Source organism: Hyperoodon ampullatus (genome assembly GCF_949752795.1).
Source record: "Hyperoodon ampullatus genome assembly, chromosome: 6".
Lineage (NCBI taxonomy): Eukaryota > Metazoa > Chordata > Mammalia > Artiodactyla > Ziphiidae > Hyperoodon > Hyperoodon ampullatus.
Genome location: NC_136919.1, coordinates 51,050,092 through 51,122,180, shown reverse-complemented (window position 1 = coordinate 51,122,180; position 72,089 = coordinate 51,050,092). Strand labels below are relative to the sequence as shown.

The 72,089-nt window shown below is 41.2% G+C and overlaps 2 protein-coding genes across 2 annotated transcripts; one reads left to right on the top strand and one right to left on the bottom strand.

Annotated features, from left to right (window-relative positions):
- Positions 1–16,787: 16,787 nt before the first annotated feature.
- Positions 16,788–17,414, top strand: IFNK (interferon kappa; the record flags this gene model as incomplete). Its single annotated transcript, XM_079705761.1, has 1 exon — positions 16,788–17,414. The coding sequence occupies one exon, from the start codon at positions 16,788–16,790 to the stop codon at positions 17,412–17,414; it is 627 nt and encodes a 208-aa protein (XP_079561887.1).
- A 26,290-nt stretch (positions 17,415–43,704) lies between these two features.
- On the bottom strand, positions 43,705–61,260 carry C9orf72 (C9orf72-SMCR8 complex subunit; the record flags this gene model as incomplete). Its single annotated transcript, XM_079706641.1, has 10 exons — positions 43,705–43,891; positions 43,997–44,106; positions 45,503–45,560; positions 48,126–48,361; positions 51,707–51,823; positions 53,590–53,662; positions 54,943–55,007; positions 55,941–56,036; positions 59,623–59,682; positions 60,817–61,260. 10 exons carry the CDS (start codon positions 61,258–61,260, stop codon positions 43,705–43,707), a joined length of 1,446 nt encoding a protein of 481 aa, XP_079562767.1.
- Positions 61,261–72,089: the final 10,829 nt, after the last annotated feature.

The window sequence follows — 72,089 nt, the reverse complement described above, 5'->3', positions numbered from 1 at the left end:
TGTTGGGTCTTCGTTGCTGCACGCGGGCTTTTCTCTGGTTGCAGTGAGCAGGGGCTACTCTTCATTGTGGTGCACAGGCTTCTCATTGCAGTGGCTTCTCTTGTTGCGGAGCACAGGCTCTAGGTGCACAAGCTTCAGTAGTTGTGGCACGTGGGCTCAGTAGTTGTGGCTCATGGGCTTAGTTGCTCCGCAACATGTGGGATCTTCCTGGACCAGGGCTCGAACCCATGTCCCCTGCATTGGCAGGTGGATTCCCAACCACTGCGCCACCAGGGAAGCCCTTTAGTTTTCTTAATGTTCATTATTCACATAAAAGATACATTTATTCATCCAATTAAAAATACATATACACGCACACTAAGAGATATTGAATTTTGTAGTTCTAATGCCAAGCCTTAATATCAATATATATTTGCTACAGACAGGCAGGCAGGAAGGAAGGAAGGAAGCGGGGATATATTTCCAGTTCCCCCAATTTAAAGAAACATCAAATAAAATTATCAGCCCAATAAATTTATGAAACATCTTTTAGTGACAATATGTACTTTATTAATACCTTTATCCTCCCTTCAATGGGATTTTAACACATCTTCTGAAAAGAATAAACATGACAATTTCAAGTGACTTACTTGAGGACAGCAAGAAGTATATGTAGTAATAGAAAAAGAAAAGGGAGAAGAAAACAAAAAAAGAGGGGCAAAAGGCATTTTACAATATAAAAAATATGAGTTTTTCATACTCCTGTTTAAAACCAAAGAAACCACTGGGGTTACGATGCAATCATTGTCACTGCCTATGTTGCCTAATAAAAGAGTAATCTTATAATCCTCCACAGATATGATGTTCCACTGGAATTCGGGCATTAGATTTACGTATTTTCTAGTATTATCTTTTTTTTTGCGGTAGGCGGGCCTCTCACTGTTGTGGCCTCTCCCGTTGCGGAGCACAGGCTCCGGACACGCAGGCTCAGCGGCCATGGCTCACGGGCCCAGCCGCTCCGTGGCATGGGGTATATTCCTGGACTGGGGCACAAACCTGTGTCCCCTGCATCAGCAGGTGGACTCTCAACCAATGCACCACCAGGGAAGCCCGTATTACCTTCTTTTTATGCCCAATTTACATCACAAAGTACATTCTCCTAAACACTGGCTCCTCAGGATATTAATAAGAGTGATTTTTTTTTAAGTACGTGGTCAAATAAGTTTGTTATACCATGGGTTAAACAAGCTTAACAGGTGTCTTGCTGTAAGATTGTAGAGACTTTTAATATGCTAACGTACACTGTGAGTCTACATTGAACATACAAAGTTCCCTAAATTTCTTGAACCACAAAAAGCTTCTTTCACAGAACTTCTTGCAAAATTAGTGTTTCATGGAACCAACTTTGGGAAAACAGGTTTGAGTCCTTTCTGCACCTGAAGATGCTGTGTTGAAATTGCTCCAGCCCCTCTTCTAACAGCAGGATGCTCTGGGCCGACGCAGAGCCTGTCTCTGCATCAGGACCCCTCTAGCTGATTTGAGCTAGGAGCCAAGCTTGCTTGGTGCAGCCCCAGGACGCTCGTCATAGTCTGCTTCTCTGCGGAGACCCTGGTGGGCCCCAGCTCTCGCCCCTTCTCACAGGGCCAGCAGCGCTTTTCCCTCCCTCTGCCACAGAAGCCAGAAGTGCATTCCAGCCACACCCTAGAATCATATTTGCCTGGTCTCCCACGTCCAGTCAAGCTGCAGGGACTCATAAACAGTATCCAGAATCTAAACTGACCACATGGAAAGGGAAAAGGTCTTGCCCTCCACAGGCAGGAAAAGGGACCCGAGTGTGTTCGACTTATTTTGTCAGAAGTCAGGAGCCTTGCAAAATCTTTTCTCAAAGAAGCCTTTAAGACGTTAAGGCTAAGACAAATTTTCTTCTCTATTTAAAAAAAGAAAGAAAGAAAAACATGATATACTCAAGACACTTATTTTCACTTAAATACAGTCTAACAGAAAATCAGGCAGACCTTAGTTTTGTGTGGCCCTTGCCAATTATGTAACTTTTTGCAGCCTGGGTTCCTCAAAACTATAAAATGGGATCCTGCTGGATTCTTTTGGTGTTAAAACGAAATAATGTATGCAAACTCAGTAATACTATGCTTGATGAACGGTTAATGCCCAGTGTAGTGTTCACTGTGGATAGTACTGAAGGATTGTCTTCTACATGTTGGCCCCCGTGAGAAATAAGCTCCATTTGCTTTTTTTTAACTTTATGTTTTATTTTTGGCTGCATTGGGTCTTCGTTGCTGCGTGCGGGCTTTCTCTAGTTGAGGCAAGCGGGGGCTACTCTTCATTGTGGTGCATGGGCTTCTCATTGCAGTGGCTTCTCTTATTGCAGAGCACGGGCTCTAGGTGTGCAGGCTCAGTAGTTGTGGCACATGGGCTTAGTTGCTCCGCGGCACGTGGGATCTTCCTGGACCAGGGCTCAAACCCGTGTCCCCTGCATTGGCAGGCGGATTCTTAACCACTGCGCCACCAGGGAAGCCCTGCTTTTTTAAAAAAAAAAAAGCAAATGACAGTATCTTTCTACCAAAATAGATTTCTTGTAAGGAAAGCATGCTTTTTTTAAAGACACAAATTAATCATTTTTCTTCTTCTTTGTATAAGCCTTAGGAGAAAAAATGAAAATCTTCTATTTCAACAGTACTTCTTCTACTCTTCAGAAAATAAATAAATAGCCTCACTAGAAAGCTGCCTGTGGCTGACAGCTCCAATTCTCTTCAAATGGATTTTTAAAAAATCTTTACTGGGTCTCTACAATGTGTCCCATCATGCCAGCCCAATCCCCAAGCCAACTCATACCAGTGCCAACACATTCTGATTGCTAGACTTTCTCCAAATGGATCAGGAGCATGGCAGAGACGGGCTAGCTGTTCATCAGAGTAGTCCCTCTTCTTCCCGGGCACATGGCTAGACTGAATTTCCCAGTATCCCTTGAACTTAGCTGTGACTAAGTTCCTGCCAATGGGATGTGACTGGAAGTGATGTATGCCTCTCCAAGCCTAACCCGTACAACACTCCCATGCATATCCCTCCAGCTCTTGACATTTTACTCCAGCTTGATGAAGATAAGCTCTGAAACATTGGAAGCCACATGGAAGATGGCAGATCCACAAGATGGAAGGTGTCTGGTGCCTGATCACTGCTTGGAAAAAAGCCAACCACAGCTCAAGTACCTCTGTTCCAAACTTTACATGAGTGAGAAATACTCCTACCATGTTTGAGCCATTGTATGTTTTTAGATGTGTTTATTACAGTAGCTGGTCTCTGGAGCATCTGGAAGTCCTAGGATTTTTTTGCAAAATTATGAAATACTGATAAATAATTTGTAAAACAATGAATCTAATCCTTATGTGTGAAATCAGACGCTAGCTCATAAAATAAATAATCTAGAACTAAGATAACATTGTAGCCTAGCTTCTACTCCAGATTAACCATCAGAGGTGCCGAAAGTTTAAGAAAAATGTTGTTGAAAACCTTGAAAGGGACTTCCCTGGTGGTCCAGTGGTAAAGAATCCACCTTACAATGCAGGGGACTCAGGTTCGATCCCTGGTCAGGGAACTAAGATCCCTCACACCACATGGCAACTAAGCCCTCACGCCACAACTATTGAGCCCGCACTCCTCAGCTAGAGCCCACATGCGGCAAACTACAGAGCCCACGTGCCCTGGAGCCTGTGTGCCTCAACTAGAGAAGAGAAAACCCGCACGCCACAACTAGAGGGAAGCTCGAGCACCGCAACAAAAGATCCTTAATGCTGCGACGAAGATCCCGCGTGCCGCAATGAAGACCCTGCCTGCCGCAACTAAGACCCAATGCAGCCAAAAATAAATAAATAATAAATCTTAAAAAAAAAAAAAAAAATGTTTCTGTGACACAAGAAAAATCTGTCATTGCTTGACTTTAGTGATGAGAACATCTTGACCCAGCCTATCAAACACCTGTGTTTCATGGGAGTATAGTCTGTGTCACAGCATTAGTATGGACTGGCATTTCTGACAATTAGACATTTCTGAGACTTTTTAGAAAAACCAAATTGGAGAGAATTGGAGTTGTTAGCTACAGGTTTTCATCTATATTTAGTAAATAACAGATTAGAATCTCTTTCTTAACTTCAGAATTGTATGATTATATTGATTATATTCCATTATGATTTGACTATAGATAGTAATCCATGATTTAAATTGATCATGAAACACATGATTTTATCTAAAAATGTTAAAATGTACAGGTATATGTATTTGTTTTGTGTATCAAGGGACACTCAGAAACTTAAGCCTCAAGCGAAACCTGTGAAATTCAAGCTTCAATCCCAACCCAAGTCTAATTAAGTAAATTATTTATTTTGTTGTCTGAAGTATAAGGGACTTACCCTAGTTTAAGGCCATCCAGTTAAAGATGTAATGCCAAATGAGATTACTTACTGGTTATCAAAAAACTACCGGTGTTATTTCAGTAAAGACCTTATAATGGCGTTTCTGGAAAACGGCCTTTGGTGATCACAGATGTTAGCCTGGACCCAAATACATCATAAGCAGCTTCTCTCAAATCATCTTATTCTCTGGAAAGTTGAATGGCGTTTCTGGAAAATGGCCTTTGGTGATCACAGATGTTAGCCTGGACCCAAATACATCATAAGCAGCTTCTCTCAAATCATTGTTTCTCTCCATCTCCACTGCTTCTACCTTTATTAGGCCACCACAACTCTCACCCGGCCTGCTAAAATATCTACTCTCTACCTGGGTTCCCTGCTTCCATTCTTGCCCCTTCTCCAAACTGCTCCCAACAAGGAGGCCCCGAAGTGATCTCTTTAAAGCACAAGTCATATGACACCACTCTCTTGCTTAAAATTCTTTCATGTGTCTTCACTAGTCTTAGAATAAAATTGGAACTCCATCATGGCCTGCCATGTCCTACCAACCCCAACATATCCTAGGACCAACCTCCCCACTCCCTTCACTCCAACACGACCAGTCTCCTTTGTGTTCCTTGAATATCCCAAGCTCTTTCCCATGAGAGCTTTTGAACCTCCTGTTCTCATGGCCTGAAATGCTCTCCCCTCCAGCTCTTTACATTGCTGATTTTTCCTCACCCTTCAAGTCTCAATTCAGTCCTCACCTCCCCAATTACCCTCTTACCCTGTTTATTTCCTTCATAACACTTATAACACCCTGAAATTTTATTCTTTATTGTCTGAAAATCTGGACACTCTATGAGGACATGAACTGCTTCACCTCTTTTTCTTTTTTACTATCTTGTTTCAGGCATCATATCCTCAAAGATGAATAGATGGATGGGTGGATGAATGGATGGATGGATGAAATTATAGGCAATAGATAATTACAGCATTCTTTGTCCCATGGACCATTCATGAGAAACTGTTTTATCACATTTGGCAATGAGTGTTACCGCACTCTCCCAATGGGGACGGGTATAGGGTGATGCCAATTTCTGCTCTCTTAACTGCATCACTCCTGGAAATACAAAGTTTTAGCTCTGAGGCCACCCATATGTGAGTTCTTTTCTTAAATAAAAAACGCTTGAGTTTGCAAAATTAATAGTCCCAAGAGGATGTCTTAACATTTAATTATCTATAATATTTGGGGACACAAGGCTGTCTTCACTTTGAATTTTAAGCTATCCAACTTACGAAGAAGCTCTTTCAGGAGAGAAAAAAGTCCCCACAATGCAGAGTAAAACCACAGGCTGCTTGCTTGGATTCCCATATTCAGGACGACCTCCTTTAGAGGAGTATAGCAAATCAAGCCCACGACCATGTGGAAGTCCAGTGCACACTTCACTTTTTTTTTATGGCACTGGGTCAATCTGACAAGATAGTTGTTTTCCCAGTTCTGACTAAATGGAGGAGAGTCAGGCCTGCAAATAGTTTTCCCCAAAGTTCCTCTGTACATATAATAGGAAATGCAGGATTGGATCTGGGCAGGGACTCTGGAAATGTCAGGGCAGTCTCTCCACACTGAATGCCCTGAGAATGCCAACATGTGTGACTACCTTTTTCCGCCCTTTGAGCCCTGATGAAGAAACACTGTCCAAATCCAGAACTAATGAACTCCTTCTGCAGCTCAACATGAGAAAACTCAACAAGCCCCTGCAGAAAGCCCGCAAGAACTGTGCCCTGGCAATGTGACATCTGCCTGCATGGAGGGAGGTTACAAGACTCAGCCCTGCAATACACGTGGTAGTGATGGTGGTGATGGTCACTCCTGTAAGGAAGTTGCTGGGGTCTTTGTCCAGGATGTCCCACAGCACTCTCTTCCAGAAGGCCTGCAGGACAACTTCCCCCCAGGACTCAGTACCAAGAAAAGCTTTGCTTCTACTGAGGATTTAGCTTTGTTGCTAGTTCGTTTTATCTTTTGGATACTGTGGTTACTTTAACAGGTCTTCTTTCCCCTTTGCTTCTAGAAAGCCCAGGGACAGATTTGCAACTCTCTGCCATAATGACACTAGACAAGCATGTTTATGTGCAGACTGTACCCCTGACTTCATCTTGTTTTCTTGCTCTTGTTTTCTCTCAACTCTAATTTCTTTAACCAGTTTTATTCTCTTGTATTATATATATTTATAAGCTGCTTCAAATCCTTGTGGGAATGAAATACATACAGACAGTGGATTTTACACCAAAACTTTTACAACCCTAGACCTTGTAAAAATACAACGTGGCCTCAGACAGACCTGGGTTTGAAACCTAATTCTGTGGATTTCTAGATATGTGATCTCAGGCAAGTCATCTAATACTTCCAAGCTTCCATTTCCTCCTCTTTAAAATAAGGGTAGGGCTTCCCTGGTGGCACAGACGTTGAGAGTCTGCCTGCCAATGCAGGGGACGCATGTTCGTGCCCCGGTCCGGGAAGATCCCACATGCCGCGGAGCGGCTGGGCCCATGAGCCATAGCCGCTGAGCTTGTGCGTCCGGAGCCTGTGCTCCGCAACGGGAGAGGCCACGGCAGTGAGAGGCCCGCATACCGCAAAAAGAATAATAATAATAAAATAAAATAAAATAAGGGTAATAACACCTATATTGTGTAGTGGCTATGACAATTAAAGATAATTTATATAAAGAGTTGGTACTTAGTAACTGCTACATAAATAGTTTCCTTTATTATTATTAATAATATGCAGACTGTTACCAAAGAATACCTAAAGGCAACATCTGGAAGACACAGGGACAGACAAAAACATGGCAAATGTCATGGGACTATGGAGGCAGAGACTGGAGTGATGCTTCTCCCAGACATGGAACACCAAGGATTTCCAGCAATAACCAGAAGCTAGAAGAAGCAGGAAAAGATTTGTCCCTAGAATGTTTTGAGGGAACCCGGCCCTGATGACACTTTGATCTTGGACTTCTAGACTCCAGAACTATTAGAGAATAAATTTCTGTTGTTGTAAGCCACGTTGTTGTTTTTTTTGTTTGTTTGTTTTGGGGTTTTTTTGGCCATGCCACGCAGCACGTGGGATCTTAGTTCCCTGACCAAGGATCCAACCCGTGCCCCTTTGCAGTGGAAGTGTGGAGTCTTAACCAGTGGACTGCCAGGGAAATCCCAGCCACGTTGTTCCTGGAAATTTACTACAGCAGTCCTAGGAAACTAATACATTCTCCAACTCCTGTAGCCCCAAATGGCAGAAGTGAAATAACCAAGCCAACTTTCAATCCAGTTGACATCTGCCAAGAACTTACAGATACACACCTGGCATGTTCCATGGGGGCATGTGCTAGAAAAGAACAAAGGAGGGAAAGGGGGAGGGAGAGGCTTTGATTTTAGGCTTAAATGAATTAATTCCCCTCTCTGAGCTTCAAGTATCTCATCTATAAGACGGGGTTAGGTCTAGATTAATGATGGCAAATAGAGTTGAGTTGAGAATGGCTGTCTTAGAGAGCCATTATGAGGAATTATCTAGGCAGAGAGGCAGATAAAGAGTCAAAATACTCCATCCTCATTCTCCTCATGCCTCTGTGACCATCCTCTTCAGTTTCTCCTTCCCCTACCCACTCTTTAAATGCAGGCTATTCTTAGGGTTCTGAAATTGGCTCACACTTCTTTTTGCACTCTACATGTCCTCTTTAGACAGACAGACCCATTGATTCTTATGGTCTTAATTATCACCCACAGCTTCTAGTGATACTTTCAAATCTCTCTCTCCCACCTGGATCAGTCTCCAGCCCTCATCCAGACCCATATATCCAACTGCCGAATGGACATCTCCACTTGGCTATCCCATAGACAACTCAAAGTAACCCATCTATAACAGAACCCACCAGTTGTTCCCCCCCAAGCCTGCTCTTTCTCCTATATGCTACCTCTTAGTTGGTGGTACCACTGTATACCTAGCTAAAAAAATGGGGCTTCACCCTGGTCTATTTCCTCTTTCTCACCCTCCCACTCCAAATCAATCACCAAGACCTGCCAATCTTACCTCCTAGATAATTCTCTTCTTCTCCATACCAACTGTCACCATGCTAATTCAAACTCCCACCAGCTTCTGCCCTTTGAGACTCAGCTCAAAACAACAAGGTCCCACTGTATAGCACAGGGAACTATATTCAATATCCTATTATAAACCATAATGGAAAAGAATATGAAAAAGAATGCCTATATATATGTATAATTGAAGCACTTTGCTGTATAGTAGAAATAACACAACATTGTAAATCAACTATAGTTCAATAAAATAAGTTTTAAAAAAGACTCAGCTCAGATATCACTGCCTCCAGGAATCTCTGCAAGGACAAGGACTATATATGTCTTTTCTATTCCTGTACTCCTGGAATTTAGCATTGTCTTTACACTCTAGGCAACAGATAATGATGATGATGATGATGATAACGATGCTATCTTATTGACCGCTTACTGTGTACCAGGCACTGTTATTAGCAATTTACATCTCCACAACCACCCTTTGGGGTAGGTACCCTTATTATCCCTATTTACATATGAAGTTCAGGAAGTTTAAATGACTTGCTCAAAGTTACACAGTTCTACCAAGAGGTAGAGTTATTGAACCAATCTCATACAGTATACTCATAAGATAAAATAGTGACACACATACTTAATTGTTCAATAAATATTTATTAAGCATATGCTATGTGCTAAGCACTGGAGATATGATGGAAAACAAAGAAAATAAGTAAATGAGTCCAGAAATAAATTTCAGACATGGGGGAAACCTCTCAGGAAACCCATTCCAGGTTTCTCTAGGGCAACCACTTTAGTCTCGAACTGACCTAGGAATCTGGGAGGCCTAACTGTCTTTATTTGTAGAATTCTAAGTAATTTTGTAGAAATATTAGGGGTGTCAGACAACTCAGGGTTTCCTCCTTTGCTAACTAATGCCTCCCTCACTGAGCCAAAAAGCCCTTGTGAAGTACCAGAAAGAGCCTGAGTTATAGCATCCTTGTCTGACTTCAAAGCAGAGAAAGCCTCCAGAATCCCCTTTCTTATGGCTGCCGGTGGGCATCTCCTCTCAGTGGAAGCAGAGCGAAGGGAGCTCTCTGCTTACTGAAGAAAGACTTGCAGTGATGGCCTTGAGGCCAGAGGACCTGGGACTCAGCCTGACTTTGCCCCCAAGTATCACTTTGACCTTGGGCAAGTCACTTTACCCCTCTGACCTCAAGAGTCTATCTCTCAGTGTCCTTCCAACCCTACATTCTATGATATAGAGTCTGCACTTCACAGGCTACCTAGGGGCAAGGGTGTTGTCAGGAAGAAAAGAGGCCCCTCCCCACTGCCCAGAGCTCTAGTAGATTATTCCAGACACTATCCTCAAACCCAGGCATTGCTCAGACCAAAAAAAAAACAAAAAAAAAAACCCTAAAATTTGGGGCATGTGAATCTTCTGTCAGTCAAAGAAAAGCCCACTCGGGACTTCCCTGGTGGCGCAGTGGATAAGACTTCGCACTCCCAATGCAGGGCCTGGGTTCGATCCCTATTCAGGGAACTAGATCCCACAGGCATGCCGCAACTAAGGAGCCCACATGCTGCAACTAAGGAGCTGGTGAGCTGCAACTAGGGAGCCCACCTGCCGTAACTAAGCCCCAGCGCAACCAAATAAATAATAAAAATTTAAAAAAGAAAAAGAAAAGCCCACTTAAATTTTTCCATAATAATACCTTTCTTTGTTCTTCATAAATGTCAGGAAACCTTATGACCACATTCAAACTGATAGTTATTAAAAGAAGTCACTGTCCTCATCTCTGCCACGGCAATTCCTTTTAAAATATTTATCCAAGACAAGAGGACATCGCTGTCCATCACTCACTCCACTCTTGTTGTTTTTCCAGACTACAGGCACACTCAGATATGGTCTGGGAAGAAATCCACATCTACTCAGTGGGTAAAAGGGAGAGTTATTCTGGTAGGTGACCTCTCTCATCTGAAATGCTTACCACCATCTCAGAAGTGAAAGCCCCATTAGGGTTCAATCGGACCAAGAGAAACAACAGTGGAACAGGATTCAGATGGAAGCTGTTCTGATAAACACCAAACTGAGGGTAGGTTTTACTGATGGTGCATATTTATTTACTTACATACTTATTCCACCATGTTAAATCTCTTTTTATCTGGGGCCATTTTCTAAAAGCTAAAATTATTCCTGTGTAGGAAGTTACTATGTGCATAATCTGAAGCTGGGCTATAAAAGCGAACCAGGGGTAAGTCTGTCCACTGAGCCTTCAAAAGGGTGATATAAAATGACAGTTACCAGGAGCAATTAATACAGAGAAGTGGCAATATTCAGAGGAGAAGGGGAAGGGATGATTTTGGAAGCTCTCAGTCTTTTCAGCACAGGTTAACACCCAAACTTGAGAACCATAAAAAAAATCACATGGTCATCTTTTATTCAACAAACATTTGATGTCTTTATGTAAGAGGTGCCAAGCATACAAAACTGAGTAAGACACACTTCTTGTCTGGAGGGGAGGATGTATGAGTTAACCAAACACCACAGAACTGGGGCTTCCCTGGAGGTCCAGTGGGTAAGACTCCACGCTCCCAGTGCAGGGGGCACAGGTTCGATCCCTGGTCGGCAAACTATATCCCACACGCATGCAATAACCAAGAAGTCCACATGCCGCAACTAAACATGCCGCAACAAAGATCCCACATGCCGCAACTAAGACCCAGCACAGTCAAAATAAATAAATAAATAAATATTTTTTAAAAAAACAACTAGAACTGTGTGATACCACCAGAGTAGAGGTGCGATGGTGCTCATGACCTAACCAGCCTTGGGGAATCCCAAAGACAAAAGCAATGGAAGTAGGAGGGGACACTGAACGAATGCTTGAGCTGCCATCTACCATTCTGTGAACTTCTCAAGTCTCCCCAGCACCTGAATTTGTCCTCCCCGTATCTCTACACCAGAAGAACTAAACCACCAAATAACTTCCCTGTCACTGAGACATGGCTTCATTATCTTCCCTTGATCATCTAACAAATAACTATTGAGCACCTACTATGTGCAGGGTGCTGTGAAAGGCACCTGGATCTGTCTGATCCAGGTCTGATGAGCCATTTATATTGGGCTTCACATTCACAAAGAGTTTATAACATAGATTTTAAAAATGATATCCAAATGATATCATATATACAGTCACAGGGATACACTTCCAGGCTTGAACTTCAAAGCATATCACAATTTTTATAATCCTGTTTCAGCAATTATTAAAAAATACATACAAGTCCCCCTACTCCCATGCCACGTGTCACCCATGGAAGTGGTCCAGATGTCTCTGCATCTCTGTGAGCCCTGTGGGCATTCAAGAACGAGCAGCAAACAAGCCAGTTGTTGGACATGTGCTCACGGAACTTAGTGTTTAGTGGGGAGACAGGTATCAAGTAAGGACATACCAAACTGATAACTGTAGTTACCGCAGGGGAGGAGAGAGGCATGACGGGAGGCAGAGCTGGCAAGCAAAGCTTTCACTTTATCTGAAATGTTTAAATGTTTACTATATGGACACATATCCATGTATCACTTGTGTAGTCACTATAAATTTCTATATCAGGTACGTCATTTAGAGAAGAACAACCAAGAAAGGGACGAGAAGACCAGGGGAGAGGGGACCCCAATATGGGAGGCAGTGGGAATAAGTGAAACACCCAGTTATTAGAGCTTCAGGGTTGGTCTGGGCTAAAAGAGCTGCACGTGACTTTGTGGTGACCGCTGTCTGCACGTCATATGGAAAGCACTGACAGGTATGGACACAAGGCTTCCCATCTCTGAGCTCCTTACTGGGCTCAATCATCTTCTGACCCCACAAACAGAATGACCGACTTTCACGCACTGAGTCACATGGATGATCCACATGTTACTCTCACCCTGGTTCAAAACTTGCCTTTTCCCAGAGACCTATCAATCTTAACCATACGATGCCAGATGCCTGTGAGCTGAGTCACGGCTATCTTGTCTAGACTGAAATGTCTCATCTCCATTTTGTCAAACAAGTTGTGTCTTACCCATTACTGTTAACCATGTCATCCACAGGTCAAATTCACACAGTTCCATTGACAACAGGGCAGCCTCTGCTAATCAGCTTTCCCCCTGAGGAAAGTCTGACCACATAGAAATGATCGAGAGAAATGAGAGCAGGTACCATAGAACAATGTTAGCATGTGAAAATATAGCCCACAGTTTCAGACTGGGCAGTTGTGACAGACAAATTCTGGAATAAAAACGATTCCTTACACTGCCATTCTTTTCATCTTTCTTTTTTTTTTTTTTTTTTTTTTGCGGTATGCGGGCCTCTCACTATTGTGGCCTCTCCCGTTGTGGAGCACAGGCTCCGGACACGCAGGCTCAGCGGCCATGGCTCACGGGCCCAGCCGCTCCGCGGCATGTGGGATCCTCCCGGACCGGGGCACAAACCCACGTCCCCTGCATCGGCAGGCGGACTCTCAACTTGGCGCCACCAGGGAAGCCCGTCACCTTTCTAATCATATTTTGAGATAGAGTCAGATGGCATGGCTTTTACAGAACAGAGGCATGACCAATACTGATCATGCAATAATGCTTCTGATCACAACAATTATGTGAGAGAGTACGTGTGTGTGCTATTCTGTCTCAGTGTGGCAGGTACCCTCTTCGGACTGTGCACAGTTGTTAGGGATGTGGGCACAAGTAAAACCAGCACAGAGAAACACAATCGAATGCCCCTCTGCATAAGGTGGACAGCTAGCAGAGGAAAAGCTTCCTGCAGAGGCCTTCATGTCTGAGTTCTGCTCTAAGAGGTCAATGGGAGCTGGCATGGTGGATAGGGTTGCCAAATAAAATATGGGACGCCCCATTAAATTGGAATTTTAGATTAAAAAATTAATGATTTTTAGTATAGGTGCATTCCAAATATTGCATGGGTCTTCCATATTGTTTTTTGCTAAATCAAGCAATTCTAATGGTGGAAGAGCGGACAACAAGCATGTCCATCATCTTTCCTTCTTCGTCACGAATACTGTACATGAGGAATGAGGTACATGCTATAGGGAGGACCTATGAATTACTCCTGTGCATAAGACACTCAGAACATACCTACTTCTTCAACCGCGGACTCCTTGAGATCATGGACTATACCTTATCCCTCCTTCTTCAAAACCTAGCCCAGGGATTGGCATGTGGTAGATGCTAAAAATACAGTTTTGTATAAATGAGGATACAATATGGAATGACAACAGAGGGAGGGAATATGGGGTGAGGGGGATAAGATGACAAAACTGTACATGGCAGAAAATACAGGGACCTTCAAGATGGTTGACAACGGCCAAATCTCCAGCCACCTCCATCACCCACAGGCAGAACCTCTTAGCACAGAAGGTCAACTGAACAATCTCTTAGCTTGGTTAGTACGTTTGAACTGTCTCAAGCACGAACTATGCTAAGCACCCTGGGTGGGTGGAGGTGGGGGGCACACAAAATTGGGAGATCAACACTTACACAATTATTTACTTTACAAAACCAGAATTAAGGAGGACAAAGCACTGTAGAAGCCCAAAGAGGAACAAGCAGTTCTGACTGCAACCATTCAAAAAGCTTTAGGTATAAGAAGTTAAGTGAGGTATGTAAGAAGGTCTGGCCCTCAGAAGAGATTTGCATTTTATAAACTCTGTGTGTGTACATATGTGCAATAATAAATATATGTATTTTATATATATATATACACATAAACCTATATTTTTTATATGCAAAGTTGTAACAATATTACACTGAACTCCCACATAGTCTATATTATTCATATCAACTGAATTAGAACTGAATCTCAGAGAAAATTCACATCTCCTTTTTAAAGTACCCTAGAACGGAAATGTTTACATAAATAAAGTAGTACTGATCCTACTGCAGATGTATAATATCTCTTTTTTTCAATATATTTTGTTTGAAAAATAGTTTACCTTATTAAATAAGAAATACTTGCTGCCTATAGAAAACTTTAAAAATCTAGGTAAATAAAAATACAAAACTAAAAATCACCCATTATTTTTCTAGTCAGAGATAATGACTCAATATTTGTAGCATATATACTTCTAGATTTCTTCTGTACATATATGCATATGTTTATATTTAACAAATCAGACTCTATATACTACCACGTAAGCTTGTTTTTAAGCTACAGAGTGTATCCATCCAAGTAACCAAATATATTCCCACAACGTAATTTTGAATGCTTGCACAGACGTTTTCTACAGATGGTTTACTTAACCAAGTACCTACTGCTGAATATTTAAATTGTTTTCAGTTTTTTGCTGTGATGAACTTCCTGACAGCTAAGTCCTTAAAAGACATCCATCATTATTTCTTGGAGATAAACTCCTAGAGGGAGAATTGCTGAGTCAAAGATTATGTACATTTTTAAGGCTTTTGATACACAGCACCACCTTGCTCTCCAGGAAGTTTGTGTCAATTTATATTCCTGTGTAAAAGGGCCCATTTTCCTAATTATTTTTCTAAGTTAGTCATCCCACAAAATATCTCTGTGAAATCAGAATTTATACAGAGAGAGCACATAGAGTAACATTATGTAGTAGGTTTTCTTCTCATAGTAAACCAGTCCAAAAAGCCAGGATTTTAAGAAGTCTCACTTGTCTACAATTAGCCTTTGGTGTAGCCAGCTAATTTAGACACAAACAGTTTAAGCAATTTTGCAGTCCAAGTCTGCCATATTTATGGAATGGTGGTTGCTTACCATTCTAAAATGATTTTATTGAAAATTAATGCATTTCTTTTTTTTAAGGTGGTAATTAAAGCTAGCCTTATTTAATGACATCCCATTTCACATTCCTGGAGAAAGAAATTTTCTTTGACCATAACCAGAAGAAGGTTATCTGGTCAAACAGGGTGAAAACCATAAGTGGTGGACAGCCATTATTACCACAGTAATACTGATCCAGGTGAGAATTAGTTTGGCTAAAATGGGTGATCACCTACTCATATACCTCCTCAAAAACAAACAGGAACTAACAAAAAAAACTTTACAGCACGCAGAACCTCTAAACAAGAAGGAAAGACAGCTAAGTTAAAGTTTTAAAATACTGTCTAAACCATATATTTAAAAGTTAAAAAAAAAAAGTGCACGATACTAGAGAAGTTAATGAGGCAGAAAAATATTCCCCGATATACAACCCTCTGGAGAACTTATAAGAAAGAGATCAGATCATACAAAATGCCATGCGGGGGTGGTAAGCACTGGTTCAGGTTTAACTAAAGGAAAGGATAGTTGGAGAGTTTCAACATTTCCTAATGGCAACAGAAAACTAAGCTAGCCTAGTCTGTTCTGTGATAAGTGCCATGCTCAACGACCCACTCTGTTTTTCATCTTCTTTGAGGCCCAGAAAAATCAAATAAAAAGAGAAAATATCCAAACATAGAAGCTTAATTTAAGGACTTCCCTGGTAGTGCAGGGGATAAGAATCCACCTGCCAATGCAGGGGACAGGGGTTCGAGCCCTGATCCGGGAAGATCCCACATGCCACGGAGCAACTAAGTCCATGTGCCACAACTACTGATCCTGCGCTCTGGAGCGCATGAGCCACAACTACTGAGCCCACGTGCCGCAACTACTGATGCCTGCATGCCTAGAGCCCATGCTCGGCAACAAGAGAAGCCACCGCAAGGAGAAGCCCAGGCACTGCAACGCGGCCAAAAATAAAAAATAATTAATTAATTTTTTTAAAATTATTTTTTAAAAAGCTTAATTTATCAAGATTAGAAACAACCTAACCTATGTTATGTTCTAGTGGTCTTGCAATCAAATAATCATAGTTATTTTGTCAACGTCTATGATTAACTCAATGAGAGAAGATGTTCGGCTACAGGGTCAGGTAAAAATATTTCCTTGGAGGATTGCTCTCTCTTATGTAATAGTGTTAGGTGAGCAAGTGTATAGAGTCCCAGTTTTCAGATCTTTCTGAAACAGTCTGCATCAGGCTTGTTCTGATGATTCTATAGTACTGGGATGGATCATCCAGGCACCTAAGATAACACAATGGTAATGCTTTGCTCACTTCTCTGAAAAAAAAAAAAAAAACAAGATTGCATTTCCAAAGTCAGTGTAGTCATCCAAAGTCAAAAAAAGCCTCAGAGGCAAAGGGGCCGAAACCCTGAGTACCATAAAATGACGAATGAGAAAACTCCTCCCCCACTGAAGATACCCAGGTGTATAAAAGGCACACGAAGTAATAGTTAAGACCTAAAACCTCACTCACTGTCAACCTTGAGTCTTGTGGATTTTTCAGCTAAGGGGGCGAGGAAAAAAAATGAGCGCCGAGCCTGATGTGATTAGAAAGTGTATGTGGTCAGTGTGCCTCATGGGTCTGTTCGTCACCGGCATCCTCCCCCTGGACTGTAACCTGCTGAATGTTCACCTGAGGAGAGTCACCTGGCAAAATCTGAGCCTTCTGAGAAGGATGAGCAAGTCATTTCCTATAGAGTGTCTCAGAGAAAGCAAAGCTTTTGAGTTGCCCCAAGAGATCCTCTCACACACCCAGGCTCTGACGAGGGACATCAAGGAGGCCTTTTATGAAATGTCCAGACAGGCCTTCCACATCTTCATTCAAGATACCTTCAAATCCACTTGGGAAGAGAAACACCTGAGACAAGTCCAAATCGGACTTGATCAACAGCTGCAATACCTGGAACAATGCTTGGAAGAAGAGGAGGAGGAAAACAAAGACATGAGAGAGATGGCAGAGGAAGAGCGGACACAGTCAGGAGTTCCAGTCCCCCAGTTGAGCAACCTAGAGCTGAGGAGATATTTCAACAGGATAGACAGGTTCCTCAAAGATAAGAAATACAGTCACTGCGCCTGGGAGATCGTCCGAGTGGAAATCAGAAGATGCCTCTACTTCTTTCATAAATTCACAGCACTACTCAGGAGGAAATAAGGTATATTCTTAGAATTCAAATTCCATTTCTCTCCAAAATCTCCTTTTCCTTCTCTTCCTCCTTCATCTTCTGTTTAAGGATTACTGTGCTATGCCAAGGCTCCCCTCTGTTGGATGGGTGGTGGTTCAGGTAATGTTCACTGTTTCTGAAGTTTGGCAGCCACAGTCGCCTCTCTAAAGAAAGTGATGTCAACCACCTCCTGAGTGACCAAGAGTCTTGTTAGGAAGTCCTGAAGACAGTTTTAAAGGAGGATTCCCCCTCCACCTTCTACTCTCTGTTCCTCTTTCCTTTTGCTCTTTCATACCTGCTTTGCTCTCTCTCTCACCTTTGAACTCCACCAAAACAATGGCTAGAGGACACGGATCAGAGAATATTGCAAAATGTAACACCTCAATGACTTAATCCTCTTGCTGCCAAGGTTGTTTATTCTAGGAAAGTTCAGCACATTAAAAGAGCTTATACATGCTCCCATAGAGTTAAAACCCTTCCTGTCTCCCTACTGTAAAAAAAAAACAAAAAACCCAAAAAACAAACCTTGAAATTTCTGGCCCATTTGCTTCTCAACTTGGTTTGGTTAATATGATATAAAGTTTGTGGCTTGGTATTTTATTATTTTAAGAGAGTGAAGATCCATGGTGATATTGGATGGTTGAATTAGATGCCTATGATTTAATGCAGAGAGCATTGTTCATTCCTAATGCATACTGTGTGATTTTTACATCTAAAGGCATGGAAAATGCTGCAGAAAAGTTTAATATCTGCCTTTCGTTGTTTTTTGTTTGCTTGTTTCGTGCCTGAAATGAAATGCCTACAGTCAGACTATGGAAGAATTTCGGATTGGATTTTCCCAATTAGAAAGCCACTTTCTATTTGTTAAATAAATTTAATAATACATGACACTTTAACAGACTTTATCTTTTTGAAAGTTATTTTGTACCTAGATTACCCAGATTATTTACTTAAATTTTCTTGTGTGGTCTTTCATCTGTATTAATTCATCTTCTAGCCGAAATGAATCTTCTCTTACTCTCTCTCCTCTACCCCATTTCAGAACCATCTACCTTCAAGCAAGAATTAACAGAGATTGTGGCTACCCAAATGCATCAAAGAGGGTGAAATGTACCCAGTTCAGCTCTTGGAAGGCTTCTCCTGCTATTACTTTAACAGCACGCTGCTGAACTGTTTAGATTCAAGATTCATCCAAGTACAGGGCTCCAACAATGTAGTCAAACTGAGAAAGTCTTATGATAAAATTGAGGCAAATTCAGTCCAAAAGTTAGAAGAAATGTTTAAAGGCACAAGAACTAGTTGTGGATCATGGTATACTGGTTATCAGGGGAAGGATCAGACAATAAAATGAGTTAGTATAATCCATTTAGGAAAAAAAACTCATCAGTAGTAGTTCTAAATTTTAAAAAAGCATTACAAACTATAAAGGAGTTAGGGCATGCAAGCTACTGAGCAGAAAGTATACACTTAATATTTTCCATGAATTTCTCTAGTAATGCCTTTGCATGGATGGTCTCCCTTGTAACTCTACTGGGACCGTGTCAGTTACTTCAGCAAGTTATGGTTGCAGTCTTGCTAAATGTTTGCAATGCAAGAAGGAAGAGAACTGGCACTTCAAGTCAATAAAGATTGTCTGATTGTACTGGCAGGGGCAGAAGTCAGAACAGGATGCTTTTATTAAGAGCACCACTAGTCAGAAAAAGGAGAACACTCTCACTGAAGAATAGGTACAAACTGGACACCATCTGGCACCATCACAAAGAAATACTAACAGGCAATATGAAAAAACGTTTAATCCCATTTATGATTAAAGAAATTCAAAAGAAGACAATAAGATACTCCCCTCCCACCAGTCTGGCAGAGATAAAAGAAGAGTGATAATATAGACTATCAGTGGGGTATAGGGGAAAAAACTCCAGTGTATTGATGGGGAGAGGTTAAACTGGCAAAAGTTTCCTACGGGACAATATGGCATCTTAAATATCCTTAAAAAGTATATTAACTCCTTAGACCTGGCTATCCTATCTCCAGAAATTTATTCCAAGGAAATACCTGGATAAGATTGTTTAATGGAGCCTTGTTTAGAATATCCCTCCTTCCTCTGTTTTAATTTTCACCTCTCTGTATTTTCTGGTTTTTTTCTACAATGCTGGGGAGGGTTTTCTTTTAATTCTAAAATTAAAGAAACTGTACAAGCTTATCTTTCACTGCAATTACCCTGTTTTCCTTACTGGAGTAGACTGGGACAGACACTGCCCTTTCACTTTGTTAATGATGCCTTTAGACACTTCTTGAGCAACTCAGGTCCTTCTTGTTTTTCTCCTGCTGCTGCTGTTGCTAATTTCAAAGGAATCCTTCCTTGGGGATCATTTTCACAAGGAAATCTTTGTAAAGTGCCTTCTGGTGCTTCAAAGATCTTGCTTTCTTTCTTTTGTTGGTCCCATTGGTAATATTCAGAAATCACTGGAGAACGTGCTCTATGTGTCCACTCTCCTGACTTAGTCTCCTTTGTTCTTCTTTATTAAATGGAAGCTCAAAAGTTCTAAGTCCAGTAAAGGGAAAACTTCTGGAACTGGGCAGAGGCCAGTGTGCAGTTTCTACTTAAAATGCTTGAGTGGGGGCTTCCCTGGTGGCGCAGTGGTTGAGAGTCCGCCTGCCGATGCAGGGGACACGGGTTCGTGCCCTGGTCTGGGAAGATCCCACATGCCGCGGAGCGGCTGGGCCCGTGAGCCATGGCTGCTGAGCCTGCGTGTCCGGAGCCTGTGCTCCGCAATGGGAGAGGCCACAATAGCGAGAGGCCCGCGTACCGCAAAAAAAAAAAAAAAAAAAATGCTTGAGTGGGTACATCGGTCACGAGTGTTCAGATGGAAGCTTCCTCCCTCCCCTGTCTTGGGGCAGGGATCAAATGGTGGAGGATAAAAAAAGGGTGTAGTTGAGTCTCCTTGGAAGGGGACTGATTGGGTGTCAGTCAGACAGAAAAAGCTGACACCACCAGTATATGTAAGACTATGTGCAGGTATAGATTCCAACAGGTGTACAGACAGTCTCCTATCACGGCCTAAGCGACTCTAGGGGCACCAGCTGGGGGCCCTGCCCTCTCAGAGTGGCTACCGTGCTTCGGCCCTAGTTCTTCCCCCGCCCCGCCCCGCCCCGCCCCCGCCCCCGCCCCGCCCCCGCCCCCGAGGTAGAGTTGATTTACAATATTATATTAGTTTCAGGTGGTAAGTCCTAGTTCTTCAATAATCCACAGTCATTAAGAAAAAGCACCATGTGTAAGCAAACAACTTGATAGGAAAGGCAGAGAAACAGGGCCACTATAATTTCACAGGCGCACTCACAGAGGAACTCTGTCCCCAGACACCGATTCACAAGGCCTGGGTATCGTGAACTCGGCCCTGGCAGCGTCTGCGCTGGGTCCTCCGGGAGCGCTTCTCCTAAATGCCGAGAGGGGACCGGGACTTTACACTTGGAGCCCTATGCGAAGACAGAACTCCAGGTTCATTCTGGAGGGAGCCACTTCACTCCAGTTTCTAGACAAAGTCTCGAGGCTTCCTAGGTTATTTGCATATCTCCATTCTCTTTAAGGCGACTCGCCTGCCCTTTGACCCTTGGAAACTCGCAGACCTCAGAGCCTTAAAGCTGTCTGCCTACCAGACGTGCCCTGATCCCGTCCCGCCGCCTGGCAGCGGGCCGGCCACACGCCTTTAGGCGGAGATCGGAATCCACTGGAACCCAGCAAAGGACACCCAGATTGGGGCGGAACCTCGCTTCCACTCTCTGCCGAAAGAGGCACCCATCTCGACCTGCGCTCCTCGGCGCGCTGGGGATAAGACCTGAGAAATGCGCCCGGGGCCACAGGCACCCGAGGAGGCGGGGAAGGAACAACTTTCCCTCCGCCCTCTAACCGCAAGGCCCGGGTGGGGCGGCCCCGCTGGGGTCGGGCTCCTCTCCTTCCCCAGGCGGGCTCCCGGGCGCGAGCTGGCCGGGTGGCTGGTGTGGAGGCGGGGGGAGGAGGACCCGAGGGGCTTCCTTGTCTCCCGAGCCCCGCCAGATGTGAGAAAGGCAAACAATAGGGGAAACGAGGAGAAACAAAAGGCTATTCGCCACGATCTCAATTGGCTCTGTCGCGTGGTCCCTGCGGGGAGGACGTCTGGGAGGGGTCAGGAAGGTGGGTGAAGGGGGATCTTGAGGAGTTTGGGGTCTCTGGTACTTACTTGCCAGGCGCCGGGAGTCGGCCCTTTACCCTTCCAGAGAGGTCCAAAGGCAGGCAGGGGCAATTAAAGGAAAGTTGAAGGGTTTCCACCTTCCTCCGTGCAGGGAAAGGGAGGGGCTGGGATTCCAGATATTTGACAGCTGTTGGCCCAGGGGTTCGGCAGGATTTGTACGTCCTTTTCACACCCTCTCCCTCCAAGAAGCATCCACAGTCCCCGGGGCGACCTCGCCGATGGAGCGGAGTTCCCCTTCGCAGCCCCGAGCCGAACCTCCTCCTTCAATATCAAGACGCCCTAAACGTGCTCCCCCTGCCCAGGCGCACTTTTGTAAAAGTTTGTCTTCCCGCCACCCACTGCCCCACACGCACCCTGCAGTCATCTGCAACCCGAGATGGATTCGGGGACAGACTTGTACCCCGAAGAAGATCGATATTTTTGACAGATATTTTAAAATCAAGGCCCCGGAGCCCGGGGTGGACTCTCGTTCACACACGGGAAGAGCGCGGGAGGAGCCGGCCAGAAGCCAAGACGCGGGCAGGGGTCTGACGCGGATTCCAGCCCCGGAAGCCAGCGAAGGACGGGCGGGGAAACGGGGTCCGCCGCCTCCCGCCCTCCTGGTGCCCCCGCCCCCAGGTGAGCCCTGCACCTCTACCCTCCTGAGCGCGACCCGGCGTGAGCGGCCGCGGGCTGCGCCACCTCCCCTCGCTTGAAGCGAGCTTTCACTCACCGTGGGGTTTTTACCTTCAGCCCCGGGGCCCTGTCGGCTCCCCGCGCCGGGGCAGCTGCAGGCGGCGCGAGAGGAAGAGGATGAGCTCGGGGCAGGAGGGGCGACGCTCGCGTAACCAGCGAGGAGATCCCGGGCCAGCGCGCGCGGTCTCAACGAGCGCGCGGTCTCAACGAGCGCGCGGTCTCAACGAGCGCGCGGTCTCAACGAGCGCGCGGCCTCAACGAGCGCGCGGCCTCAACGAGCGCGCGGCCTCAACGAGCGCGCGGCCTCAACGAGCGCGCGGCCTCAACGAGCGCGCGGCCTCAACGAGCGCGCGACTCCAGCTGCAGACGCCGCCGCTCCAAAGCAGCCCCCACCGGCGCCCGGCGCGCGGCTACCATGCGGAGGCGCGTGCGGGGACCCCCTGGCGGCCGCCCGCGGAATGGCAGCTCCGTCGGAAAGAGACGTCAGGTCGCCTTTGGGTCATCTTCTCTCCGGAAAGAGGTGGGGAATGGACAGTCTGAGCAGGGCTCCCGGCCTTGCGGAAAAGACACTGACCCTGTGGCCAGGGCGGGGAGTAGGATATCAGATCAGAAAGGGTGCGTTCTGGGTCCACCAGGGCCACATCCAAGGCACCTAGAGAGGGGGAAATTGCTTACCTTCTCCAGGATTTTCTAACTTGAAACATGCTGTGGACTGCCCGACTGAGGAGAGCATTAATCATTGGAAAATTGAGATTCTAGCAAATTTGCTACAGCAAGCTGGGAGTAATGGAAAGAGCATGGACTTTGAAGCCCAACCCACAGCCTGCCACTTTCTATTTGTGTGATCTTGGTCTATGACCTCGACCTTGTAGTATCTACCTTGCAGGGTGGTAGTAAAGGGTAAAGTAAACATAGAAAGTATTCCTAGTTCATAGTAGGAGTCATTAAATATAAGCTTCCTGAGGAAAAGAATGAGTCTTCCACATCTTTTAATTCCCCATATGATAGCATCTTAGTGCACATTGATTGAGAAGTACCAAATGACTAGGTATTGCATTTTACAGTTCTTACTACACACTTTAAAGAAGTGTGGAAATATATTGAATAGAAACTAGAATACACAGAGAAAACATCCCTCCCGCAAAAGTTGTTTCCACAACTACCAAGTGAGACCCTCTAAAATCACACTCATCCTTTGCAATATCAAGTCAATTCTGATATTATAAGAAATATTTAATAAATAGTCATGGTCTAATGATATCAACCCTGGATTAAATGATTTAATTCGGTGTCATTTGGCAATGCAAAGATAATGAATATTGTGAATATAAAACTCAAACAAGAGAAGAAAAAATGGTCAGATACAAAACCCAGCCACTAAGCAATGTTTCTGTTCATTGTTGAGTCATGCAATCTTGTTTCCAAATTGTCTCAAACCCCATTCACTGCTTTCAAGTTCCTTTTGTTCCTGGGCTCCATGGCAATCAGACAGCTTTTCATCATCCTTAACAATCAGGGTAGAAGTGTCTCTTAATCACTCTAGTTTACCTTTAATAGTCCTTCTCTCCTACTCACTTGTCCCTAATTGGCAAGAGGCTGTTGCCTGCCCCAGAATTCTCATTACGTGGTCTTTTCTGTTCTGTCAAGAAGAGAGGAAAAATAAGGCTTCCTGTCTCAGAAATTAAAGTAGAACACTGAGATCCAACTTCTGCCCTCGAAGATAGGGTTCAAGCTCCAGCGCGCAGGTGAGCAGGGCATGTGCAGGGCAAAGAAGGCATTGGATTCTAATCAATAAGCATTAATGGAAGGGTCTCTGCCTCTCTCTTTGGGTTTCAGCCTTGCCTGTAGGGAAAAGAGAACTTTCATCCCACTTCATCCCCTTAGTGGCCCCTTCAGTGGGGGAGAAATGGTGAACCTGGTGGTTGGGAGGAAGCCTTCGTTATTTCCTCAATAACTTTCACCGGTGAGTGGGGTCAATATAATGAATCATATTCTATCTCTCACCCACCCTTGATCTAGCTTCCCTGCCTGTGACCTGGTGGCTGGAAGAAGATGGTTCAACCTTCAGAATCTGCTCTGAAGGGCCAGCATTTTAAGTTCAAGCCTTCTTTGGTCCTGTTTCTTAGTCTATTCAGGCTACTAAAACAAAATGCCATAGACTGGGTGGCTTATAAATAGAAATTACTTCTCACAGTTCTGGAGGCTAGGAAGTTCAAGATCAGGGCACTGGCAGATTCAATGTTTGATGATGGGCCGTTTCCTCATAGACATCTTTTCTCTGTGTCTTCTCATGGCAGAAAGGGACAAGGAAGCTTTCCCAGGCCTCTTTTATAAGGGCACTAATCCCATTCATAAGGGCTCTGCCCTTGTGACCTAATCACCTCCCAAAGGCCCCACCTCCCAATACCATCACCTTGGGGGTTAGAATTCAACATATGAATTGTGTTTGGGGGGACACAAACATTCAATCTATAGCATCTTGGGCTACATCTCTTCTCCAATCTGGCTTTTATCAGAGCCCTGTATTGTACAGCAAACTGGCCCCATCATGATTTGAAGTAGATATTGTTACCCACTGGCTATTATTCCTTATGTGTGTGTGTCTTTGCTTGTTTGGAAAAGTACTCTGAAGGAAAAGAATGGGGGAGGGGGAGGATTCAGATATCAAAAGTTCACCCACACTGAATGGATCTTCCCTGTCAGACTTGCTCACACTGCTGTCTTCCCCCAACTCAGGGAAGGGTCAGTCCGACCTTTCAGTTGCTTAAGGCCCCGTGGAATCTTCTTTGACTTTTCTCCTTTTCTATTCCACCTCTAATCTATCAGAAAAACTCATTGGTTTTATCTTCAAAAGATATCCAGGGGCTTCCCTGGTGGCGCAGTGATTAAGAATCCACCTGCCAATGCAGGGGGCATGTATTCAAGCCCTGGTCCGGGAAGATCCCACATGCCGTGGAGCAGCTAAGCCAGTGCACCACAACTACTGAGCCTGCGCTCTAGAGCCCGTGAGCCACAACTACTGAAGCCCATGTGCCTAGAGCCTGTGCTCCGCAACAAGAGAAGCCACCGCAGTGAGAAGCCCACACACCGCAATGAAGAGTAGCCCCTACTCACCGCAACTAGAGTAGCCCCTACTCTTAGTTGCTGCGCTCGCCACGTGCAGCAACTAAGACCCAGCACAGCCAAAAATAAATAAATAATTTTTTTAAAAAAAGATATCCAGAAGCAGACCTCCGTCCACCGCCTCCACGGTTACCATCCTGGTCCAGCCACAAATACCTGCAGCCTGGAATACTGCAATAGCTTCCTATCTGGTTCCCGTGCTTCCTCCCGGCCCTGCGTTTGTTTTATTCTCAATACAGCCGCCAGTGTAATTCCCTTAACATGTATGTTGCCTTTTGTCACTCTGCTACTCAAAATCCTCCTGGGCATTCCTTTCTTACTCAGAGTAAAAGCAGCACAAAGAAGCACTCCTTTATCTCTGACTTTGTCTCCAATTCCCTCCCCATCACAAATTCTGCTCCATCCACACTGCCCTCTTTGATTCCCACAAATGCCAGATAAGCTCCTACCTTTATACTTGCTGTGCCTTCTGCCAGGAACACTCTTTACTCAGATACCCCACAGCTTACTACCTCACTTCCTTCAGGTCTTGGTCAGAAGTCACCAGAGGGCCCCCCTTTCTGCTCTATTTAAAATTACAATCAACTGCCACCCTCAACACTCCCTCTCCACATTCCCTGCTCCAATTTTCTCCATAGAATTTATCACCATGTGACATACAATATATACACTGCCTGTTCTCATTTTCTATGGCTGCTGTAACTAATTACCACAAACTTGGTGGCTTAAAATAATACAAATTTATCTTACAGTTCTGGAACTTAGAAGTCCAAACTTAGGTCTCATTGGGCTAAAATCAAGGTGTCAGCAGGGCTGCAGTCCTCTTTTAAATCTATAGGGGAAAATCAGCTTCCTTGTTTTTACTAGCTTCTAGAGGCGAACCGCATTCCTTGGCTCATAGCCCCTCTTCAAAACCAGCACGGGCAGGTCAAATCCTTCTCATTGCATCACTCTTGTCTTTCTGCTTCCTTTCTTCTACTTATGGGGAAATGACACTGAACCCATCCAGATAATCCAGGATTATCTTCTTCTGTTAAAGTCAGCTGATTAGCAATGTTAATTCCACCTGCAACCTAATTCCCCTTTGTAGCTTCACGTATTCACAGGTTAGGGAGATAAGGATGTGAACATCTATGACAGCAATTATTCCCTCTACACACTGCCTTACTCTTTCCAGCAGAATATAAACTCCATGAGACAAAGATTTTTATTCTGTTTGGTTTATTGCTCTATCCCTAGACCAGCTCAATAAAAGTATAGAAAATGTATAGATACTTGCTATGGACTGAATTGTTGTCACCTACTCTGTGCCCTTCTCCCGCTCCCCCCCCCCGCACCTACCGCCCAATTCATATGTTGAAGGCCTAATCCTCAATGTGATAGTATTTGAAGATGTGGTCTTTGGGAGACAACTTGTGTTAGATGAGAGCTCATAGTGAGATTAGTGGCTTACATGAAGAAAAAAGAAAAGACAGAGATTGCTGTCTCTCTGCCATGTGAGGACAACAGTGAGTAGGGGCCATCTGCAGGACAAGAAGAGATTCCTCACCAGGAATCAAATTGTAATCTTTGACTTCTCAGCCTACGGAACTGTGAGAAGTAAACGTCTATTGTTTAAGTCATTCAGTGGTATGGTATTTTGTTGCAAGAGCCTGAACAGACTAATACAGCACTCAATAAATATGTATTGAAATAATTAATGAAAAGACCTCACTGTAGGCACTGCAAATACTTAATATCTACTAAGCACCTACAATATGCCAGGTACTTGCTAAACACTTTACATGGAATATCTCATTTAATACTCAGAAGGTCCCTATGTAGTAGGTACAAGTGAGGAAACTATAGACTAGAAAAGTCTGAATTAACTTGCCCAAGGTCATGCAGCTAGTACATCATGTAGGCAGGTTTTAGACTGGGCAGTGTGACTGAAGCCCATGGCCGTAACCCTCACACTTTCTTGCTACTATCACATGGCAATGGGAAACCCTGGCTCTTGCCCTCGAGATGCTTACAATCTAGTAAAAGTGACAAGAGAAACACAAATAGCAATAGCACTAAAAAAAGACACATATATGTGGAATCTAAGAAAAAAAAAAAGGTCATGAAGAACCTAGGGGTAAGATGGGAATAAAGACACAGACCTACTAGAGAATGGACTTGAGGACATGGGGAGGGGGACGGGTAAGCTGTGACAAAGTGAGAGAGTGGCATGGAGATATATACACTACCAAACGTAAAATAGATAGCTAGTGGGAAGCAGCCGCATAGCACAGGGAGATCAGCTTGGTGCTTTGTGACCACCTAGAGGGGTGGGATAGGGAGGGTGGGAGGGAGACACAAGAGGGAGGAGATATGGGGATATATGCATATGTATAACTGATTCACTTTGTTATACAGCAGAAACTAACACACCATTGTAAAGCGATTATACTCCAATAAAGATGTTAAAAAAAAAAAGACTATGGGGGTGGGGGGTAGTGTAGAACAGGCCAACACGATTTTGTGGAGCATAGAGATGGGATAGATTCATTCTGGGTGGAGCTGATGGCAGGGAGTTTCAGGGAGGACGTGGCATTTGAGCTGCACTTAAGACGGTGGACCTTGCTGCAGTCAGATGGAAAGGCTGTTTCAGCTAGAGGGAGCCACAGCAGTAAGGACACAAGAAGGGAGAGAATGCTAGGTGTGCTCTGGAAACCAAGATACATCTAGTTTTCATGCAGTTAGAGGGTAAGGGCTGGGATCCCAAAAGCTAGGCTAGAGAGCAAAGGGATTTAACGATTTCTGTTAACAGGTCTTAATGGAGAAAAATTACCTCAAGGAGCTTCCAAAGTAATGTCTGAAGCTGTAACTCAAAAGGCAACAAGTAGAAGAGAAAAATGAACTTGTGGTTGAGTATAATGTTTTCATTAGACTGTTAACTCTGTTTGCTGCCTTATAAAAGGGCAATCATGGACCTATAAATCTGAGTCCAGGGCACAACCTCAAATATCTGAGACTCTGGGCTTCCCTGGTGGCACAGTGGTTGAGAGTCCGCCTGCCGATGCAGGGGACACAGGTTCGTGCCCCGGTCCGGGAAGATCCCACATGCCGCGGAGCGGCTGGGCCCGTGAGCCATGGCCGCTGAGCCTGCGCGTCCGGAGCCCGTGCTCCTCAACGGGAGAGGCCACAACAGTGAGAGGCCCGTGTACCGCAAAAAAAAAAAAAATCTGAGACTCAAAAGGTTCTAAAAGAGGGCAAAAATGGATAATGAGAACAACCGGCCATTCCCGACCTTTGGACAAGTATGGTTTTCACCACTTCCATTTCACAGATAAAGTAACTAAGGCTGGAAGGATTAAGTGACTCACCCAAGATTACACAACTAGTAAAATTGGGACATTGATTCTGTGTCTCATGACCATTAGTGTTCTGTGTGTCCTGATACCTAAGTGGAAAAGGCCACAAGGGTGCATTTGTCCCAGGTGACGTTGTCAGATTTTCGGCTGTTTCAGATAATCCTCTCCAGGTTCCTATGGGACAATACTGAGGAATTTGGATGGGACCACTCATGAATCTCACTTCCAAGCTTTTCTTGGGAAAAGAGAGAAGCCAGGATCATCTGAAGGTTGAATTATAGAGAGACAAGGTGCATGGTAATTAAGAGAATAGTCTTCAGAGTCTGAAAGATCCATATTAGCTGTGTCTAATCTCTCTCAGTCAGCTACTTCATTTTGTAAAACGGGGTAAGTAATATAAGTAATCGTATGGACTCAGTGAAGAGTTGCATGTAATGTGCTTGGCAGAGTGCCTGTCACTGTAAGTGCTGACAGATAAGTGCTCAAAAACACTACCTTCTCTTCTTTCCAGCATCTCCTTCTCACACCACCCTCATGTAGCCCCTCCCCCTTGAGGGTAAGAGATCCCAGCACCCAGCATGTGTTATATTCCACACTGAATCCAAAAGACTCACTGTCCCTTGGGATGACATCTCCTGGAATTGGGAACAAAAAGAGAATATTTCTGGTTAGGTTGATACAGGGTGAATAACATTCACATTCCTTCCTCAAGTCAGTGCAACTTATTTTTCATCATTTTCAGTTCACACTTTATACATTCCTGGTAGGAGGAAAGCCCTGCTGGTCTTCAATCACGTGTGAGAAAAGTCCCAGAAAGATTCTGTTGCCAAACCACTTCGTCACAGCTTCCTCTGAGAGGGTACCAAAAGAGCAAAGGGATATCGGTAAGGTGTCACCATAGCAACGTCATAACAGTCAGATTGCAATAGAGTAAAAATGGAGAAAGTATGTTTGCCTAGTCATTGATGAACTTAGACCCATAATCATGTTGCTCTGGAGAGCAGTACTCAGAGCTCAAGGACTACTCCAGTTAGATCTGGTGAGAGGTAAAATTTTGTGAAAATTCTATTCATTTTGGCTGAGTCTGATTACCCAGTGTCATTGTGCCACTAACTGCGATTATTACAGGCAGCTTACTAACAAACAGTAGATGTTCTCAGAGTCTTTCCTTTCATCCCAAGCAATGACAGTTTGCAAATCTAAGTGTCTACATTACAAATCAAAAGTAAGGAGCACTTCCGGCTTACGTACTTTGATTTTGTTTTCAAAATTCTGACTAGTCACAAGGTTGGAGGAATTGTCTCAAAACTTTGTGGGACCTGTAATATTAGCATTTATGTTAATGAACTTTGGGTCCTGGAAATAAATGTGCATGGCTCCTCCTAAGCACTGAAATAATGGTAATTCAAACAATGTATATATTGGGTTGGCTAAAAAAGTTCATTCGGATTTTTCCGTAATATCTTATGGACAAACCCAAATGAATATTTTTGGCCAACCCAATATTTCCAGTAATTTCAAACCATGACAAGAATCCATGTTACACATGTTATCTTTATAATGACACTAGATGTCTATAGTCACTTTCTGTGAAATCCACATTAGACCAATCCCATTTTTTTTTTTTCTTTTTTTTTTGTGCGGTACGCGGGCCTCTCACTGTTGTGGCTTCTCCCGTTGCGGAGCACAGGCTCTGGACACGCAGGCTCAGCGGCCATGGCTCATGGGCCCAGCCGCTCCGCGGCATGTGGGATCTTCCCGGACCAGGGCACGAACCGGTGTCCCCTGCATTGGCAGGCGGACTCTCAACCACTGTGCCACCAGGGAAGCCCTAGACCTATCTCATTTTATAGGGGTGGGACTGAGGCATAGAAAGGTCATAGTTTGAGGACTGGGAAGAACCTATGATACTGTTCAGAGTTATATCAGTGCAGCTGAAACAATGATGCCGTTTGGAATCATAATGGACAATTACCTGCAACTCTATACGAATAGAGTGCGTATTCTTTCCTAAGTCGTTTTAAGATCAATTTTATTGAAAGGAGACTGTGATCTTTCTTTCTGTTTTTAAGATCTGTTTGTACTTTTCACAGTGACCCAATACTCTTTCAGATCTTCCTAATAGACTGTGGGTTTGGGGTTTTTTAAATCATTTGAATCTTGAGTGAGGGACTCTTCTTCTCAGGAGATAAGCTTGACGTTTTTGCTGTGGCCTGACACAAGCCAGGTGTGGTACACTTGTGGTTGGCCTCAGCACTTTGGGTAATTGAGAGGAACTGTCTCACCATTAAACAGGTCAGCTTAGATATGATCCAAGGAGGGAGAGTTGCCAGGAACACCAGCATCTAATGTAGTCTTATCTGAAGACACCGTACACAGTCTGGATCCCCAAAGTCAATTTAAGAGTAAGATTTGAGGACCTTTCTCAAGAGGGAAAATCAGACCGTTGTGTGCTCAGTGGATTTGGGAAGTTGTGCTCTTACAGTAATTCATGCAAAAGGGCATAGGAAGATAGAGAAGAGGCTGCTGTGTCATGGATGCTTCAAACTTGATCACAACCCCCTTCCCTCTTCCAAACAGGAACATAGAAAGAGTCTCAAATAGACCTTCTCTTGAAGTGGGGAAATCACTACAGTACCTTTGTGTTCAGTGCCTACCCACTACCATGGCTGATAAGTCAGTCTTAACTCCCAACTGCCTTGCATGGCAAACCAAGAAGCCATTTGTGACTATTCAGCTCTCCTTGCATATCTGTGCAAAGAAATGAAAGAAGTAAAATTTCTACTGTCAAACGGAAGGTGCATGGAGGAACCTCTCCCAACCAACCCCTGCCCTCCTGGCATAAAAAATAAACAAGATTTTCCTTTTTTACATCACAATTAAGGCAAAACACAAAACTGAGGACATCACTCATTCTGCCCTACATTAGCCCCCAGATGTTTTACCTACTCAGGACCCTATTTCCTCAAGATTCCAATTAGATATGATACACTGTTCAATATTAATTTCCTCCTAAGGAGCTACATTATCATTTGGAAAGCCCCTTGGGTTGAATAATTATTTAATTTCTGAATGGCCTCCAGCCAACCTCAAATGTGATAGTGTTTCATGTCCAATTATATGAAAGAGACTTGCCCTGGGCATTGAACAGCCCTGATGATGCTCTTCTGAGGAAACACATCTCTCTGAAAGGTTTTCAGGAAAGTTTCATTTTAAACTGTCCCTGAGTCTTATGGTCTAATTCTCAGCAGAGTCCCTGCTGGATAATTTCCTTCCTTCTTTCTTTTATTTATTCTTTCCTTCTTCCCTCCCCCTTATCCCTCCCTCTTCCCTTCCTCCTTTCTTTCTTTCCCTTCCTTCCTTTGTTACTTTGTTCCAGAGAGGATTTATGACAGCTAGGTCACTCAGCAAGATTTCCACCCAACGTTCCAGAAGAACAAATCTCCTTTTTTATAAAACTGAATTACACTTTCATTCCCTTTCCTTGGCTTTTCGCTTTCCTGCGTTCTTTTCTGTTTATCTCAGCAGATGTTAAATCAGGTTTTCACTTGAAGTGGTTCCTCACTGCTACTCAAATTGGGGGTAGAGTGCTCACCAGAAACCCAAAGGAAAGCACAAGTGAAGAGTTGGAAGGAACTTAGAGCTGTTTGCCTCAGCGTCTAGTACAGCTCCAGAACTTTCACAGGAGATGGAGGGCAGGGGATTCACATTTATTGAGTGCCTATTATGTGCTAGGAGCTGTGCTGGGCATTTTCAATTATATGAGCTCCTCTTATCGTCACCATGACCTTGGCTGGTAGGTATGAGTCAGCTTTATATTGGCCTTTCCTCTTTCTTCTTTCAGTCAGCCTGCTCTCTCACTCCTGCTTGCAATCACCTCCCAAATAAACTGACTGCCCTCGAGTCCTTGTCTCAGGCTCTGATTTGGGGGAGATCTAACCAGGATCCTTGGGTTCCTGGTGGACTGGAAGTGAAGACCATCTTGTGGGCTGATTAGTAAGGGAGAAGGTTATCGTTGTGAGGTCTGTAAGAAAATAGGCTAAACCAGAGAGAGACCGTGAAGCAGAGTAAGCAATCCAAGCCAGAAATTCTATTATGAAAATTTCCCTTAAGTAGAGTTTTCTTTGTGAAAATCTATGCAAAGTGTTCATTCAACATGCCTGGGAGACAATACATCAAAACATGTAACTGTTTTTCTCTTCTGAGTAAATCGTCAATAGAAGTTCCCCTATTTTACGTTTGGTAGTGTATATATGTCCATTAGATAGCTAGTGGGAAGCAGCTACATCGCACAGGGAGATCAGCTCGGTGCTTTGTGACTGCCTAGAGGGGTGGGATAGGGAGAGTGGGCGGGAGGGAGACACAAGAGGGAAGAGATATGGGAACATATGTATAGGTATAACATTCACTTTGTTATAAAGCAGAAACTAACACACCATTGTAAAGCAATTATACTCCAATAAAGATGTAAAAAAAAAAAAAAGAAGTTCCCCTGATTATCCTCACTTCTCTTTATCTGTCAGTCTTGACTGTGCCCTGGGGAATCTCAATTCCTGTCATTGGAGATAATGACAGTTTTTTCCTTCGCCTACACCAGGTAGAAGACACAACCATCATTCTCTACGTGGAAGATAGCACAGCATGTTAATTAAAATAAGTTGTGGGCAATAGAGGCAGGTCAAGTTCTAGCTAGCTGGGTGACTAACAGGTTTTGCTGCAGAAACAATCTTCCAAAGTCGGTGGCTTAAAACTGTAAGGTGAATGTCTCGCTCATGCACCATGCTCATGTTGGGTGGATGGGAGTGGGTGGGGGACTCTGCTCCTGTGGCTCCCACTGCAGGACCAAGGCTGGGGAGTGGCCACTTTCCAGAACATTAATGGTCGCTGTGGCAGAGTGAAAAGGAGGCAAAGCTCACAGCAGTTTTCTTACCTTCCATCTGAAATCATCGACACATGTCTCTGGCTCAAATTTCATTGGCCATTGGGGTGGTCATGCCTGAGTTCCACGGAAGGGGAAAGTACTATCCAACTCCTCGGTAGAAAAAAGCGAGAGAGAGAAAAAAGCAGAATAGTTGTGAGAAATGTCTATCACATTTGGACAATCATTTAATCTAAGTTTCAGTGTCCTTGTGGTGGACCTTGGGGATACTCTATCTCCAAGGTCGTTGTGAGGGTTAAACGAGAAATTGGCACATAGCCATTACTCAATAAATGTGGCTTATTTGACCACGATCCTTTGTATACCTGAATATAGTATTAAGTTTTACTGCAAATATAGTATTTAGTTTTAAGTTTTAATATAGTATTAAGTATTAAGTTTTAAGTATTAAGTATAGTATATAGTATTAAGTTTTACTTATAGTATTAGTATTAAGTTTTACTGCAAATAATAGCAAGTTCTTTAATATATATTAAAGATATAGTGTTAAGTTTTATAGTACTAAGTTTTACTGAAAATATAGTATTAAGTTTTGAAATATAGTTTTAAGTATATAGTATAAGTATTATATAGTATTGTTTTACTGCAAATACAGTATTAAGCTTTACTGCAAATATAGTATTAAGTTTTACTGCAATATAGTATAGTATAAGTATTATTAAGTATAGTATTTTTACTGCAAATAATAGCAACTTCTTTAACCCTTTTCCAGAAATTGCATTTTCTAGTCTTTAAAAATGATTCCTGTGCCCTCTCTCTGAATTTCTCCAAGTTCTGTCTGTTCTAAGATGTGGATTCTAGCACAGTGCTCCCAGCATAGAAAGGACCTCACTACTACTAAGAAAAGAGAAAGTACTTTTTTTTTCTTTTTGGAAGGGGAGCTATTCAAATATAAAATGATGATCACTGTATTTATTATTTATAGCAAGTATTGTTCTAGAACAGAGATGAAACTCTGCATACGTTCATTAGAACAGTATGGGTCTCGTTAGAAAGAACATATTATTATGATGCTCGAAAAACTCAGGCTGGGAATGAAGTTACTATAAAAGGATGGGCTAAAAAAAAAAAAAAAAAAGTATGGGCTTCTTTGACCAGTATGTTATTACAGTTTCAGTGGAACCATTATCTTGTCAACAGAACACATGGTAAAACCTGCAGGGTCTTCCTCTGACTTCATGAGAGTGAGTAGCCTCTGACTTTCCCTAGGGAAGGCAGGGTCCTGGCAGGGTCTGAGCAAGGGCCTGAGGCACAGGCTGTACTCACCCCCCGCCCCCCAATCCCTCATCATTCTAGCTTTTGGTTGTGAAAGCCGGCATTTTGAGTATCTAGTCATGAGACTTTCTCATTTTCCCACCACTCCCACCTCCCCCCTCCCTTTTTTTTTTCACATCATGGCCATCGACTCCTACTTTTATAAGGTATTTTTTATTCTGGAAGAATTTGGGCCAGGGACTCTTTCTGTTCAGCAAATGGCTTGGCTCACGTGGACTCTGGGGTTGTTTATGTTTTTAGGACCTGCTGTTGCGAAACCCTAGTTTATGTTATGTAGCTGGGTTGCTTTAACCAGAATGAATTCATTTGTTCAAGTTATTTTTATTTTTATTTATTTAATTTTTTTTTTTTTTTGCGGTACGCGGGCCTCTCACTGCTGTGGCCTCTCCCATTGCGGAGCACAGGCTCCGGACGTGCAGGCTCAGCGGCCATGGCTCACGGGCCCAGCCGCTCCACGGCATGTGGGATCTTCCCGGACCGGGGCATGAACCCGTGTCCCCTGCATTGACAGGCGGACTCTCAACCACTGTGCCACCAGGGAAGCCCTCAAGTTATTTTTAAAATGTACTTTTTCCTTAGCTTATTAGAGAAGCTCTAGTCTCTTTTTTGTGTGGGTCTAGGTCAGAAAAAAAATTCCGAGTCTATTGATGGAAGCCAGAGAAAATGTCTAGCCAAAGTGGATCAAGGGAGGTTCTCAGCTTTGAACAGAAAAGCCTCTCCTCTCTGAATGCTGAGTTGAAACACTGAGTGGTGCTGGTCCCGGGGCTGAAATCCTTGATGCTTCCAGAACCGAGAAGGTCCTGCAAATGAGTCTCAAACTGTTCCTACAGGTGTGTGGGAGGGGGCTTTCAGGTGGATATCCACGTGGCAAGAAACAGCTGCTGCAGCCAGGTGGAGCCTCCACCGTCCAGCAGCAGGGAGACTGCTTGAGGCGGTGGGGCTGTAGAGACACAAGCTGTCTACCTCCTCGGGCCACATGGGCTTATTCATCAGACTACCTTGGAAACATCTTTTGTGCGTGCATGCTTTTTCTTTCTTTCTTTCCTTTTTTTAAAAAAAATTTATTCAAGTATAGTTGATTTACAATGTTGTGTTAGTTTCTGCTGTACAGCAAAGCGATTCAGTTATATATAAATACGCACATGATTTATCATATTTTTCCATTATGGTTTATCACAGGATATTGAATACAGTTCCCCGTGCTATACAGTAGGACCTCGTTGTTTATCCATCCTGTATATAAGAGTTTGCATCTGCTAACCCCAAACTCCTAATCCACCCTCCCCCTTGGCAACCACAAGTCTGTTCTCTGTATCTGTGAGTCTGTTTCTCTTTCACAGATCAGTTCATTTGTGTCATATTTTAGATTCCACATATAAGTGATATCATATGGTATTTGACTCTTTCTGACTTACTTCACTTAATATGGTAATCTCTAGGTCCGTCCATGTTGCTGCAAATGGTAGTTTCATTCTTACTTATGGCTGAGTAATATTCATATGTGTGTGTGTATATATATATATATATATATATATATATATATATATACACACACACACACACACACACCACAGAGAGAAGGGTGGAGAGGTTTGCTGTGGTCAGATCCCAAAGGCCCTTGTGCTTCACCCAAGGATGGCAGGCCTTATATTGTGTCAAAGCTTGTCATGGAGGGTTTTTTAAAGTAAGCGAGTGAGGTCAAAGAGGAGATGATATTAGAAAGATCACTCTGCCTTCTGTGGAGAAAACGGATGGGTGGGGGAAGGGCATGGAAAGGAGGGCGGTTAATGGGTGAAAAGATCAGAAGTGGGGAGCTGTTGGTTTAATGTGGATGAGAAATAACGGCAGTGGAACTAGAGCGGAGAGATTTGAAACACAGGTTGAAGCGTCCGGATAGTACCTTTCACGGCCTAGAATGACCTTCTCCGTGGGCGACACTCTGCTCTGTGCGATCAGGCAGTGATGGGTTCACACTAATAAAATAATTTGGGGCTTCCCTGGTGGCGCAGTGGTTGAGAGTCCGCCTGCCGATGCAGGGGATGCAGGTTCATGCCCCAGTCCGGGAAGGTTCCCACATGCCGCAGAGCGGCTGGGCCTGTGAGCCATGGCTGCTGAGCCTGCGCGTCCGGAGCCTGTGCTCCGCAACGGGAGAGGCCACAACAGTGAGAGGCCCGCATACTGCAAATAAATAAATAAATAAATAAATAAATAAATAAATAAAATAAAATAAAATAATAATAATAATCTGGCTACCAAGGTGGTATCACCTAGAATCACAGCTGTAGAATTGTTGTGGTTTAAGAATCAGATATGGGAACTTTATATTCAGTTGCTTAATGCTGCTGATAATGACACGGATACCATTGACAACAGCTGCAACTAGAATTTATTGTTCACTTTCTCTGTGCCCGTTACCCTTTCAGGCGTTCTGCATCTATCAACCCACTTATTTTTTCAAACAATCCTATGATGTAGATTCTTTTATTCCTATGGAATAGAGGAGGACATTGAGGTAGCACAGAGACGTTCAATACCTTGTCCAAGGCCACACAGCCAAGAAGTGGAAAAACAGGGATTTGAGCCTTGAGGTCTGGTTCCAGGACTCAGGCTCCTATCAGCTCTACTCTCTGCCTATAATGACAGCTATAGTGTCTTTTCCCATAAAATTCAGTATGAGCATTAAAACGGAGTTTTTCAATTTGCTCTGAACACTGTAATCACAAAAAAGGTTTCCATGCCACTCATGTCCTCTAGAAATGTAGTAGAAGAGGTACATGAAGCAAAATGCTGGGTGTGAACGTTTTTGCAGATTCAGGTTCCAAAGAACAGAAAAGCAGAAAAAACAAACAATGGTGTTTTTAAACAATGAATGCTGTTTTCCTTTAGCCACAAGGGAGTTTTAAAACTTGACAAATCCATTCAGCTTTCAAAGCATTACACATTCCCCACCCACAAGCAAATGCCAGAAGGTGCCAGTTTGAGCCAACTCTGAGCTCAGGAATGATTTTTCTAAATACTGGATCAGATTTCTTGAATGTCCACGTTCCACAAATGGATACTTACCACTGTCCTAATGGGTCTGATGAAAACTGCTTAGCAATTTATCAAACTATTCATTAAAAAGAACATTTCAGCAAGAGATGAGATAGTGAGACACAAATGCAGAAACAGAAAATGACAGGGTCTTACTACTTTGAAGGGATTGAAAATCACCGCCTTAAGATCTTTGAAATTTTAGAGCTGGGTCGTGCATAGGCTGAGTTTTAATGGACTCTCTGGGGGAAAAAAAGCTTCTGATTACAAAAAGAAAGCAATTTCCTTATTTTGCAAGAACTAATTTTTTTGGAGAGGACAAAGAAAATAATATTTAATAAACTCATTATATTCATTGAAGTAACTTTTTTAGAAGCATGCCCTGTGCCCAATACCATGCTAGACACTGAGATACAAAAATGAAGAAGACACGTATCTTGTTGTCTAGCCTAGTGGTGGAGAAAGAGAAGCAAAGAAATGGTATAATAGACGCAACAAAAGAATGTACTAAGAAGTTAGAAGTAAGACAGTGAAAAGTGAGGTTAGAGGGATGAACAGAAACTGTGTTGCAAAGATTTTGGACTTAAATTTGCGAGTGATGTACAGCCACTAAACAGAAGTGATCATCAGATTTAATTTTAGAAGGATCATGCTGTTATCAATATGAAGAATGGGTTGCAGAGGGGAGACATCAAAGGCAGGATGAGTTCCAGTCTTCATAAAAATCACTCCACTACATTCTGATACATCCCTTTCTGTTCTCCGATCCATTTCCTCTTATCCCCCAGACACATGATTTAGAAATTATCTAATCTTTTAAAAGTGCTATTTAGTTTCCAACTATTTGAGGTTTTCCCAGATATCTGTTATTGATTTCTAATTTATTTCCACTGTGGTCAAGAGAACATACTTTGCATGACTTGAATCCTTCTATGTTATGGAGACTTGTTTCATGGCTCAGAATGTGGTCTATCTTGGTACACATTCCATGTGTTCTTGAAAAGAATGTGTAATCTACAGTTGTTGGGTATGGCTATGTTCTATAAATGTCATTTTCATCAAGTTGGTTGACAGTCTTGTTCAAATCTTCTATATCCTTACTAAGATTTTTTCCTGTTAAGTCTTTCATTAAAATTGAGCCTACGCATAATCTAGCTCTAAAATCTGTCTTCTTATTCTATCAAACATTGAAAGAGGTTTTCAAATCTCCAACTATAATTGTAGATTTGTCAATTTCTCATTATCAGTTTTTACTTCAAGTATTTTGAAGCTGTTATTAGGTGAACAAGCATTTAGGATTTTTGTGTCCTCATGCTGAATAGACTCCTTTAGCATTATGAAATAATCTTTATCCCTGATAAAGGGATTGCTCTGAAATCTACTTTGCCTGATTTTCTTAACTTTTTTTTATTGGGGTATAGTTGTCTTACAACGTTGTTAGTTTCTACCGTACAGCGAAGTGGAGTTCCCTGTGCTATACAGAAGGTTCATATTAGTTATCTATTTTATACATATTAGTGTATATATGTCAATCCCAATCTCCCAATTCATCTCCCCCCCATGCTGCTTTCCCCCCTTGGTGTCCATACATTTGCTCTCTACATCTGTGTCTCTATTTCTGCCTTGCAAACCGGTTCATCTGTACCATTTTGCCTGCTATTAATATAGTCACTCCTGCTTTCTTCTGATTGGTGGTAATATATCTTTTTCTACCCTTTTACTTTTTATTTTTTTTGCAGTATGCGGGCCTCTCACTGTTGTGGCCTCTCCCGTTGTGGAGCACAGGCTCTGGACGCGCAGGCTCAGCGGCCATGGCTCACGGGCCCAGCTGCTCCACGGCACGTGGGATCTTCCCACACCGGGGCACGAACCCGTGTCCCCTGCATTGGCAGGCGGACTCTCAACCACTGCACCACCAGGGAAGCCTACCCTTTTACTTTTAATCTGTCCTTTATTTTCAACATGTGGTTTTTGTTGGTAGCATATAGTTGGAACTTGTTTTTTTTATCCAATCTGACAAGTTCTGCCTTTTAATTGGGGTATTTAGAATATTTATCTTTAAATCTCTTGAAAAGATAATTGACTGTTTAAGCAAAATAGTAAGTGTGAAGCTTATAGCATATGTAGATGTAGAATGTGAGGCCCCAACAGCACAAAGGCAAGAAGAGAGAAACAGAAGTTTTTCATTGTAAGGTTCTTAAACTGTACGTCATGTGGTATATCACTTGAATGTAGACGGGTATGTTAAAGATGTATATACTATAACCCTAAAGCAATCACTGAAATAAAAGCGTTACAACTAATAAGTCAACAAAAGCGATAAAAGGGAATCATGAAAAAAATACTCAATCTAAAAGAAAGTAGAAAAAGAAGAAAAAAAGAACAAAGAACAAATGGTACAAATAGAAAACAAATAGCAAGATGATAGATTGAATCTAACCATATCAATAATTACATTAAATGTAAATGTTCTAAATACCCTGATTAAATGGTAATGATTGTCAGATTAGGTAAAAGAGCATATGAAATACTCATCAGGTACTGAGCTAAGTACCTTACAGAGTCTAAGTCTTTTATTTATTTTTATTTATTCTTGGCTGTGTTGGGTCTTTGTTGCTGCGCGTGGGCTTTCTCAAGTTGCAGTGAGCGGGGGCTACTCTTCGTTGCAGTGCACAGGCTTCTCATTGTGGTGGCTTCTCTTGTTGTGGAGCACGGGCTCTAGGCACGTGGGCTTCAGTAGTTGTGGCTCATGGGCTCTAAAGCACAGGCTCGGTAGTTGTGGCACATGGGCTTAGTTGCTCCGCGGCACGTGGGATCCTCCCAGACTAGGGCTCAAACCTGTGTCCCCTGCATTGGCAGGTGGATTCCCAACCACTGCACCACCACGGAAGCCCTCATTTAGGTCCTCTTAACAATCATAAGGTTATCATCATGTCCTCATTTCAAATATTTAACAAATGAGCCTCAGAGAGGTTAAATAACTTATCCAAGTAGCAAAGCAGGGAATCACACTTGGGCACTGTAGAGTGCTAGTAAGCCTGTATGTAATACTTGCTTCCTTCCCCTCCCTCCAATTCAACAGCACTGAGTACCTGCTACATGGAGGAACTGTCCCAGGAGTTGTGCCACAGGACAACTCTGATAACTGTTTGGGATGAAATCCAGCTTAACCAACTGAGTGACCACAGGCTGTGTATTATACTTCCTTAAGCTCTAGTCTCCTCATTTGTAAAATGGAATTAAGCATACCTGCCTCATAGTGTTGTTGCGATGATAGATTCAGAAAGTCCAGTGGATAGTGTGTGTCACGTGTGGATGGTGAACTGCTTTTGGTACTTTAACCTGTACCCTGCAGGTCATACAAGAAATATCAATTGGTACAATTCCATGTAAAAACCAAAATAGTATTAGAGAAGAGTGACATTCACTGTCTTCCTGTTTGACCTGCAGCACTAAAGAAATAGACCATAGAGGTCTCATTTTTAATTTCCAGCATTATATGAAGTTTGGGTTTCTTCTTTGAGAATCTTAGCAATGCAATGAATCAGTCTTCTTCTAGAGAAACCTTTCAACTCAACTATTACATTTATGAATTAATTTTGTTTTCCTGGAGTAAAAGTGTCAATCTTCTTTTTCAGATTAAGGGGTTTAGGTTCCTCACTTTCACTTTCATACTGGACACCTATACTGGGGGCCTGGAAGGAATAACTTCAACTTAGGTTGTATTAATATTATAACAATAATTTTAAAAAAGAATTTACACAAGCATTATCTTATATCTGATATATTAATACAGAAATTAAAAAATCAAAATGCAGTCCTGGGAGTTAAGCAGACAAAAAAATAAAAAACAAAACAATCAAACCACATATGATTCCAGCATCACACAGAACCTTTAAATATATTTTTTTCAAAAGAGAAAATCAATAAAAAAAATTGTTTAGATACAACATGACTGTCAGCAGAGCAGGAAGCCAATCAGTCTTTCAATATCATAGCACTGCTTTTCCAAGTAAATAACTGAAAGACACAAAATTTCAAATATATTTTATTCAAAATTCTCCATCTAGGAGAAAAGATATATAACGATGTACACACATGCTTTAATAACTTATTTCACTGTACAACTTGCATCCTATACAATGGTACAATAAATCACCAAAAGAAAATAATGCGCACTTAAATAATCTATCATGTAAATAGCACTGAATACGGGGTTCAACAAGGTGGAATCTGTACATTTTTTCATGACTGATTCAGAGCATCTGTCAATCTAGTTGAGTATGTGTCTAAAAATCGAGATGTCTACACTTTCTTATTAGTGATGTGAAAGGCTATTAGGACCTATGTTGGTTTTGGTTAAATTAGGTGGGCGAGGGCAGAGGGGGTCTATCACTTTTATCCCTTTCTTATAAATACTTTTTCCCTTTTATGTTACTTCCACAGTTTTAAATAAAAATATATTTTATGCTTGTGTATACTATTTTGTCAATACTGTTCTAGCACAGAATTATGTTGACTGGTTATTTTACAGCTAGCAAAATGGTCCAAGCACATTAAGGAAACAAAAGAAATTGACCACTTAGTTCTGCCAAAGTAGCACCTAGTAAAATAGCATGTCAGTAACATTTCTACTGCTAGTCCTCCTAGGATGCAGGCAAAGAGATGTGGCAACAAATTCAAAAACATGGGCAGAAATTTAAGGAAGAAGATACTATTCTTGTTCCTGAAAAAAATCTTACTAGTTAGTATTTCTCTATTGAATTTAATAATCTCAGAGTTATAATGATTGCTAAATCAGAGGAAGACTATACAAGAGGAAAACAAGATAAAAATGAGTGACTAGTAAAATCTTAACTTCTTCCAAGAGATTATATTTTCCAAGAAAAAAAAAAAGGCACAGGAGGTATACATTTCAATTTGGCTCAAAAATAATGAAAATTAACTGAAAAACTTGGCAATAACTACTGAAACATAAAATCCAATTCTCTACATTTTCTGTGACAGAGCTCAACAAACAAACAGAAAAACACCCTGACTGTGGTTCACCATAATCGGGACTATACATACTGCCCGACGTTTCTACACAGACTGAATCCCAAGGACTAAGTCTGCAAAGTAGGATCGAACAATTGATTTCAATAAAATATCTGCTTGATCAATATTTTCTTTCTAAAACTTAACCTATGTTCAAGCTAACTTCCTTTTGTGGAACTGACACGATTTAAACGCTCTAATTTTTAGCTGATTGTAGAAGTATTACAGTAATCCCACATATCAAGGAACACCAAGAGATGGAAAGTCAACTAGTATTATATCTGTGAAAGCTAACTCAGATTTCACTTGGATACTTGTAAACCATGAATCATAAGTTTCAAAAAACAGTAGTTGTGGTCAAGTTTATATCCTGTATCTTTAAAAGACAGCAATAATATTTATTATAACTGTAAACATACGTCTGTCTCCCAAGAGAGCACATCTAGGAAAAGGTGCATTTATTGTAATTGCACCTAACATCCCCTTACAGGCTTTCTGTGACAACTGCAGTGTAACTAACTACCATTGCTGAGTAGGACTCTAGGGCATAACCCGAGGGAATCATGTTTCCCAATACCACGGAGCTACTTTACCAGCAATTATGATCGTGACGCAATATTAACAAGTTACACATTTAAAAAGTCATTAAAACATCTCGTTCTTGGACACTAGTATAGAAAGGTCTTCCAAAGATAAAGGAATGGAGGCCTGGTTTAATTTTCTCAGCTAGAGCCATTATTATGTTAAGATCGCCCTCTGCTGTTAAATCAAGGTCTATCTTCAGGTTCCGAAGCGATTTAAAGGGCTTTTTCCCCTTCTGCCTACAAATAATAATAAAAAAGAAATTATAATACAGAAAATGTCCAAAGGGAACAAAAGAAAAGCAACGTATGAAGGTTTATCTTCCATTTAGGAGTATGACTTACGTATCATCTTCTATATATTTTATTAGTGTCAAGGCTTTTCTGTGAAGGACGAGCAGAAACTGTGCAAGGAAAGTACTCCTGAGAGATAGACCGGGTTTCAAATGAAAGACCTGCAGGATAATGAAGCGTTTTTATAAATAATTTGCCCCATTCTACTTATACACAGCATGTTTCTGTCTCAGCACTGACAGTGCCTGGCAGATAACTCACGTTAGAGCAGCTAACCACTTCCATAGATGCGCCCTGACACACAGGAGGAGGTGGAGGTATGGGTCTGGGAGTGATCTAACAGTTCTGTTTTATCTTTAAGAACTGACTCAAATTTTTCCTTCTGCCTTAGACTATATCCGTGTTCATTTTATTTATTATTAAAAATCATGATATAAGTTACTTCTAGCTGTGTTATTTAACTTTTCTCTGTCCACATCTTCAAATAAAATTGGAGCTACCAGAGGTGAGCCATGCTTAGACTATGGGTTTTTTTAAAATAAATAAATTTATTTATTTATTTTCAGCTGTGTTGTGTCTTCGTTGCTGTGCGCGGGCTTTCTGTAGTTGCGGTGAGCGGGGGCTACTCTTCGTTGCGGTGCTCGGGCTTCTCATTGTGGTGGCTTGTCTTTGTTGTGGAGCACGGGCTCTAGGCGCGCGGGCTTCAGTAGTTGCGGCTCGTGGGCTCTAGAGCGCAGGCTCAGTAGTTGTGCCGCATGAGCTTAGTTGCTCCACGGCATGTGGGATCTTCCCAGACCAGGGCTCAAACCCGTGTCCCCTGTGTTGGCAGGTGGATTCTTTACCACTGCGCCACCAGGGAAGTCCTAGACTATGGTTTTGAGATATTCATATTTTTCTATTCTGGGGGGGTGGGGGTACATGTGTAGTGGTAGAAGGATTTTATTTCTGCTTGGGAAGCATGGAATTACATGACTTGGAATTATCCTTGAACTTTGCAATATGTCACAGACCACATAGACCTGGATCCAAAATTCCTAGTCAACCTAACGATTATGTTATTTCAAAGCTACATCTCTGACACTGTTTCTTGGCCTGATCCCCAGAAAGATAATTATGACAAATCTCTGTTATCTTAAGAAATAAGACCCATATAATCTAAAATTTTCTTCAAAATCTAGATTTTTTTCAAAGGAATGAGACAATAAAGATGCTATCATGTAAATAAGTTTTAAAGACATTTTTTGCTCAATTAAGGCAAATAAACATTTGTATACTATCCCCCTTACCAAAAGAAAACATCCTTGGGTTATAAGTTAGTGCTTAGAATTAAAACATTTATTATTTGAACTGGGGGACGCTGCATCTTTAATTGTTAATTTACAGGCTACTCCCCTCTAACAATTCAGAAGAAAAATAACTTTGATACTTTAGAAAGGTCAGAGACTCTACAAAAGGACTTAATTCTAAAGTATATATATAGTATAGGCAGTGTGGGATATACTGAAAAAGAAAATATGTCATATCATTCACTCTGACAATCTCAGGTTTAACATTTACCTGATCCAGGAAGGCTTTTACTAGAGTGTCTCTGTGTAAGACATCTTGAAAAATATTCCTATGAAGAAAACAGGACAAATGTTGAAATGATTTCCACAAGCTCTCACACCAGTCAATAAATTAAATTCTTAGAAGTGGAATTATAAACATATTTATAAGAATTAGATATATATATTTGAAAATATAAAATACATACTTATTTTAACTCAAGGATACATTTGTCTATTACTGGAGTCTGTCAGGCCACAGTAATTATTTTATCTTAAATAGTATAAGCAGTCCCAGGAAGGGTATGTATGTATCTATCATACACTTTATAAAAAAATACCAAGAGCCTTAGGCAATTAAAATATAATTACCAATTCCCGCCATCTCAAAAATATAGAACAGCAACAAAAATAAACACATACCACTACCACCAAAAACCAAAACAAAATAAAAGGTTAACTTCACATACTAATAACTTCTAATAAGCAGTTTAGGAAGAAAAAAAGGTAAGAGGATGAATGCTGGGAAACATTCAAGTGGGATTAAGGAACACACACAGATGGTTATCTGCAACGTCTTGACCACTGGGTTTGTATCCACAAGCCCATCATCTGGCAAGTAACATGAATCAGCTACCTAAGAAAATGTGAGCTACATTGGCAATGAGCAGAGTAAGAAGTTAAGTTGTAATTCACACTTGAGATAATGTTTATCTACCACACAACCTAGGATATAGTAGGTTCTTAAAAGAGACTGTCCCTTTCCCAACCCCCTTTGATCTTTTCTCTTCTTCCTTCCCTTTCCTTGCCTTCTACTTCCCTAAGGAATTTACTGGGATGCTAGGTTATACTCAAGTCAGAGGGTAATATAACATTTACTAAGGTAAGCAATTTTTTTTTGTGGTACACGGGCCTCTCACTGCTGTGGCCTCTCCCGTTGCGGAGCACAGGCTCCGGACGCGCAGGCTCAGCGGCCATGGCTCACAGGCCCAGCCGCTCCGCGGCATGTGGGATCCTCCCGGACCGGGGCACTAACCCGTGTCCCCTGCATCGGCAGGCGGACTCTCAACCACTGCACCACCAGGGAAGCCCGTAAGCAATTTTTAACTGAAAAGAAAGACTGAAAATAGTAGGGATCATCATATAACTGACAGGAGTAGCAGGGAAGGAGGTGTGTGCACAGAGGTAATCGGAAAGTACCTAAAATTTCCTAGTTTTAGCAGATGGGTGTTCCCTACTACAGAAGAAGGAAACTCAGAAGGGGCAAAAATCAGCATTTCACAATTACTGGCTGTCCAACTGGTGGCCAGTGTGGGCACTGACAACAACCTTTCTCTGGCTTTGGAGAGAGAATTCAGCTATTTAAGTCTAGTGTTCTGAATATATCTGTTTCATAAATTGATTGTATTGGTCATATGGGAATTAGGTGAAGCAAAGTGTTAAAAAATTCCCCCAAAAGCGCTCTCCAGGAACCCACCAAAAAATAGAAAAAAAAACCCAAACACTTTAGGAAAGAAGAAAATGCCTGAAGGATCAGATTAATTTTGAGAATTTTGACACGTGTGCCAAAATTACCTATATGTGAAAACTTAGGGACCCGAAATTCTTATCTTGACCAATTTGTTTTCTAAACCAATTCCCCTAAATCTTTCAAAGGACCCAAAAAGAACACCAGAGAGCTGGGAAAAGCTGGGTCCTAATGAAGCCATCTTTCTGCACCTAGAGACACATGAGGCTGGGGATCCCTTGGACATGGTGTTTCCTTGCTATGCTTCTGGGCAACACCTTCTGTCTGACTATTGGTGCTTCATATGTCTGTTGCCTCAGCTCAAAATTTTTCTTCAAGACACAGGACAGGGTTGCTTGCTCCAATTTTACTGCTGCCTTATACACTCGAACCTGGATTATACTAGTTAACATTTATTGAGCACATTCTATGTGCCAAGCATTTTAAACTGATTAAAGAGAACCATGATGGTATACTACAATTTCTTTTCCTGATTTCAGAACATCATTTAAGTGTTTTATAATTCAGATTTATCATCTTTTTTTTTTCTAGTTGAGTCCACATTCAACATGTTATTATCATTACTTTTTTTCTTGTTAATTTACTGATCAGACTTTATGGTAAGAAATGAATAACAATATAAAATGCAAAGTAAAAAAATGCTCTATTAATATATTTTGACAGTTTTGCCATATTTTATATTTATATATCAAGGAAAAACAGACTTAGAATTACGTCTTTAGATAATAAGGTTTAGCTAATAAGCCTTTTATGACTCTTACACACTAGTCTATAAGCAATGGAAGGAGCTATGGCTGTCTGGCTGGCCACCATTAACCTTAGCACCAAGTACTGCGCCTAGGGGCTCAATATACATTTGTTAAATAAATACTTAAATACTTATTTTTAAGGACTAATCTAACCTACCTTATGGGAAACACAATTATATTAAGAAAAGCTGACATTTAAGAAAAAATGCTTGATTAACCAAATACTTCTTCCAGTATAATTCCCCTAGTAATATTTCTTTCCTTTTAAACACCAAATGGCTTGTTTTCTTTCTACTCATAAAAGATACAGTTTCCTAATATTGCTTAATGACAATATCAAAAAGCAGGGCACGACATACAAATCAGGAGTGAAGCTTTCGTCCGTGTAGATGATGGTATCCTGAGCCATGTCTTCTTCTGAAGTGGCTCTCCAGAATGCTGCCAGCTCTGATCTCATGTATCTACGCTGATTATAAATATGTTCATGACAGGGTGGCATCTGCTTGACGGTGTTGACGTCCACATCTATGTGTGTGGTGGGATAGGGCGCATACATGACTTGCCGGAAGGGAAGCACAAAGCTTCCAGTTGAATCCTGTTATAAACGAAAAGAAAATTTACTGAGAGGAACCAAGATGGCGGAGTAGAAGGACGTGCTCTCACTCCCTCTTGCGAGAACACCGGAATCACAACTAGCTGCTGAACAATCATCGACAGGAAGACACTGGAACTCACCAAAAAAGATACCACACATCCAAAGACAAAGGAGAAGCCACAATGAGACAGTAGGAGGGACGCAATCACAGTAGAATCAAATCCCGTAACTGCTGGGTGGGTGACTCACAGACTGGAGAACACTTAGACCACAGAAGTCCACCCACTGGAGTGAAGGTTCTGAGCCCCACGTCAGGCTTCCCAACCTGGGGGTCTGGCAACGGGAGGAGGAATTCCTAGAGAATCAGACTTTGAAGGCTAGTGGGATTTGATTGCAGGACTTTGACAGAACTGGGGGAAACAGAGACTCCACTCTTGGAGGGCACACACAAGGTAGTGTGCGCATTGGGACCTAGGGGAAGGAGCAGTGACCCCAGGAGAGACTGAACCAGACCTACATGCTAGTGTTGGAGGGTCTCCTGCAGAGGTGGGGGGTGGCTGTGGCTCACCGTGGGGACAAGGACACTGGGAGCAGAAGTTCTGGGAAGTACTCCTTGGTGTGAGCCCTCCCAGAGTCTGCCATTAGCCCCAGCAAAGAGCCCAGGTAGGCTCCAGTGTTGGGTTGCCTCAGGCCAAACAACCAACAGGGAGGAAACCCAGCCCCACCCATCAGCAGTCAAGTGGATTAAAGTTTTACTGAGCTCTGCCCACCAGAGCAACAGTCAGCTCTACCCACCACCAGTCCCTCCCATCAGGCCTCTTAGACAGCCTCATCCACCAGAGGGCAGACAGCAGAAGCAAGAAGAACTACAATCCTGCAGCCTGTGGAACAAAAACCACATTCACAGAAAGACAGACAAGATGAAAAGGCAGAGGGCTATGTACCAGATGAAGGAACAAGATAAAACCCCAGAAAAAGAAAATTTACTGTCTTTTACGCCAAAAGGTATAAAGAACTATCTTTTTTTTTTTTTTTTGCGGTATGTGGGCCTCTCACTGTTGTGGCCTCTCCTGTTGCGGAGCACAGGCTCCGGATGCGCAGGCTCAGCGGCCATGGCTCACGGGCCCAGCCGCTCCACGGCATGTGGGATCTTCCCGGACCGGGGCACGAACCTGTGTCCCCTGCATCGGCAGGCGGACTCTCAACCACTGCACCACCAGGGAAGCCCTGAAGAGCTATCTTTTAATTTAAAAAAAAAAAAAAAACTGGCTTTAACTTAGCAAATACAGCTCTAGAAATTTATCCTGGAAAATGAATCATGATTGTGTGCCAAATTCCAGTGATGTGTGTGTTACAGCACTGGGTTAGACAGTAAAACGCCAGAAACAACCTAAGTATCCAAAAAGAGAAATGATTAAATAAAAATGGTTTATTGTTTAGCTGCTAAAAATTAAGTTGCCAATGTTTATGTGCTCATATTGAAAGATGTTCACAATACAGTGTGAAAAAGGAAGTTAAAACATGCAGAGTATAATCTAATTTTGGGGGGTGGGAGGGGAAGATATGAAAAAAACACTAACGGAAGAAAAAAAGACCAGAAAGATATATGCCAAATATTAACAGGGGTTATTCATTGAATTATGAGATTACAAGTGACTTTTTACATTCTTCTTGATTATTCATATATTCTGTTAAGTCTCAATGAATATGTATTTTTACAGTAAGTAAAAAATGTACTTCTTTCCAGGTATAGTCAGTTGGGTAGCCAGCTACCATATAACAAGTACCTACTGTTATAATGTCAAAGTATTCTCTGGAAAGCTATACAATTTAAACTTGCGTGGAAAACTCTTAACAAATATTTTTTCATTAAATTATAGTTTCAAGTTTTCCACTATGCATCTGGTATAGGTCCCTTTTAGGGATAAAATTATACAAAAAATGAGATGATGCTGAGGAAATAAAAGTACTAAGTACCTTATTATGCCTTTGATAGGAGAAGTTCTAATTTTCAGATTTGTACAATTCATTTCAAAAATGAGGGCTTCCCTGGTGGCACAGTGGTTGGGAGTCCGCCTGCCAATGCAGGGGACATGGGTTCGTGCCCCGGTCCGGGAAGATCCCACATGCTGCGGAGCGGCTGGGCCCGTGAGCCATGGCCGCTGAGCCTGCGCGTCCGGAGCCTGTGCTCCGCAACGGGCGATGCCACAGCAGTAAGAGGCCCGCGTAACACAAAAAAAAAAAAAAAAAAAAAAAAATGAGTTCCCCTTAGTTTCTGTATTTAAACATCATTATTCTCAGCTCAGAGCACGCACATTATTGAAAATGTAAAAGCTGAAAATAATTTTTATTTGCAACAATTTTTAGTATTTTTTTCTTTCATTTTACTATGCCTATATCCTCAAGAAAGCATTCACTCTGAGAGACTCACATAGCCATTAGGAAATCTACTTCTTCACACCTTTGACTATAATTGAAACATCAATAATAGATTCAATAAAGTGAAAAACAATTCCCCATAATTATTGAAAATAATTGCTAACTTACATTTATCTGTTTTGCTCCTTGAAAAGCAGACTCAAGTAAATAAAGAAAAAATATAAAATAATTTTTTCTTTTGTATATATGTGTGTGTGTGTATACACACACACACACACATACACACATCCAGGAATTGCTCGAGTCCTGTACACTGTTTCAAGATAGGAAGCAGCTTAACATTTTTTCAATAAATGAATATGGTACTTTAAACATAAAATGGTAACACAAAAATTAAAATCCGTTCAGTAAAAAAAGAAATGTTCCCATTTAGTTATGGAACCTGATTTAAGAACATATTAAAAAAAAAAAAAAATCCTGAGCCCAGACAGGCAGCTACAGGAAACCAGAGAGAAACACAAAGAAAGCTATTCTGTGATGTTTCATAGATACTAACTATAAATTCATACGACATATACTCCATGTTCAGACCTGTGTAAAGGAAGTCAGCTCCTTGGCATATAAACATGAGACACATTAAATGCTAATGTTCAAAACATATGTATAAAGATTCTCAAAAATGATTTTTAAAAATTGGGTTGGGACTTCCCTCGTGGCGCAGTGGTTAAGAATCCGCCTGCCAATGCAGGGGGCACGGGTTTGAGCCCTGGTCCGGGAGGACCCCACATACCGCGGAGCAGCTGAGCCCGTGTGCCACAACTGCTGAGCCTGCGCTCTAGAGCCTGCGAGCCACAACTAGAGAAAGCCCGCACACAGCAACGAAGACCCAACACAGCCAAATATAAATAAATAAAATAAATAAATTAAAAAAAAAATTGGGTTCACCGTGATAAATGGAAACTATACCTTTAGTAGGCCTTGTACAAAGAGCCCTGACTCGTATTTAAATGATGATTCTGCTTCACATAATCTGGAGCATTTTCTCTCTGCTGGAGTCAGAAAAAGGCATAATGTTCTTACTATCTGTAAGTGAAAATATTTTAGCATTAAAATATGAAGTAAAAAGGTCACTGGTTTGCTTATGAAAGAGATCTGAATAGAAATTTCAATTGTTACTGTCAATAAAATCTATTCTGAGAAATAAGTATTCCATAGTCACCTGGAATAGTCTATGGGATATCACACTTGTTGCTTAAAATAGGTATTCTGTGGTCAAGTAAGTTTGGGAAATGTTAGTAAATTTGCTGTATGGTATCTCAAAACCTTTAACATTTGAATACATATTGTGACTCTCCAGGTGACTGAAACAATATGCAGACTTTCTCAAACTTACTTGACCATGGAACCCTTATTCCTAATCTTATATTAGGAAATAATGACCTAATATAATTATTGATTGTATCTCCACCCAGCAACAAACGTGTTTGAAACAAGTAAACAGTTTGGACGAGAAAACTAAATGCAGTTAAATCAAGCAGAATTATGGCTTCTGTTAATAGTTCTATATGTAAAATCCCATTACAATGAATATCTAAGTGTCTAACTTCTTCAACAGAATGAGAATTAATTCTTTCAAATTTAATTTAAAATAAGCAAGCCATTGGTTGGGGATTAGAAACCTATCATTCTAACAGGATTTGATCATAGTTCTATTAGGAAAAATAAAAAGCCATCTAACTACCTTGGAATTCAGACTATATTCAGAGTTTTTATATTAAAGCAGTGGTTTTCAAACTAGTGATGGCAACCTTTTCTTAAATTAAAAAGAGAAAAGATAAAAGAGAAGCTATTAAGCTAGAAGAGGATGTGGGATGAGAAAAATGTTTGAAAAACAGAGCCCCAACCATGGAGGCTTTCTCCCTCCAAGAAGCAACTGGGAAGGCCCTGTGGAACCTGAAGGCTTTGGAGGACACAAATTGAAAGCTACCTTTCTTGGGTAACAGAAACAATAATAAGTCACTAGATGCAATATAATAACAGAGATAAGCTAACCTGTCATAAATGGTTGTACCAGAAATATAATTTTGGTAAATCAAGGGTCAAGTAATTATACAGGGTAGCTTATTATATTACAGAAAAAAATTATGAATATATTTGTCAAGCAAATAATCATTCCTAATATATTTCCTGTGTAAAACTTAGAAAAATTAGGTTTGCTTAAATTGATAGATATGTGCACTTTTCTCTCTCTAATTAATGATCAGTGAAGAAAAGTACAAAATTCCTTAGTTTATTACCTGATGCTTGGAAAGGTAACTGGTCATTAATTATTTATTAACTCATATAGCACTAAAAGAAATGGTCACAAATGTCACTGAATAAGATATAACCTCCATCGATCACTTAATAGCAATAGGTCCCTAAAAGGAATAGACTTAGGGGGAAAAGCAAGATAGTGAAATCAAGATGAATGATCAGATACCATTTCTTTGTAATTATTAAGTACCAAAAGTACATGGCTATCTTCACATTTATTAAAGATAACATTAGGAAATAGAAGAAAAATATTTTTTAAAACATCTGATTTTAAAATATTCTCAAAACCATTTATACAGTACTGAGACTAGTATTTATGAATTATCACAATGAAACTGATAAATGGCTTCCTATTCAAATAGTTTACTTTAAACTTACTTTTGCCACATGGTGTCACAGTAATTTGGTCAGATTATATTGCCTCCTTATACTATTAGATCATCTTGATGACAACCTAACCTTTAAATTACAATCCGTAATATGTTAGCAGTTTTAAAAAGTCAGATCGTTTGCTGGATTATAAAATAAATTACCTTATTTACTTTCTCCGCACTGCTACCTACTACAACAGAACAGCCACACGTCTGCAAGTGGGAGCTGATGGCACTATAAATTGAAAAAAAAAAAAAAAGATTAAAAACACTGACTGTAAAACAATTTCACAAACTAAAAAAAAATAATAATAAAGTGAGCTTCAAATAACTCTGAATAGCTTTACATGATGAACACCAAAGCTCTGATTATAATGTCATCTTTTATTTCTATAGTACTTTGCATTTTCCACCACATGCCTCTCACAGATTCTATTTGAACCTTAAAACAATGCAGTCAGTAAAATATTACCATTTTATCGTGGAAGAAACTGAGGTGTAGAGAGGTTAAGTGGTTAAAGTCAAATGGGATTAAAAATAACATGAATGGCTGACACTGATCAGAATCAGGACTAAAGAGCTCCTGATTCAAGCCATGTAAGGCCTGGAGATTAGCCAAACTCACGCCTCTATGACTCCATCATGAACCTAAAGGAGAAGACTGTAGACATAAAAGCGAATACTTTATCCTTTCACTCCTTATTTTTTAAAATAAAATTTTGTGATAATCTGTAATTGTAAAGAAACACTCAAGTAGGAGATGAGATTATACATGTAGACGTAGTACTCAGTTAAGGGACTTAGCACATAGGCACTCAATAAATACTGGCTATTATTATTGTTATTATCATTTTCTTAGAATATAAATAGAAAATGTAAGCTATTAGCTACTATTATGTGCTTATATGTGCCATGCACTGTTTTACATGCTTAATATGATTTATTTCACTCAAGGCTTAAAACAATCTTATGAAGTAGGTACTACTAATATTCCCATTTTATAAATGAGGTAATGGAGGCACAGAGAGTTCAGGTGGCTTGCCCAGGGTTACACAGCAGTAAGCCAGGAAGTCTGGTTTCAGAGCTCACACTTTTAAGCACTAAAATCTATTGTAAAATGGAAAGGATCAGTACAAATATGAATAATTTTCTTTTCTAGACCGAAATAAGTCTATCCACAATGCAACTTAATTTGAAAGGCTTCTTAGTTTCAGCTTTAATGAGAAGAAAAACAAGAAACCGGAACCAAACAAGGGTCCAAGAATTCTTGTCTGGGTACTACGGAAATTCAGCTTCTTTAAATATTAAATAGAGTAACATCAAATATATCATAGGCATGTGATAAGTAAAGAAGTAACATAAAAGTAAGCAATAGTTCAAATATGCATTTTTGACCATAGAATAATGAAGGGAGGCATTCTGTTATTATTTTCTTCCTTCCCAATCTTGTCACAGGTGAGCATAAGATTTGCATCTGCTTCACCCAGCTTTTACAAAAAGAAACAAAGTTCTTACTTGAGAAGAAAGCCTTCATGACAACTGTCACCAATATCATCATCATTGAGAACTGTATCAGCTATCTAAAATGAACCAAAAAAAAAATTTATTCTGGCTGTAACAAAACGCTGAAATAACACTTTTTTTTTTTTTTGTGGTACGCGGCCCTCTCACTGTTGTGGCCTCTCCCGCTGCGGAGCACAGGCTCCGGACGTGCAGGCTCAGCGGCCATGGCTCACGGGCCCAGCCACTCCACGGCATGTGGGATCCTCCCAGACCAGGGCACAAACCCGTGTTCCCTGAGTCGGCAGGCGGACTCTCAACCACTGCGCCACCAGGGAAGCCCTGAAATAACACTTTTAATACACAAGTTTTCTGAAGTCTAGGCTCAATATAACACACTGCCCTCATTTCTGAGCATCACAAATCCCCATAAAACAATCTGTGTGCATCACTATAAACTTGCAGAACAAATGATGTGAAAGCTGGTCAGACAGCTTAAGCAACAATGTTCACAAGAACAATTTCCTCTTCTGAGCCGTCACAATCAGGAGACACATCTTAATTACCAAGTCAGGGAGCAACAAAAATAGTTTCCTAAAGATCTCTCTATACATGCATAGTGTGTAATTCCTAATGTCCTCAACAAATGAATGATTAAGGAAATCAGATTAGTGAAGGTAAGTGAACTTCCATTAACTGCCAGTGATTTGTACACTGCTTTGTTACAAAAAGTACTGCATTAAATACTGATAGATTCTCTAAGGTCTGAAATTCTCCCACTTAGGAAATACAAAAGTGGAGAAATTAACTTAATAAACTTAATTTTATCATATTACCATTACTGACCAAAAAGCCTCTGGCCATAAAATTCAGGATTTTAAGTGTGTTTGTTAAAGTGGCTAATAATTCATATGAACAGTATATATGACAAAAAAATGTATATTACTAAAATTAGAATATTACTAATACACATCATAGTAATATCCTATTTAACATTACAAGTGAGAACTTACATCTATTTCTTCAGGGACACTGTGGGATTTCATAGATGAAAGCAGTTCCATTACAGGAATTACTTCTCCAGTAAGCATTGGAATAATACTCTGACCCTGCATAAAAAAGTAAAATGAGGTGAAGAAAAATCACACAATATAGGATAAAGTGGGCAATAAAAAATCAAAAACTGAAAGCAAAGAATAGCACCCTTTGATAGAAATACTTGATAACTTGTTCAAACACAGCCCCAAACAAGTCTACTACTCCAAAATATTTCTATTTCTAAAGGATTTACATGCTGTTTAAAACTCCTTTTCATTCTTCCAGGAATAATTTTCTTTTTTTCTCTTTTTTTTGGCTGCACCATGTGACATGTGGGATCTTAGTTCCCCAACCAGGGATCGAACCCGTACCCCCTGCATTGGGAGCACGAAGACTTTTTTGTTGTTGTTAATTAAATATTTTTATTACGGGAAAGTTTCCCATATCCCATAGTATGCCTAGAATATGTTACTCATTAAAAGTATACAGTTTTGTTTTTCTTTTTTTATTGGGGCTACAGTTGTTTTACAATGTTGTGGGAGCATGGAGTCTTAACCACTGAATCGCCAGGGAAGTCCCAGGAATAATTTCTTTAGTCAGAATGGAACCATTGGTTTATCATTTACACAAAATAATTAAATCACCACACCAAATTCAGAAAGGTTCTCCTTTGAAATTGTACTTGAGATATAAGAACTTTTGTTAATCAAAGGTCACTAATGCATTTTATATTAAAAATGAGGAAAGCCAAGCATAAAAAGGCTTTGAAATCCTCAGCAGATAACTCAGTAGTAAAGTGTGAATCAATACTCAGGACTTCCCTGGTGGTCCAGTGGTTGGGACTTCGCCTTCCAATGCAGTGGGTGCAGGTTCGATCCCTGGTCATGGAGCTAGGATCCCACATGCCTCGCGGCCAAAAAACCAAAACATAAAACAGAAGCAGTGTTGTAACAAATTCAATAAAGATTTTAAAATTGGTCCACATCAAAACAAACAAACAAATCTAAAAAACCCCCCTCAATCTCTACATTCATAATAAGGTATAATCTACCCAAATGCAAATCAAAGTTATAACATATATTTTTAAGAATCAATAAAGCAGACAAATTTCCTTCAGTGTTCTTTCAAGGTAATGCTACTACTTATTACACCTCAAAGATGTAATTTTAAAATCTGTAGTTTCTAGAATGAAATTGAAAATTCAATACATAACACCACACACATAAAGTGTCTCAAATACGGTGCTCCCTCATTTATTCACTGCCACCACCACTCCCCCAAAATGTTTTGCCCATCCTGAATATGTAAACTTTTAGAGGCAGATGAAATTGTCATATGTCTATCAATTTTTAGCTACACATGTTTTAAAATCACCTATTATTTAAGATCTAACAATAAAACTTTTCCCCTCATTCACGTTTTATGAAATGATTATATTCAAACTCTTTACATGCATATTCAAATTAGAACCTCTGACATCTTTGCAGTCAGTCCTTTTTTTGAGTGACCAAACCTAGTTTTCAGAGCCCCTTATATCATATTAGTTGCTTCAGAATTTAAATGTGATGCTGTCTCTGGAAATTTTATCCTAATAGGCCCCCTTGCATCACACAGGAGGTTTTATTATTAAAAAAAAAAAAAATCCATCCTGTAGTAACTTACAAACATAAAACCACTCATTGTTTTTGCTTTTCAAAGTAATTTTTTAAATGTCTGCTTATAATTACAACAATCAACACATGCAATTCAAGAAGATTAATAACTGAAGCTGTGTTACATTTGCTTCCTTGTAAAACGATTTTATCAGATGACAGCTATAAGCATCTAAAACTAGCACTGATTAAAGTTGTTTTAGACTAAGTATCATCCTCAAACAGTATTTATTGTTCAAAATAAAGTCACTGCAAGCACATGATATGAGATTTGCAAGAACTCGATTATCAGGTGACTCCTCCTTTTCAGAAAGGATAGTTATGGGAAAATACCCTCCCTTACGTGTAGGCATATATAGTATGTCATACACAGCATCTCAGACATTTATCATCATAAGCAAATGGATATGCTCATTGAAGCTTAACAACAATGACAAATCCTAGACGGCTGAACACAGAAGAGGCCCTAAAAGAAAATGCTTCCAGTTATTTCCTCCTTGGACTTCTCTAACTTGAACTTTTCAGCAGGTTAACGTTTCCCCTTTAAAAACCTCCAGTTTGTCCAAGTATACTTTCCTCCTGACATAGAAGGGATAGGATAACATTTTCAAGAAAAGCCCTTAAACGAGAAATAAACCTAAATGTTAATAGTGGTCAACTTTATAAGTACAGGTTTCTGGTTTGAAAAAAAATCCCAGAAAAAGTAGAATTTTACTGGGTCTTAAATTTCGTTATTTTGAGATAACCTGACCAGTTACTCTGTAACTAGCAGGTACATCTAGAAGTTGGTGAAAGTCATCCCATTCCTTGGCACCCTGCTTACTGACCAGCAAGCAAAGGCTGGACTTCTCTGAGTAAAGGGAAACATTTCCTTGTAAGTCTTAGAACTTGCCCCATAATTACCTCCTTCTGACTTTTGTAAAAGTTATTTACAAAAGCACAAACTTAACAATTTTGTAAAGAAGATCATTTTATAGGGTTTTGTATTTCCCTTGTTCACGTTCCTGTATTTTGACAAACTTTTAGAAAAAGTTATTGTTTAAAATATCATTTGTCTCAGGAAAGCTAAAGAGAACCAGGGAGAAGGCTTGATTAGACTGGAGTTTTTTTTTTTTTTTGGGGGGTTTTTTTACATCTTTATTGGAGTATAATTGCTTTACAATGGTGTGTTAGTTTCTGCTTTATAACGAAGTGAATCAGTTAGACTGGAGTTATAACAGAGGAGCAAGGAGGGTGGCCAGAAGCACTGAGAGTAAAAGCAAAGGACACTTTCTCCTTCGGGGATTCACCTTTGGAACGCCTCTGTCCTAGGCTGAAATGTTTTGCAATTAATTTCCATAAGGGAAGCGATACCCTTGCAATCATGCTTCTCAAACCCTGGTGCCTGCTCCCTAAGGATGTTCAAAACCATGGGATAAACACAGCATGTTTTCCTGGAGACTTGATACCACTGGAAGCCCGAGTGGTAAGAAGGTGAGGAATATCACTGGCAAACTGTAATATTAAAACAAAAAGATATATCATGGAATAAAATGTAAATTGCATGAGTTTTAAAGATACGAGACTTCAAAGAAATATTATGCTTAGAGCTGTGTCTGTACCCCCAGATACTTTAGGGGCACTCAGTCTCCTGTTATAACTACTTCTGTGGAAATGTTTGAGAAGCAATACCTTAAAAAAAACAAAAACCTCATATAGAATTTTAAATTTTTACTATGAACAAGTTATCCAAAACTTATCCCATGCAAACAGAAAAAAAGGGAAGCAAAATATTAATTTGTGGATGCAATTATTATTATCCTTTACTTATTTAACTCTTCAGGTCTAAGATATGGAAGTTTTCATCCAGTTTATTCCATTTATCTCCATAAAGATTCTGTTCGTGCTCAGGCTCACTCTGTCAAACTAGTATGTCTTCAAGGCCTTAAAAGAAGCAGCCCTTAGCTTTATACAGACGTATGTAGTGGGTTTGGCAGTGTCTTGTAATATATAATCTGCACCTTACCTGATCTTCCATTCTCTCTGTGCCTTCTAAGACGATCTTCTGGACATTTTCTTGCCTTTCCTGAGGGAGAGAAAATTCATTAAAATTAAAAAAACACAACATTTTGTTACTTGTTTATTTTTCACAATACAGTTAAATGGCAGACATCTTCTTGGGTAATTTAGTTCATGGGAAAAACACGTTCCACTTTAAGGCAAAAAAAAAAGCGGGGGGGATTAACCCAACAAAACCATGCTCTCATAGACAATACGAAATAAAATAAAAACACCCATTTTGTCTGCAGTTAAAAACAGATAATATGACAGGAAGAGTCAATGTAACATCTGCATAGTTTCACAAAGGAAACTAATGATTTGTACTTTTCAAATTAGATAAGATCCAGACGAATCTAGTGACTATACAGCTTCCAGATTTTAAATGATTTTCATAAGCATGTGAGAAATAAGGAGGCAAGCCTGCAAACACAGTAAAAAAAACCTCTTCTTTTAAAAGATACTATTTTTCCTTACTATTTGGTAAAAGTCTTATAAAATCAGTAAGGCTTTAGTGGACTTCCATGTTAGTATCAAACTGCAAAGCAGAAAGGAGAATTAAATTTGTTCTTCTCATCTGCCAATATTACAGTATATGGAAATATAATTATCACTATATATTAAACTATAAGATTAGGGGACAACAATGATTTCCTCTAGCTCAATCTACAAAATTAAAAGGACTATCTCCTGAAAACCATTTGGTCCAACTTCTTCATTTTACACATTTGGGAACTTGGCAAAGAAATTAAAGGGACCAAAGGTTATTTGGGCAAAGGCTTACGAAACTACTGTTCTGAACTGCTTACACCCACACAGTGGTAAGTGAAAGACAGGGTCATGCACTGCAGAAACAAAAAGCTTTTAGAGTCAAAGGCTCCCAAGACAAATCCTTATTTGTCCTAAGACAAATCCTTGTTTCCTTATTTCTCTAAGCTTTGGTTTTCTATTTACAATGTGAAGCTATCATCTCCTACTTTCCAGGGTTAGAAGACCACAGACATCAGCCTAGATCTATCTGTACCTAATAGGGTAGAAGCAAATAACAGCTCCTGTTTGAAGTTAATTGCATATAATTTCTAAAAATTAGGTTAAAATGTATCAGAAGGTAAACTTGCAGTGGCTAGGTTAGCATGCTTAATAAGCTTCCAAACGCACTCACCTTGTGCATCCATATCCTTCCCTTCCGGATAATGTGTGTTAATCTGTCCACACACACTCTGTGAAGTGGGAGATAGAAACTCAGTTCCGTCTGGGGAAGTATAATTGATAGTCCATAGGTGCTCCTATCCCCATTCCAGTTTCCATCGAAGATTAATGACACAATAATTACTCCTTTTTCAGACAAGACAAAAAACTTTACGTCTATCGCCCCACTCTCTGCATTTCGAAGGATTTCTCCATTGAGGGTATGGTTGGCAAGAAAAGTTATTTCTCCATCGCTTAGAAGTAACTGTTCTGTCTTTGGAGCCCAAATGTGCCTTACTCTAGGACCAAGAATATTGTCCCAGTAAGCAAAGGTTGCTGCTAATAAAGGGGATTCACCACTTAAAGCAATCTCTGTCTTGGCAACAGCTGGAGAAGGTGGTGGACAGAGAGTCGACATCACTGCATCCCAACTGTCACATTATCCAAAAGCGCCAAGGTTATCTAAACAATGACATACAAAACCAGTGATTAGGTTCAGCAATTTTAAGTCATCCATCAAAAACGCAAATTTTGGGACTGACAAATATACACTTCTATATATAAAATAGATAACTAATAAGAACCTATAGCACAGGGAACTCTACTCAATAATGACCTATATGGGAAGAGAATCTAAAAAAGAGTGGATCTATGTATATGTATAACTGGTTCACTTTGCTGTACAGCAGAAACACAACATTGTAAATCAATTTTAAAAAAGAAATAAAGGGCATTTTAAGGTCAAAAAAACCCAAAACCCTCAAATGATTTACGTATATGTGGTTTTCTCCTCTTCAGTCAAAACGATCTGGAAGCATGTCTCCTACATGAAAGAGACATTAAACTAGCATGGCAGGTGCATATTAAGTGTTTGCAATATGATGATTATGTACTACCATACATAGTAACATGCCACTTATATTCAGGGCATACACTTAGAAATCCAAAATAATAATGGCCTTAAAAAAAAAGCCTCTGAACCTTAATATAAAATATTATATACTAAAGCTCATAGAATAGATCCTCACTGTTTCCAAATATCCAGCCTATATGCAATTCTAATATGATTGGATATTTGGTTCCTAAACCATAGGAACTAAAGAGAAACAAATTGAGAAAGGGAGGGCTCAAGTAGAGACCATGACACTTCTTGTGGGCTGAACTATGTCCCCCACAAAAATATATGTTCAAGTCCTAACCCCCTGTATCTGTGAATGTGACCTTATTTGGAAATAGGTGTAATCAAGTCAAGATGGGGTCCTAATCCAATGGCTGGTGTCCTTACAAGGAGAGAAAGATTTGGAGACACACAGACAGGGAAAACAGGGCCATGCGAAGATGAAGGCAGAAACTGGAGTGATGCAGCAACAAGCCAAGGAGTGTGAAGGATTGCTGGTAACTAACTATCAGAAGCTAAGAAGAGGCAAAGAACGATTCTTCTGTGGAGCCTTTAGAGGAGCATGCCCCTGCCAACACCTTATTTCAGACTTCTAGCTTTCAGAACAGAGAGAGAATACATTTTTCTCATTTCTACATCACCCAGTCTGTCGTACTTTGTTACAGCAGTCCACACCTGACAGTAGAAAACCTTAAAAGCTGCTTAGAAAAAAAAAAAAAAAAAAAAAAAAAAAGGCCAAAGCTTGCAAGAATACAACAATCTAGAACCATAAGAGAAAATAAGCAAAAAGTCCTCAATGCACTCAATGATTCTCTTTGGGTAACAGGGTGCTAAAGCCCAATACTGGTGTTTAAAATGACAGATAAATACATTTAATACGCTATTCAAGAAAGCAGCGTAGCCTTTTATCATTGCAAAGAGAGTTATACTAAACGGGTAAAAAAGCTTTAGTTATTTAAAACATGTAGAGAACTAAATGATTGAATGGGCCCAGTCAACCTTTCAATCTACTGAGAAAACAGAGAAGAGGAACTGCCCAAGGTCACCAAGCCAGGCTGGAATCCAGGTTTCTTGTATATCTTAACCCACCCCATTGTATCACTCTGACAGTGTACATTCAATGTGATGTTAATGTAAAATGAATCATTCCTGCCTAATATTAAAATTGAATACCTATGCATATTCAATACCAATTTCATTTAAACAAGTCTAAAATTGTGGAATCTATTCGTCATATAATGGTGAAAGATAGTAGTTAATAATAGGTGAACTATGATATATCTATCTTTGCCTGTATGATTGCTTTGGGAATTAACATTTTATCTGTAACTAAATTCATGTCAAAGTAAACCATTTTACTTAAAATAAAGAATTTGATCTACATCTTGTCAGGAGAGTTCAGAGATTGATGAAAAGTAAAAAAAAAAAAAAAAAAACCAACAAAAAACTACTCTAATTTTAGAGTACTGTATGAGCACTTTTATCATGATGTCAAGAATAGTTATACAGTGCTTGGCAAAACGCTTTACAGTAGGTATGTGCAGAAATGGTTTAACACAAGAACAGTTCTTGTGTATTTTTTATTTTAGAAATTCATTTAGGAAATATTCACTTTTTTAATGTTATATCAATTTAATAGACTTAAGAGACTACACTGGGTATTAGTTGTATAGTTTGTTTAAAATATCCACTGTTATGGATACAATTTAAACAGCGAGTTTATAATGACAGAATATAGGAATATAATCTGAATTGAAACTGTAATGATGCTATGATAATTAACAACAGCAAACTGGAGGCCAAGGAGACGAATTAAGTAAACACAGAGCTATACAATTATATGGTAACATATTCTTCTTTTGTTCTTCCTTTTTGGATAAAAAAAGGTGAATAATCATAAAGGCAATATTGCAACTCAAACACTTCATTATTATGTTGAAAATAAAAACACTTCCTTAAATGGAATTGAGCCCTGGAGCAAATATGGTTAGATTATGGGACAACTTTTTACCTGGTTGTGAAAACTCAACTATTATAGACCACTAATTACATTCAATCTCATTGCTAGTATCATTAGAAAGAGAATAAGGGACAAAGACTACGTTGAATTATTTAGCTTTAAATCCTGCCAAAAGTCACAGAGGAGTACAGTTAGGAGAGTAGTAAAATGAGTCTACTAACACTTAAACTCATCATCTTTGGTAAAGAAAATCCATACATACAGACATGGCTCAAAAAAATCAGCTCAAAACCAAGAGTCTTTTATCTATATATCTTATTTACATGCAGTGCTGGCTACACCAGAGAGTTATCAAACAAAAGCCGTAAAAGTCTCTGAGGGAAGCCAGGATTCAAATTGGGTGACCCAGTGGTTTGCCACATTCCTGTAAACAAAAAACAGGGTTCATGAGGATGTACCCAATATAATTCCTGAAAATCATCCAACATATGTAGATGTAAAGATTATACTAATTATCATCTGTTAAAACTGTTAGCGCAGGGCTAGTTTTGAAGTTTTGCTTTTTCTTAAACTTTGCTAAAAATCATCCATCTCTTCTCTGATTGATATTTAGAAAGTTGGTTGGTCCACTGCTGTTGCAAATCAGAATTCAACCATCATAAGGCCCCCACTTCTTGTAACCATGTTTTCTGTTTATTTTCTCCCAGCTCGAAGAGAAGCAGGATCCTAAACCAGCCCACCTTCCAAACCAGGAGCTGCCCAGACCAACTATTGACAGTGATCTGCTTGTAACACAAGATAGCTTGCAACACTTCAAGACTCAGAGGTTAAATTCACATCATTATCAGACCATCTCTCACAGCTCCAGTTTCTCAAATAGGCAGGCTAACCTACTACTCCTTAGAATTACTTAGTTAAAATAGAGCCCAAGGGCAGGCTTGAAAGATAGGAGTCTCCTCTGGTTTTCTCTCTCTCTGAAAGTAAATTCTGAACTGCTAACAGGGCCAAAGAAAGACACTATTTTATCAACTTTATAAGGTGGGGAAAAAACACTTTAGCCCCCATGTAACTGTTTCCTTGGAGTAGGTTAGTCCTGGCATAGTGCACAATCTGCAATGTGGTCTATCACTTCTCTTGTTTTTGTTTCATATGTGTAAAGAGAACAGGCATCATGAGGTAGTTTCCAACTGATTCAGGGCTTTCCTAGACTGCCAAGGTGCTGGCAACAGTGTCTGTGTCACACAACACCATCATACTTCAAGTATTCTGACTCCATATTATTAATTTCCCATATATTGTATTCTTGCTTCTGTGATGTTCCCTTTATGTTAATAGTTTTCCAAAGTCTAAGATCGTATCTAACAGTATTTTCCAATTTCTTTGTACAAATTAAAGTGCCAGACGTATTGTGTCCCCTTGCTTTGCATCACAAGAGAGATGAGAACAGTTTGAATTGAAATTTATCCAACTGGCCACAACCAGACTGTTTTAACGAGAGCCTAACAATCTTCATTGTTTCTGAAAGGGCCATCTCTCTCGGGCAAGTGCATGACCTCCCGGTCTCCTGAATACAGAAGCCTGGTGGAGTTCACCGGGGCCAGTCAGACCCTGAGTGGTCACAGCAGACGCGTAATCAGTGCACTTCTTTTTGCAACCGATACCATCAGTCAAGTGATGCCCAAGTCATAATGGTCACTTCCTTTAAGTAAGTCTGTGTATCCTCGGAGAAGTGAAGTAAGCAGGTTATGAACCACAGAACGGGAGCAAAACACAGTCTAGAATTGCTGCCCAAGTTTGCAAGACATCAGCAATCCTTAGAAACTTCAACTTCTGTAGACGAGTAATATTACCCCACGCCACGCCGCTTTATCCCCTCTCGGACCCCGAGTTGGTACGGAGCAGCCGCGCGCCGCCCGCCCCCTGGTTTTCCCCGGGCCAGGCCTCTCAGTGCCCGAGGCTCCTTTCCCTTGAGCCCGCGGCACAGGGGGTCCGACGGGTCCCTCTGAGTGTCAGCTCGGGGACTGTGGGAGGAAAAACGGACCGATCCTTATCCCCCTGCCTCTGCGCCGCCACTGCCAGAAAGCCCGGATGAAGGCAACTCCGCTGGTCGCCGGGCTGAAATTCCCAATGCCGGCTTTCGATCAGGGAAGAGAGCGGCAAAGAGAGGACCAGCCGAGCAGAGCCTTGGCGAGAGCCTCCGCCGCCGCCCCCGCGCGGTCCAGGCACCCGGAGCCCAAACAGCCACCTACACGCCGGCTTCTCACTCACCTACTCGCCACCGCCTGCGCCTCCGCAGCCGCCGCCGCCGCGGGCATAGGACCGCAACCGCAGTCCCGCCCCCGCGGTCCTGGCCCCGCCCCCGCGCGCGTTGCGTCCGCGAACTCGCTTCACGCCGTGGTCGTTTCCCGCCTTGTGCTCTTCTCCTGGTAAATTTTATCAGTTCTTTCCTCATTCACCCTTAGCGAATACTGTGAGAGCACGGGGAGGAGAGAAAGGGCGGGAAAAACAAAGCCACACATCTCCTAAACACACCCCCTGCTCTCTAGGCCCCGCCCCCTTAAGGAAGAAACCGGGCAGCAGGGATGGCTGACGCGTCAAGCGCCATCTTTCACACGGGCGGAACAAGTCGCTGTTGCTGCGCTACCGTCTCCTCGTGGGACACCGTAGCTACGCCTTGGTGTTTTCGAGATGCGATTATACGTAAACGCACGAGGTCTGCGCAAGGCGGGGGTCGGGGCGTACTTGCTCTGTCCCTTTGCTCAATGGCGCGCTCGGTAAATTTAGCGTAAGCTGATAACCAAGATAGTTCCGTTCCTAACGGGGAAGACTCCTGGGCCCCAAGAAAGCAAAGAAGAGTTGGTGGTTGTGAATGGTTTTGTTTGTGCTTGGAAGGTAGCAGGCGCTCAACAAATGTTTGATGAACGAATGGATTTGGATTTTTTTTTTTAACTCTTTTTCTATCTTTTTTTTTTTTTTTTTTGCGATACGCGGGCCCCTCACTGCTGTGGCCTCTCCCGTTGCGGAGCACAGGCTCCGGACACGCAGGCCCAGCGGCCACGGCTCACGGGCGCAGCCACTCCGTGGCACGTGGGATCCTCCCAGACCGGGGCACGAACCCATGCCCCCTGCATCGGCAGGCGGACCCTGAACCACTGCGCCACCAGGGAAGCCCTGGATTTTTTTAATGACACAATTCAGTACACTGTAACTTCACCCCAAGCCTCGTTAGGTAATTTTCTTTCCCACAATATATAGTCACAACAATTTTGTCTTCTTTGCATGTAAGCATTTTCTCAAGGATGATTTTCATGTCTTTAAACATCCTATAAGCTAGTTGCACAATGTGGATGAGTTGGGTGGTTTTTTTTTTCACCTTTGAAAATGTACTTTATTGTTTTGTGATGTGCTGTAAGATTTTTTTGTTTTAATCTCCAGTTAAATCAGCCTTTTGGTCTACAAGTGTGTATTTTCAGGTTTTTCGCTACAGATGAGTGGCACTTAACATTTTTCAACTTTAAAAATCGCGTAGGACATCTTTATCATTCAGAGGAAGAAATACACAAAATGACTCCCTCAAACCTATACCCTCTGCAGAAATAGACCCTTTACCTATGCTTTATGCTTATATCAAACAAAAAATCTACCATTTATCTAGTTCCTACTGTGTCTTTGGTATTCTGCTTCTCAGCCTACATAAAGAATTACGCTCGGGGCTTCCCTGGTGGCACAGTGGTTAAGAATCTGCCTGCCAATGCAGGGGACATGGGTTTGATCCCTGGTTCGGGAAGATCCCACGTGCCGCGGAGCAACTAAGCCCAGGCGCTACAACTAGTGAGCCTGCACTCTAGAGCCCACGAGCCCCAACTGCTGAAGCCCACCTGCCTAGAGCCGGTGCTCAGCAACAAGAGAAGCCACCGCAATGAGAAGCCCGCACACCACAACGAAGAGTAGCCCCCGCTTGCCACAAGTAGAGAAAGCCCGCGCGCAGCAACGAAGACCCAACACAGCCAAAAATAAATTAATTAAAAAAAAAAAAAAGAATTACGCTCAATCCTCCTAACACATTTAGGATATAGATATTATCATCCCTGTTTTACAGAGGATATGACCAAGGTTCAGAGAGATTATTTACCCAAAGCCACTTAGCTAGCTGATTCAGGCCAGTTTTGTGCAATTCCAGAGCCCACTGAGTCCTGAGGACACCAGGCTGGTACTGAGTGGATGACAACCTTTCTCAGAATACCTATGGGGGACAGTACCAACACCTCTAGCTCAGAGTAAGATTGGGACTCAGATTAAGTGCCTAAGAGAGGAATACAGTGCCAAGAGCAGTTTTTCCTACTTCAAAATTCTGCCTAGGGACAAAATTTCCCTTGTCTCCAATTCTGGTTTTGTGCAATATCAACCCTAGAACAACTATGCTTCCTAAGAGAGAATCAAACACCAAGGTCTAAATTCTGCATGACCATGAGAATAAGATACATATTGAAAGTGGCTCTGTATGCATGATGCCTTGTAGTTAGTGAATGTGCATTTTCCCCCTCACGTCTAATTGAACAATTGTTTAGGCATTGTGTAGCAGTAGCTTGTATGTCTTTCAATGGATCAGAGCAGGAAAAATCCAGTCGGAGGGAGAAAGTAGTTGTGACTTAGTACTGTGGTTCATAGTATTTTCATGCTCCAAGGTGTAAAATAGGAAGACAGGTATCCTAGCACACATTGCTTCTTCAGGAAACCAAAAAAAAAAAAAAAAAATGATGTTAAGTATGTAGTAATGTGATCCATACTAGCAGCACCAAAGGATGGCTTGGGAGGACTTTAAACCTTAACCCCTCCAAATTCTGTTAATCAGTCCAAATAAGCCACCCCAAATAACTATACTGTTTAAGTGAAAATCGGTTTTGCTACTGAAACATGTCTTCAAGCAAGAGCCCTAGTTCCCCATTTCCAACCAGGATGATATGCCTAAGACCCTATTTAGAGATGTTTGAGCTAACCACCAATCCACATATAATTAATGAGCAATTATACAAAAAGGCTTTACCCTAGGGGAGCTGTGGAGCACATGTTTAAGAGCTTGGGCTCTGGCATCAGAGTTGTTGTAAGTATTGTTTCTGCCTTTGATTAGTTATGAGACTTTGGGCAATACTTAACTTCTCTGTGCCTCAGTTTCCTCAGCTGCAAAGTGGCAAGCAGAATAATTTCCCGAAGGGTTGTTGTGAGGCTGACCTGAGATCAAGCAAACTAAGAATTTAAAACAGACAGTCAAGAAATTGGGGCTCTAATCTCAGTATTAGTAACTATGCAGGGGTAACAGAAGCAATAACAAATTACAAACCATGTAAGCAATGTACGTATTTATAATTCCAATAAATAGAATGTCAGAACTCAGAGAACCTTATTGCTACATCACAAATGTCAGTTATGGTCAGAAAGCCTTTTCCCCATCCTCTTTTTATTAATGTATTTCAGAAATGTGTTATGTGTTGCTTCGGACCTGGAGCTGAGGACTTGTTGATTACCTCCTATTTACCAAGATTACAGCAAATTAGATTTAACTGTGACTGGCACGTGAACAATCTGACTTTGGACATGGAGGAGGAATATTGCTGAATAAACCACAGTGAGTTTAATTTCTTTTAAGTAATAAGATTTTATGTGGTTGCCTTAATCATTTCAGACTTATCAATATGCAATTTATGTTATCTTTTGGTTGGAATATGAATGAGCCAACACCCAACTGAGGTACTTCCAGTTGGAATCTTGGTTCCTGGATATATCAAGTTAGTGAGCTAGTGTGATATAAATGGTTTAGAAAGCTGTAGTGGGTCCATGATTGGAACTAACAATCTATAGTTCTAATAATGCTCAATGTAGGCAGTGCCCCTGCAAGAGAACATCATTAAGATCCAATATGTATTTCTTTTCGGGTCCTCCTGGGACTCACCATTCTATAAACAAGTCAGTAAGCCTCTCAGTGGGAGGAATCACATTCTTGGCTAGGTGTTAACCTCTGTTCCTTCCATTCTGGTGATCTGCAAGCAACAGTTGTGAGTGATCTAAAGCCTCAGATAAAGAGTCTCCAGGGGAAGCAATTCCTAGTTCACTGCAGCCCCATGTAACACACAACAAGAAAGACAAGAAGTAGGAAGACAAGCTGACCATTTTCGAAAATCTTAAGACAAGATCATTAGCTAATTTATTATAGAAGACATTATGAAGCTTTAACTTGATGAGTTTATCATTTGTTTATGGAATTTGGGTGGAATCAACAGTGCACAGTGGTGGTGTTGGTGCTGCCCTACTGGAGGCCTGAGTTGCAGTGGACCAGGAGCAGATAAGCGAAAGTGCTCTCAACAGCAATGACTCCCTCACTAGCCATAAGCTTCCCAGACCCACCTCAGAATGTGCCCCGGAGCACATCTGCCTGTGGTTATCCCTCTGCTTGCAACTCTCAGCATTTTTCTGTGTTTATACCTGTACTTTATTGTACTTACTAGGATGTTGCTTTGTAAGTAGGTTCCTTATTTCCTGTGTGACTTCTGCCTCTCAGCTTTGTCCCAGGCTATTTGAGACCCAGGGCAGTGTGCTTACAGTTTCATGTTCTGACTCCTTTGTTTTTAGCTCATATCAGATGATGGGCAAATGCCAGGTGGCTGATTGAAACTTCACTCCAACTCTTATTATCCTTAGGCCAGGTGGTATAAGTGCTTCTTTTTGAAACTAGCTTTTGTCTTTATTTAAGAGTCAGGGTCGTTCTGTTTAAGGATCAGGGTCACTCTGATTTAAAGTGGATGAGGAGCTGTGCAGGAGACCATTTCTTTTTTGTCATGTGTCATTTTTCCTATCTCCCTTCTCCACACTATTTCTTTAACCCAACAAAGAAATATAAAACCACAACTAATGTCTCTGAGCCAAAATCACAGGTCACTAAGTTTTGTTTTTTTCAATAAGTTACAGGTGTACAATATAGTGATTCACAATTTTTACAGGTTATACTCCGTTTACAGTTATTATAAAATATTGGCTGTATTCCCCATGTACAGTATATCCTTATAGCTTATTTTGTACATAATAGTTTGTACCTCATAATCCCCTACCCCTATCTTGCCCCTCCCCCCTTCCCTCTCCCCACTGGTAACCACTAGTTTGTTCTGTATATCTGCCTCTGTCAGGTCACTTAGTTTTAAAATGTTTTAACACCGGGGCAGTTTTGACATTTATTCTTTTTCTTCTTCAAAATCATCTTGACCAACTTGGTCATTTTTCTTCTGTGAACCTGAGGACCGACTGGCCTGTAAACTTCCACAAATAACCTTTGTGAGATTTTTATTGTTGTTGCATAGAATTTATAGATCAGTTTCTTGTCTTTCCATTTATGAGCATGGTCTATCTCTCTTCTTACAACTTCTCTTGTACTCGTTAATTAGGTTTTATAATTTTCTCGGAAAAGACACTTCACATCTTTTGTGAGACTTTTCCGAGTTATGTTTTAATTGTGTTGCTATTGAAAATTGTTTCTTCTAAAAATGACATTTTAAATTATTTGTTGCTAGTGTTCAGTTTACACTAGCTTTGTATGTTCGTCTTATTTTTGGCAACCTTGCTAAATGTTCTTATTGGTTGTAAATAACAATTAAAAACAACAAAACAAAGAAGTAAGCCTCAAACAAAAAGGTACTAATCATTTCGCTTTCATGTTCTTTAACTTTCAGTAGCTGCCCATATTTTTTATAGTGTCCAGGGTCCTTAGTATGGCTCTCAAGGCTCTCCCCAATCTGCTTCCACTGACTTTTCAAGACTTCATTCTTACTGCCCTTTCCCCTCATTGCTTTCTGATGCACGACTGTTCACTGCTCTGTAACCACTCAGTTCTCTCAGCCTGGAATACCCTTATCCTTCCAATTCTGTGTGAGGAAATCTTGTTAATTGCAGCCACATGTTGCCTCCTTCAGGAAGGAAAAGATGTGTCTTGGGCACCCTTAACTTCCACTATTAATATAAAAATGAAACACCTTGTATTTATACTTTACATTTTTAGGGCAAATAATGGTCATATAATATTGAAGTTAGAAACTTTTGGAGATGGTTACAGCAACACAATGTAGGGTTTAAAGGTATCAGCTTTTAGGCTTGAATCAACCAAAGCTTGAATCCTGGCCCAACCACTTTGTAACTTTGGGTGAGTTACGTAACATCTTTTTTGGCTTTTGTTTTTTGAAAAAGGGTTTCAGAAATAGGTTATAGACTGAGAATTGGAACAAGAGATTGCAATACCATCCCACATCACAAAAAAGCATTGTTTCCTGACATCATGAATTTGGCTCTGTCACAGCAAACATCAAACTGACCAAAGTTAAACAGGTGAGGAGGACTTTGTGCAGGCTAC